Source organism: Meles meles, chromosome 1, assembly GCF_922984935.1.
Source record: "Meles meles chromosome 1, mMelMel3.1 paternal haplotype, whole genome shotgun sequence".
Taxonomy (NCBI): Eukaryota; Metazoa; Chordata; class Mammalia; order Carnivora; family Mustelidae; genus Meles; species Meles meles.
This window is the reverse complement of record NC_060066.1, coordinates 107,710,585-107,782,673: the sequence shown is the minus strand read 5'-3', so window position 1 is coordinate 107,782,673 and position 72,089 is coordinate 107,710,585.

Sequence of the window (72,089 nt, the reverse complement as noted above, 5' to 3'; positions counted from 1 at the left end):
TATTTCACGTGGAGTGAAATATGAAGATGAGTAGTGGAGTTACTAGTTAGTCTGAGGTCAAAGGCAAATAAAACTAACAGTGCACAGTTACCTGTGCTATCTCCCATGTGACTCTCTGAGTTAGTTCCTATCATTTTCCCTATTTTACAGATGGGGTTTGAACCTTAGAAGGTTCAAAAGATTTGTCCAAATTAGTGGCCTTTGAATGGCAGAGCTGGTATTTAAAAGGGGTTTTCATACATTGAGAGGGGGCTGGGTGAGGGTGGGTGGTGGGGGTGGGCATTGAATTTCATGTCAGGAGCAAGAGGAACAGTCTGGGCAGATGTAAGCATGGAGTGTGGAGGGTCTCGGCAAAATAAATGATAGAGACCTGTGCCTTGTTGACCTTAAGGTAGAGAGTGAGATAGGAGGTAAGAATTCCACCACTGCTCAGGATGAGTGTGAATGGCCACTGGGCTTGAGGAAAGGTTTGCCAGGGAGACAAGCCCCAGTAATTCCTGCAGAGGAGCCAGAACAGAAGTTGGCCCCATATGTCAACGGTCCTCTGGAGGGGGAACTAAATGGTGACTGATAGGACAGTTGATGACAGGCCCAATGAGCATGTGATCTGCTAACCAGGAGCTAGAACAGAAGATCCAAGATGGGAGAAATGTACCAGTGAGTGAATGGGGTCCTAAGAGCAGGTAACACCAGAGGAATTGGGGCCAGAGAAGAGAAAAATTCATTGAGCTCACCTGCTGTCAGGGACTAGCTAGTAAGGGAGACCAAGGGGCCTCTGGGGGATGCTGGTCAGGGCTGGGTGGGTAGGAATGCCTGCAGTTCAGAGCCCCTAGTGAGAAACACAGAAGTGTTTTCTTCCCACCTGCCTGTACCATGTTGGTAGAGGTGTGGGGGCAGCAACTGGGGGCAGGTAGCTGATCCCCACTAAGAATAAGGAGCCAGAGTCTTGGTGGAACCTGCCAGCCACACCAATCTGCATCTCTCATGTTTTAAGATATGGGCTCTGTGCCTGGCACAGCTTCCCACTTCTACCATTTCCTAATTACTCTCTTCTATTTTTGTTCTCCTCTCACGTTTCTCAAATAAAGTTCCCTTTGAAAAAAAAAATCCCTACTCCATTTTCTCTTAACAAGGCAATGGAATCATTTGTTTCCATGCAAGACAGGTTAACTAAAGAGACAGAACATCTCTAGGGGCCCAGGCCATAGGGTTTGAGTGGGAAGAGTGGTGAGCTGACATGAGCAGATAGGGACAACTTGGAGAGAAGATTGACAATGTGGAATCTGTCCTGCTGACAATGTCACTGCCCTGGCAGCACCTCTCAAAGGTCTCTGTAATCCTTCCCTCTTCACGTTCCCTATGTCCCACCAACCCTTCTTCCCATACACACTCAACACTTCCTTGCTTTCCCAACCAAAAGTGACTAAATATGAGTAACAAACTAGATCTTATTGCTAATCTATCAATAACTATGAATCAGTGACTATATGCCCCAAATTTGCTACTCCTTCTAAGATTGCCTTAAATTTTTCTCTTTAATAAAAATCTGGCTATATAGATGGCGGGGAAGTAGGAGGAGGCACCTTTTCAACCTGTACCCTAAAGTGAGCTGATTACCTACCAAAGAACTCTGACCACCCATGAAATCAGCCTGAGATCAGAATTATATATGTCTGGATCTCTACAGGAGCAGAAGATACCAGTGACAGGTAAAGCAGAGTGGGAACATTGGACTGATATCGGAAGATAAACAAAAGGGGAGGGAGCCACCAGAGGTGACCAATTGGAAAGTAATACCCCAATATGAGAGTGCCCTGCATCTGGGGACCAGCATTAACTTGGAGTCTGGTTGAAAGCACTCAAAAAAAAAAAAAAAAGAGCAAATGATTGCGGGGGAAATAGTGGGAATCTGGGTGGTTAGGGACAGGGACCTAAGTCCCCAGACCCAAGACAGCCTCCCCTGGCGCTGAGCCAGAGAGTGTGCGGTGGAGAAATCAGGTCTCGGGTTCCTGAGCTACTAGCGTGCCTGAGCTGCCAGCGCACCTGAGAAGGAGTGGGGTCCGGCTCCCGATATGGGCAGGGAGCCTGGCCAGATGGCAATCCTGAAACTCGAGCCTCCCACACCCTCCCCTGGGAGAGGTGCTCATAGGTGCTAGCCTGGAGCTCTGGCATCTGGAAAAACCAGACATTCCCAGCCCAGGACAGTGGGAAAATCTCAGTGTGTGATCTTTGCTTGGAACCTTTCTGGCGGTCTGGAGCTGTCCAGACAGCCGCCGCTGCCCTGGTATTGGGTACAACGAGGAGCTCCTGCATCCCCAGGGACCATGACTCAGAACCCACTCTGCCAGCAGCTCTGCAGAGCATTCTGAGGCTTCTCTCTGAGAGGGAGGTCTGGGTGCCATTTGCTCTCCTCTAAACCTCCAAAAACCATCAAAAGCTGTCAAGGCAAGAGAAAACAGATGAAAGAACATAAAAACCTCCAGAGAACAAAAGCCTGAAAAAAACAGTTTCCTCAGAGCCCATGCCCTTGAGGGGAGCGGGAGGACCTAACTCAGGGAACATCATTGTCTGAAAACCCACGTGGCAGGCCCCTCCCCCAGAAAACCAACCAGGAAGGAAGAAAAAAAAAAAAAAAAAGAAGACTACAAGAGAACAACCACCACTACGTCATAAATGCAACTTTTATTTTTAACTCTTTACCAATATCCTGGTTCTTTTTTTTTAATACATACAGATAATTTTTTAACCTATTTACCATCACACTGAGATGTCCAGTACATCAAATTCCTTAATAACCTTCTAACCTGAACTTTTTGATACAAACACCCGTGTTTTTCTTTTCCTTTTCTATTTTTTTAATTCTTTTTAATTTTAACTTAGTTTAGTCTATTTCATTCTTTTTTAATTTTTATTTTCTAATATACATATAGAGTTAAACTTCAAGGTAATCCCCTTTTCTCAATCAATGCTACCCCTATAGGCAAACCAGTCTTTAATCCCCCTGTAACTTAGGAAAGTTGAGTCCCTTAAGAAAAACATCAAGATACATCCAGGAACAATCAAAATAACCTTCCTTGCCCACACTGAGAATTTATAATCACTCTCCCATTTTTTTCCTTCTGCCAGTGTTTCTGTGAATTTGTGTTTGTCTTGATAGTATATAAATCTTATACTTGGGGTTCTTTCTGATGAGGTTCTTCCCTTTTTTTGCTTATATATATATATTTTTTCTCTTGTCATATACTTTGATCAGTCTTTTTGTTTGTCTGTTTTTGTTTGTATACTTCATAAATCTTACCTTGTGGCCCATTTGGGCTGAGCCTTCTCTTTTATCTTCCCTTTTTTTTCCTGTCCCTCTCTCTCTCTCTCTCTTTTTTCCTTTTTTCTTTTCCTTTTTTTTTTTAAATCTTTCTTCTTCTCTATTTCTTTTTCTTTCTTTTATCTCTCATTTGGGTGGGGAACCCTGATTGTACAAAAGCGTTCCAGGGTGCACGTGGACTGCACCACAATCGATAAATCCAGCTGCATCATTTCAGTCATCTCTTACCAAAATGACTAGGAGGAGGAATACCCAACAGAAGAAAAATACAGAGGATGGAACTTCTGCAACAGAGCTAATGACTATCGACATAGACAATATGTTGGAAAAGGAATTCAGACTAACAATTATCCAGGCAATAGCTAGGTTGGAGAAAGCCATGGATGACCAAATGGAATTGATTAGGGCAGAACTGAAAGCCACCTGGGATGATGTTCAAAATGCTCTCAATGAATTCCAATCTAATCTAAATTCTCTAAAAGCTAGGGTAACTGAGACAGAAGATAGAATTAGTGATCTGGAGGACAAACAGATAGAGAGAAAGGATCAGGAAGAAGCCTGGAACAAACAGCTCAGAAGCCACAAAAACAGAATCAGGGAAATAAATGATGCCATGAAATATTCCAATGTCAGAATTATTGGAATCCCTGAAGGGGAGGAAAAAGAAAGAAGTTTAGAAGATACAGTGGAAGAAGTTGTCTATGAAAAATTTTCCAATCTCACGAATGGAAACAACGTTCATGGACTAGAGGCAGAACGGTTTCCTCCCAAGATTTTAGATTCTCTAAAGTCCTCGTGACACCTTATAGTTAAAATGAGGAATTATGTTTCAAGACAGACACTCCTAAAAACAGGTAGGACAAAGAAGCTCCTTACATACAGAGGAAAACCCATTAGAATAACATCAGACTTGTCCACAGAGGCAAGCCAGGAAGGGCTGGCAAAATATATTCAGAGTACTAAATGAGAAGAACAATCAGCCAAGAATACTCTATCCAGCAAGACTGACATTCAAAATGGATGGAGAGATAAAGAGTTTCCAAGACCAGCAATGCTTAAAAGACTATGCAACCACCAAGCTGACACTGCAGTAAATATTAAGGGGGGTTCTATGAAAGAGAAAAAATCCGAAGAATATCATTGAACAGAAATATAGAGACAATCTACAGACAGAAGACTTCAAAGATAACATGATGACAATAAAAACGTATCTTTCAATAATCACTCTCAATGTGAACGGCCTAAATGCGCCCATAAAATGACACAGGGTTGCAGACTGGATAAAAGACAGAACCCATCCATATGTTGTCTACAAGAGACCCATTTTGAACCTAAGGATACACCCAGACTGAAAGTGAAGGGATGGAGAAGCATCTTTCATGCCAATGGGCCTCAAAAGAAGGCTGGGGTAGCAATTCTCATATCAGATAAATTAGATTTTAAACTAAAGACTGTAGTCAGAGATACAGAAGGACACTACATCATCCTTTTTTTTTTTAAAGATTTATTTATTTGACAGAGAGAGATCACGAGAAAGCAGAGAGGCAAGCAGAGAGAGAAAAGGAAGTAGGCTCCCCAGTGAGCAGAGAGCCCGATGTGGAGCTCGATCCCAGGACCCTGAGGTCATGACCTGAGCTGAAGGCAGAGGCTTAATGCACTGAGACACCCAGATGCCCCGACACTACATCATTCTTAAAAGGACTATCCAACAAGATGATCTAACAATTGTAAATATCTACGGCCCCAATTACATAAGAAAACTATTAATCAAGATAAAGAGTCATATTGATATGAATACAATAATAGTAGGAGATCTTAATACGCCTCTCTCAGAAATCTAACAATTGTAAATATCTACGGCCCCAATTACATAAGAAAACTATTAATCAAGATAAAGAGTCATATTGATATGAATACAATAATAGTAGGAGATCTTAATACGCCTCTCTCAGAAATAGAAAGATCATCAAAGCAGAAAATTATAAAGAAATAAGAGCATTAAATGAAACATTGGACCAGATGGACCTCATAGAAATATACAGAACATTGCACCCTAAAACAACAGAATACGCATTCTTCTCAAGTGCACATGGAACCTTCTCCAAAATAGACCACATACTGGGTCACAAAGCAGGACTCAACCGATACCAAAAGGCTGACATTATTCCCTGCGTATTGTCAGATCACAATGCTTTGAAACTGGAACTCAATCACAAGGAAAAGTTCGGAAGGAACTGAAACACCTGGAAGCTAAAGACCACCTTGCTTAAGAATGCTTGGATCAATCAGGAGATCAAAGATGAACTTAAACAATTCATGGAAACCAATGAGAATGAAGACACTTCGGTCCAAAACCTATGGGATACAACAAAGGCGGCTCTAAGGGGGAAAGACATAGCCATCCAAGCCTCCCTCAAAAAAATGGAAAAATCCAGAATACACCAGCTGTCTCTACACCTTAAAGAACTGGAGAATCAACACAAATCAAACCAATTCCACACGCCAGAAGGGAAATAATCAAGACTAGAGCAGAGATCAATGAGGTAGAAACCAGAGATACAGTAGAACGTATCAACGAAACTAGAAACTGGTTTTTTGAAAGAATCAACAAGATTGATAAACCATTGGCCACACTAACCTAAAAGAAAAGAGAGAAAGCCCAAATTAATAAAATTATGAATGAAAAGGGAGAGATCACAATGAACACCAAGGAAATAGAAACAATAATCAGAAATTATTACCAACATTTATATGCCAATAAGCTAAGCAACCTAGATGAAATGGATGCATTCCTGGAAAACTATAAACTCCCAAAATTGAACCAGGAAGAAATTGACAACCTGAATAGACCAATATCTAGTAACGAGATTGAAGCAGGGATCAAAAACCTCCCAAAAAACAAGAGCCCAGGACCTGACGAATTCCCTGGAGAATTCTACCAAACTTCCAAAGAAGAAATAACACCAATTCTCCTGAAGCTTCTTCAAAAAATTGAAGCAGAAGGAAAATTTCCAGACTCTTTTTATGAAGCCAGCATTACCCTGATCCCCAAACCAGGCAAAGACCCTACCAAAAAGGAGAATTTCAGACCAATATCACTGATGAATATGGATGCAAAGATTCTCAACAAGATCCTAGCAAACAGGATCCAGCAGCACATCAAAAAGATTATCCACCATGACCAGGTGGAATTCATCCCTGGGTTACAAAGTTGGTTCAACATTCGCAAATCAATCAATGTGAAAGAACAAATCAATAAGAGAAGAGAGAAGAACCACATGGTCCTCTCAATTGATGCAGAAAAAGCATTTGACAAAATGCAGCATCCGTTCCTGATTAAAACCCTTCCAATTATAGGGCTAGAATGAACATTCCTGAACTTCATTAAATCTATCTATGAAAGACCCACAGCAAATATCATCCTCAAAGGGAAAAAGCTTGCAGCCTTCCTGTTGAGATCAGGAACACGACAAGGATACCCACTCTCACCACTCTTGTTCAACATAGTATTAGAAGTCCTAGCAACAGCAATCAGACAACAAAGAGAAATAAAAGGTATCCAAATTGGCAAGGAAGAAGTCAAACTCTCTCTCTTCACAGATGACATGATTCTTTATATGGAAAACCCCAAAGACTCCACCCCCAAACTACTAGAACTCATACAGCAATTCAGTAACGTGGTAGGATACAAAGTCAATATACAGAAATCAGTGGCTTTCTTATACACTAACAATGAAAATACAGAAAGGCAAATTAGAGAATTGATTCCATTTACTATAGCACCAAGAACCATAAGATACCTGGGAATAAACCTAACCAAAGAGGTAAAGGACCTGTACTTGAGGAACTACAGAACACTCATGAAAGAAATTGAAGATGACACAAAAAGATGGAAGACCGTCCCATGCTCTTGGATTGGAAGAATAAACATTGTTAAAATGTCTATACTGCCTAGAGCAATCTATACTTTTAATGCCATTCCGATCAAAATTCCACCGGTATTTTTCAAAGAGCTGGAGCAAATAATCCTAAAATTTGTATGGAATCAGAAGAGACCCCGAATTGCTAAGGAAATGTTGAAAAACAAAAACCCGATTTCAAGCTATACTACAAAGCTGTGATCACCAAGACAGCGTGGTACTGGCATAAAAACAGACACATAGACCAGTGGAACAGAGTGGAGATCCCAGATATGGACCCTCAACTCTATGGTCAAATAATCTTCAACAAAACAGGAAAAAATATACAATGGATAAAAGACGGTCTCTTCAATAAACGGTGCTGGGAAAATTGAACAGCAATATGTAGAAGAATGAAACTCGACCATTCTCTTACACCGTACACAAAGATAAACTCAAAATGGATAAAAGACCTCAATGTGAGACAGGAGTCCATCAGAATCCTAGAGGAGAACATAGGTAGTAACCTCTTTGATATCAGCCAGAGCAACTTCTTTCAAGATATGTTTCCAAAGGCCAAGGAAACAAAAGCGAAAATGAACTTTTGGGACTTCACCAAGATCAAAAGCTTCTGCACAGCAAAGGAAACAGTCAACAAAACAAAAAGGCAACCCACGGAATGGGAGAAGATATTTGCAAATGACAGTACAGACAAAAGGTTGATATCCAGTATCTATAAGGAACTCCTCAAACTCAACACACACAAAACAGATAGTCATATCAAAAAATGGGCAGAAGATATGAACATACACTTCTCCAATGAAGACATACAAATGGCTATCAGACACATGAAAAAATGCTCATCATCACTAGCCATCAGGGAGATTCAAATTAAAACCATATTGCATGTGGAGATAGGGGAACCCTCTTACACTGTTGGTGGGAATGCAAGTTAGTGCAACCACTTTAGAGAACAGTGTGGAGATTCCTCAAGAAATTAAGAATAGAGTTTCCCTATGACCCTGCAAATGCACTACATGGTATTTACCCCAAAGATACAGATGTAGTGAAAAGAAGAGCCATCTGTACCCCAAGGTTTATTGCAGCAATGGCCACAGTCGCCAAACTGTGGAAAGAACCAAGATGCCCTTCAATGGATGAATGGATAAGGAAGATATGGTACATATACACAATGGAGTATTATCCCTCCATCATAGGATGAATACCCAACTTTTGTAGCAACATGGACGGGACTGGAAGAGATTATGCTGAGCAAAATAAGTCAAGCAGAGAGAGTCAAGTATCATATGGTCTCACTTATTTGTGGAGCGTAACAAAGAGCACGGAGGACACGGGGAGATGGAGAGGAGAGGGAGTTGATGGAAACTGGAAGGGGAGATGAACCATGAGAGACTATGGACTCTGAAAAACAAACAGAGGGTTTTGAAGGCCTAGGGGGGTGGGAGGTTGAGGAACCAGGTGGTGGGTAATAGAGAGGGCACATACTGCATGGAGCACTGGGTGTAGTGCAAAAACAATGAACACTGTTACACTGAAAATAAACAAATAAAAAAAGTCTGGCTCTAAAGTAGACAGGTCCAGTTTAGAAAAGTCAGGAAAGCATAATGAGGACAATGGCAATCAGGCTTTTCCATTAATTAAAATTAACAACTTTTTCTCACTTCTAATTACTAGTAAGTTCTTCCCACTTATTTTCCAAGCCATCAAAAAGTCTGGTGCTCCAATGTGGCGTGCATTCCCACCAACAGTGTAAGAGGGTTCCCCTTTCTCCACATCCTCTCCGACACATGTTGTTTCCTGTCTTGCTAATTTTGGCCATTCTAACTGGAGTAAGGTGGTATCTCAATGCGGTTTTAATTTGAATCTCCCTGATGGCTTGTGATGATGAACTTTTTTTCATGTGTCTGATAGCCATTTGTATGTCTTCATTGGAGAAGTGTCTGTTCATATCTTCTGCCCATTTTTTGATATGATTATCTGTTTTGTGTGTGTTGAGTTTGAGAACTTCTTTATAGATCCTGGTTGTCAACCTTTTGTCTCTACTGTCATTTGCAAATATCTTCTCCCATTCCGTGGGTTACCTCTTTGTTTTGTTGACTGTTTCCTTTGCTGTGCAGAAGCTTTTGATCTTGATGAAGTCCCCAAAGTTCATTTTCGCTTTTGTTTCCTTGGCCTTTGGAGACATATCTTGAAAGAAGTTGCTGTGGTTGATATCGAAGAGGTTACTACCTATGTTCTCCTCTAGGATTCTGATGGATTCCTGTCTCATGTTGAGGTCTTTTATCCATTTTGAGTTTATCTTTGTGTACGGTGTAAGAGAATGGTTGAGTTTCATTCTTCTACATATAGCTGTCCAGTTTTCCCAGAACCATTTATTGAAGAGACTGTCTTTTTTCCATTGTATATTTTTTCCTGTTTTGTTGAAGATTATTTGACCATAGAGTTGAGGGTCCATATCTGGGCTCTCCACTCTGTTCCACTGGTCTATGTGTCTGTTTTTATGCCAGTACCACGCAGTCTTGGTGATCACAGCTTTGTTGTAAAGCCACTTTGGAGAACAGTGTGAAGATTCCTTAAGAAATTAAAAATAGAGCTTTCCTATGACCCTGCAATTGCACTACTGGGCATTTACCTCAAAGATACAGATGTAGTGAAAAGAAGGGCCATCTGTACCGCAATGTTCATTGCAGCAATGGCAGGTCACCAAAGTGTGGAAAGAACAAAGATGCCCTTCAATGGATGAATGGATAGGAAGATGTGGTCCATATGCACTATGGAGTATTACACCTCCATCAGAAAGGATGAATATGCAACTTTTGTAGCAACATAGACAGGTCTGGATGAGATTATGCTGAGTGAAATGTCAAGCAGAGTCATTTAACATATGGTTTCACTTATTTGTGGAGCATAACAAATAACATGGAGGACATGGGGAGATGGAGAGGAGAAGGGAGTTGAGGAAAATCGGAAAGGGAGGTGAACCATGAGAGACTCTGGACTCTGAAAAACAACCTGAGCGTTTTGAAGGTGCGGGGGGGTGGAAAGTTGGGGGAGCCAGGTGGTGGGTATTAAGGAGGGCATGTATTGCATGGCGCACTGGGTGTAGTGCAAAAACAATGAATACTGTTACTCTGAAAAGAAATTGAAAAAAAAAAGTCTGGTGCTCTGGTGGCTTGTCTACACTGTGTTCTCAGTCAATATTTGTCGGGTGGCTGGTGGTTGACTAGCATGCCCAGCGAACTCCATATATCCTGCAAAAAATTGAAACCATGGTCTATGTTGGCAGTGGTAGGTGGTCTGTGACATACTGTCTGGGGAGCTGACTAGATTTCACATAGACTTGTTTCTTCCAGGTTAACTAGTAGCTTTCTGCCATGACAACAAACTCAGCCCTGCAGAAAGTGGGTTTGGATGATGCTTCTAGATCACCTGAATATGAGATGATTCTGGGAGGAGTTAGTTTCTCCACAATCAAATGGTGGGTGCCTACTGTGTGCCAGTCACTGTGTGGGCTATAGGGGATATAAAGATGAAGGTCGTTAGAGACAGGGTCCACAAGCTAATTAGAACGTGACTTGATAAATATGGTCCTAGAGTTAGATACAAAACCCTGGGAGAACAAAGGGAAATGGCTCTGGGCATGAGTCACTCCAGGAGGGCCTCCCATGGAAAAGGCAGATTGAGAGTTGGGTCTTGAAGTGTGACTGGGTTATAGTCACCTGGTGGACTTCGGGGCCAGGTGGAGAGAAGGGAGGTTATTTTAGGCAAAATGAACAGTAAGAGCAGTGACTTATTCACTGTGACTGAGGTATGAAGGCTAAGGATCTTCTGTGGCTTCCATTTTCAAATATGAGCTGCACCATTAACAAGGGTGGCTGCTGCCTCAGCCTGTGCCTGCCTTACCTGTGCCTGTGCCTCAGCTATGTGAGCAGCAATCTGCCCTAGAACTGTGGAGGGCCCTCTACCTTGTTTCTCCATGCTCTTCCTTGGGTTGACCTAGCAGGGAAGAGCCATGTCTGCTTTTGCTGTCAGGTTCAGCTTAATGTCTCCTTGCAGCCTCTGGGATTGTTGAGACAGATGTGACTACTCCCACTTCTGGACTCACCCTCCGCCCTGTCCTTACTGCTGTCATGGCACTTTTCACAGCAATTGTCTGTTTAAGGGTTTTGTTTTCTTCACTAGACTATGTGTTCCTTAGGCAGTAAATGTTCTTGGTTCATACCTGCAGTCTTCTTACCTTCATCTGCAGTCTTACCTTACCTGCAGTCTTCATACCTAGCATCTGACATCGACTCACAGAAAATACACACTCAATAAATGTTTAATTCTTTAGCTTATTCTGTGAACACATCTCAGTCACTCCTTAGACCCTGGCTCAGTTTCCCCAACTAACCTCATTAGGGATTAAGGTAGGGCCCTCAGAAATTTGCTGTAGGGTAAGAAGGTTCAGAGTAGATTGGTCTCATCAACCTTAATTAGTGCTTTATTGAGAAGGTCACAAATTAAGGCTTATGTAACAAGGGCCCATTATTTAATTGATTAAAACAGGTTTTCAGTTGGCAGCTTGAAAAATACATACTTTACCACCTTTCCCACTCCACCTACAGGGCTGGTAAGTGACAGATTTGGGTGGCAAATGCTTGGAATGCCTTGAGCCTGCTTAAGCCAGCCTGGGTGCTACTGAGATAGGGAGGATGCTGGTGACAAATGTGACCTGATTACTTAGGAACCTTTCTCCTAGGATGAGCCTTGGGAGCCTGACCAGTTGCTAAACTGGCTGTCAAACAGCCCACCAGGGACTGGGAGAAGAGGAAAAGCACTTCTCCTTGGTCTGGTCTTATTGCATCACTTACCCTATTTGGGAAAATGCACATTGACTTTTCTACTAATGGCCAATTGAAGAATCAGAACATTGATATAAAATCTCTATTTCCCGTAAAGGAGTTTTGTGATTAGGCACTACCAAGGAAGAAAGGATAGATGAATGGATAAGCAGAAGGGTGGGATATATGGATAGACAGATAGTAAATCATTAGATGGATAGACAGGTAGATAGTAAAAAAGATGGATGGGTTATTGGATGGATGGATGGGAAGTTATGCTTATGGCCCTCCTAAGGACATAAAGTCCTCTAGTTGGTGGTGGTGGTGATGGCAGGTGCTGCCACAGGACCTTAGTTTCTGAAGGCTTGCTGTGAATAGTTGAAGAGCTAAATATAAAGGGATAACTCTTTCATTTGCTTTTCAGGCAACAGGAATAAATTGGATGCAGTTGATCATCTTCAAAGGTTTGCTACCTTCCAAGACTTTCAAGCATAAAGGTATCTTCATCTTCACATCTCAGAATTGACAGGGAGGTCAAATAGGACCAAGTGAAATAACCTGCAAAGAGAACAACTTAAGAAAAGTATACCTATAAAAATAGGTAATAAACAATAAAACAACACTGCAAACAGTTTGGCAAATGAGGGACAAAGAATCACCTTCATAAACCCTTCATTGTAGAGCAAGCCTTGTTGTTTTGTGTGGCTGTGCTTCTGCATGGGAACCGTACATAGCTGCAATCATCATGCTCATTACTACCCTCTGTACCCTACTTTTCCCACCTCACATGACGTCATGAGCATTTTTCTGTGTTGCCACATAGCCTTTATAATTGCTTTACATGACTGTAAAATATTCCATTCTCTGTGCTACTGCTGAATATTTAGGTTTCTTGTATTTTTTTCCTTTGCTCATTTTCATGAATTAACAAATATTAGGTATTTCACCTAGTCCCTGGCAAAATGCATACACTTAATAGATGCTTTATTCCCTTTTCATCTATCTCCTTTATATATCTTCACATTTGGATTTTTCCTTAGGAAAAATTTCTTAGGATAAATATTAGTTCAAGAGTTTGAACAACTGTATGGTTTTTCATGCTGTCATGTTGCTTTATTAATAACCATGATGATAATACAAATAGCTCCACAATTACACATACTATCCCACAAAATCCTGTCACACATCTCTAAAGGGTAGCTGTTACCCTATTTTTTTATGTCAAAGCAGAAGCCCACAAATTTAAGTAATTTATCCAACATCCACATTTGTTCTGCTTTCTTCTTTCTTTTCAAGGACTGGTACAGTGTCTGGCACATAGAATGGCTTCAATAAATATTTGCTGAATGAAGTCCACAGGTGGGAGTGCCATGATTAAACCTGAATCTGATTTACATCAAAGCTTGTATTTTCCCCTCTTAAATCCTGGCAACTGGCTTTTGACATTATTTGGGTGGGGTAAGGTATTTCCTTACCTTTTAATTAAGGATTCAGATTTATTGAAGCACCCATTCAAGCTTAGGGCAAACATGCGAGGCAAATAATATGCTGGGGTAAGACCCTAACTGTAGTTAGCTTAGAACTGTATCTCCCTGACTTTTTCCTGAGGTCACTCAGGCACAGCTATAATATAGTTTTAAAAACATGCCATAGGAGAGTGTCCTAAGTGCTTGGTAGCTACATTGAATTCAGAAGTTTCATTGTTATCCTGTGGCTGTGTGATCTGATTACACATTTACAGAAACGCTGTCCTCATTGGGATCACTCTCTAACATCCAACTGTACATGCTGAGGAGGCAGAAAGTCTTTGAGTCCCTATACTTCCTAGTTGCAGAAGATGCATCCCAAAGAGCACCAGCCCTAAGAGTCTTGAGTAGTCATTTCCTCAAGTTGTGTCTTCTTGGCATAAGGTAGGAACCCATGTCCTATTTCTGCTGCATAGAATGGGTGTTTTAGCATCAGAATGATTCTTCAGAGACCTTTTATTTTTTTTATTTTTATTTTTTAAAGATTATTTATTTATTTATTTGACAGAGAGAGATCACAAGTAGACAGAGAGGTAGGCAGAGAGAGAGAGGGAAGCAGGCTCCCTGCTGAGCAGAGAGCCTGATGCGGGGCTCGATCCCAGGACCCTGAGATCATGACCTGAGCCTAAGGCAGCGGCTTAACCCACTGAGCCACCCAGGCGCCCCTCAGAGACCTTTTAAAGAATAGGGTACTCTGATGCTGCCTGGCTAGGCAGAAGGCTGGAGAGTTCAGTAATAGAGCTTGCCTCAGGGCTATGAAGGAGACCCAACATGGTAAGGCTTCCTGTGTGATATGTGTGTGTGTGTGTGTGTGTGTGTGTGTGTGTGTGTGTGTGTACACCTAGGGATCTAAAACTCCATGGCAGTGGGTAAAATGTTCTGGACATCTCTCCAGATAGGGATCGCTGCCCCCTCAGCATGGCCTGTGGTGGGGGAACTGAGTCCTCCTCTTGGTTCTAGAGGATCAGAGGTGATTCTATCCACACCTTCTCTGAGAAGATCCAGGGGTTTGGGAAGCCAGGTTCATCTTAGTCATTAGCTCATGGTCATCTTGCCTGGATAAATGAAGCCCACTTTATTCAACATGTGTTATCAAACCCTTGCTGTATGTCAAACCCTCGTCGGGACACTGTGATACAACATGAATAAAACAAACAAAACCCTACTTTCATGGAGCTTACGTTACAGTTGGGTAGACTGGCAACAGGCAAAATAATAAATAAAATGTATCAAAGAGTTACAAGGGCTATGGAGGGAGCAAAGATGATGCATAGAGAGTGGCAGAGTGGGTGGAGGGGGGTGGAGGAGTGTGGAAAGGTGGTATGTGTGCTGGCTGTAGACTGTGCATAGGACAACTCCAAAAAGTGGCCTTTCTTGGCCTCTTGCCACTTAGGTGGGACTGTCCTACCTCTGTGGCCAATATTTACACATCACCCTCTTTGTTCTCTTGCTAGTGCTTGTTGTGTTCTGCAATGACCTTGTTCATTTGTCTGTCTATTCCTTCTTCAAATGATTCAGATGAATACTTGTGAGATTCCCAAAAGGTGTGAATTTGGGGAGGAGATGGAGCTGAGGATGGATTGTGAAAGCCAGGCCATGACTCCACATGCCAAGTTCAAATTAGGAAGGTTCTGACAGACTTGGAAATTGAGTTCATAGGTGGATAGCCCTGATGCCTGTTTTGGAGATTCTTCGGTCTGGAGAGAGGGGAAGTATACTGATGGGAGAAGGGTTTGGAGAAGCAATTTGTATTAGAGACAATGAGAACTGGGGGAGTTACATGGACCTCTCTCCCTTCTTGTTCTGAGCAGGATGCAGGAGAGCAGGGTTTCAACGAAGGCTACCATTTACTTAGAACCTGGCTTGTTCCTGATCTAGTCATGAGATGTTAGAAGAACTCAAACAGGAGGGATCTCTGTTCCTGCACTGACCTTAACCTCATTGTCCCACCTCTAGCAAGTTGCAACAGATTTTCCTATAGGAGCCTTGGCTAGGGAGGGTGCCTTTAATCAGCAACTGAAACTAGGCAGGTGTTAATTAGGTCCAAACAGCTAAGAGGTGATTATATCTTTTCTTCATTAAAGATGAGAAGAGTGTAAGGGCCCCCCTGCTTCTCTCTGGATCTTTCCTGACTTCCAGAGAAGGCTGGGAGGTGGGGCTGGGCTAGGGCCTGCTCTGGGGGAGGTTGAATGGAAGACCTGGTCCACAGAGCACAGTGCTGCTCTGCTGTGCAGCTGGGCACAGAGGCAATGGCCTAGCTCACTCCATGAGAGGATGCAAGCAGAGGAGGGCCATCTGAAAGCCCTGGACATTGGGCATTGGTCTCAGCAGAAGAAGGATCCTCGCTCATGGTGCCACTTGCCACTGCTCCATCCAGTTGGTTTCATTCTGAGCATTTTTTTTTGTTATTTTCCTCTAATTATAAACATGATAAATACACACACACACACACACACACACACACACACATTGCTTATCACAGGCTTTGATGGTAGAGTGACTTGGAAGAAAACAGGTGTAACAAAAAAGCAGGGGATTGGATTTAGGAGATAAAGGTTACAGTTCTTATTAAATTATGCTGACTTATCTACATCTATAAAATGGGTATTTAAAAGTTCATTCTTACTATGAGCATTTACATGTGCCATGAGGAGCTGAGATAATACTTTGGTAGTTATGTGTAAACCCTGAAGTTCTGTCCCGGTATAAGAAGGAGAACTATCATTAAGCCATATTCTTATTGGAGTGGACTGTTAAAGGAACTGAACTGGAAGGTATGAAAGCTTGTAAATATTTAAAAATCCTTTTGAATTAACTGCTTCACAAGTAAATTGAGAGGGTTGGACCAGATGGGCAAGAGCCCTCCCAGGTTAGAGTTTGATTTTGAGGAGCAAACAGCAGATAGAGGTGTTCTCCATGGGGGTGGCGAGGGGTCCTTGCAGAGCACATGGAAGCCTGCATGGGAGCCCCTGATACAGGGCAACATGCATCAGGACAAGCATGGCCTTTGGCTCAAATGCCAGCCCCACATATTTGACGTTAGGTGAGTTTCCTAACATCGTTGGGTCTTAGTTTCTTCATCTGTGAAATCGGGATAATTATTTCCCTCTCTTGTTTTGGGGGTTGGAATGAAGAATTAAGTGAAAGAATTACATAATGTACTTGGCCAAGGAATTTCAGAGCATGAGAAATGGAAAGGTCCTTAGACATTACCTAGTCTCACCCTTTGTTTTACAAATGAAGAGCTGAGACTCAGAGACGTAGGTTCCCAAAATTTCACTTTGGAGCAAATTAGTGGGAAAGACTAGATGAAGACCAGGTTCCCAGAAGGCCATCCATTCAGGTTTTATAATCTATGCTTGAAGGATTCCACCTCTGTTGCTGTTGGAGACTCTATCATACCTGGCCATGGGAGTCATGCTAGCTGGTGGCTAGCAGTGTCTTTACTGAAGTCCATAGGCTCCCCCTGCTGGGTGGTTGCTTTGACTGGCCCATGGGCACTCTTCCGGAGCCCTCACTAGTGCTATAAGTTTTTAGGTTTTCAGTATTCCACGTTACTGTGCCACTTTAAAAGAGATTCAAGAGGTTACTTGTCATAACCTCTGCGTGTTGTATGTAAGTGACGAGTCACTGAATTCTCCAGAAACCAATATTGCGTTGTATGTTAACAAAATTTAAATTAAAAAAGGAGATTCAAATAATTTAAAAGAAGTGTTTTCTTATGATCCTACACAATTACCATTTCATGTGCTCTTCATTCTGTTGTGTAGCTCCTTTTCCTTTTGTCAGAAAACTTCCTCTAACTTCTCTTGTAGTTCACATTTGCCGGCAATAAATTCTTTCAGCATTTGAATATTTTAATATGTCCTTAATTCTTCTTCATTTTTGAAAGACATCTATATTGGGTGTAAAGTTCTAGGTTGAAAGTTATTCTAGTAATTTAAAGATATTCCACCTTCTTCTGGCTTGGATCACTTCTAGGGAGAAGGCTGTGGTCACTCTTCTCTTTTTTCCTCTGTAAATAGTGTATTTTTCCCTGGTTATTTTTTTCTTCATTAGTGGTTTTAAGCATTTGATTATGAAGTCCCTCGGCATAGTGTTCTTTGTGTTTCTTGTGCTTGAGTTTCATTGAATATATATGAATGAATGAATATATATATCATTCATATATATATTCATTCATATATATATGAATGAATATATATGAATATATATAAACATATATAATATATAAATTATGTATATAAATATATATAATATATATATAAATATATATATAATATAAATATATATATATATATTTGAGAGAGAGAGAGGGAGAGGGAGAGAGCAGGGGAAGGGGCAGAGAGAGAGAAATTCTCAGCAGACTCCCTGCTGAGTGTGGAGTTCTACTAGGAGCTCAATCCCAGAACCCAGATATCATGACCTCAGCCAAAATCAAGAGTTGGCTGGTCAACCGAATGAACCACTCAGATGCCCAGATGAGATTCAGAGAAATTATGTGATGTGTCCAAGATCATAACTCAGTGGTGGTGGTGCTGGAATTTAAATCCAGGTTGGACCATCTCCAAAAGACAAAGACTGACTGTGGGTATCTCCAGAGCAAGGAGCAAACTTTATTATAGATTTTTAAGTACTTGGAGTATAGTAGAGTATAATATAGCAATAGATGCTAACCCCCAAAGATACAGGCCCTACTTTACCCTCCATGGCGTGATGCTCCTTTCCAGTGTGTTTGTGCCCCTCTGTGCAGAGGACAACCCTTGGGCCCAAAACAATGTGTCTGATGCAGTCGTTCACTCCTCCCATCCGAATACTGTTGACAGCTATTTGGAAAACAGCCTATCATGGTGCAGGGCTTCCCCTTCTACTGGCTCCTTCTTATAAGAGGTTTCATCTTTGATGAATGGAAAGACTTGATTCTCAGAGGTGGAAGTCATTCATGTGTGCATTCATTCACAAAACCAGTAAATATTTATGGAACCTCTACTATGTCCCTGTCAATGTTATTGGCACTAGGGAAATAGCAGTGAACAGAATAGATAAAAACAGTCATGCAAAACTGGAGATGAGAGAGAGTAGGCAGTAAACAATAAACTTAATATATAAATAAATTATATGAAATTTTAGAAGATGATAATGGCTATAAAAATAGGCAGAATTTGAGAGGACTGGGAGTGTATGTAGTAGAGATAGAGGCTAAGTTGCCAGTTAAATGGACTGGTTAGATCTGCTTTATTAAGAAGCCTACTTTTTTTTTAAATTTTTTAAAGATTTATTTATTTTTATTTGGGGTTGGGGGGGAAGAGGGAGAAGGGGAGAGAGAAAATCTCAGGCAGGCTCCAGGCTTAGTGCAGAGCCCAGAAATGGGCTCAGTCTCATAATCATGAGATCATGACCCAGGACATGTGTCTGACAATATTAAGAGTCCGATGCCTAACTGACTAAGCCATGCAGACACCCCTAGATCTGACTGTTTTTTTTTTCTTCTTTTTGTCCTTTATTCCTTTTATCCATTCATTCTTTCTTTCTTTCTTTCTTTCTTTCTTTCTTTCTTTCTTTCTTTCTTTCTTTCGTTCTTTCTTTCTTTATTTATTTTCAGGGTAACAGTATTTATTGTTTTTGCACCACACCTAGTGCACCATGCAATATGTGCCCTCTCTATTACCCTCTACCTGGTTCCCCAATCTCCCACCCCCTGCCCCTTCAAAACCCTCAGGTTCTTTTTCAGAGTCCATAGTCTCTCATTGTTCATCTCCCCTTCCAATTTCCTTCAACTCCCTTCTCCTCTCCATCTCCCCATTTCCTCCATGTTCTTTGTTATGCTCCACAAATAAGTGAAACCATATGATACTTGACTCTCTCTGCTTGACTTATTTCATTCAGCATAATCTCTTCCAGTCCCGTCCATGTTGCTACAAAAGTTGGGTATTCATCCTTTCTGATGGAGGCATAATACTCCTTCGTGTATACGTACCACATCTTCCTTATCCATTCATCTGTTGAAGGGCATCTTAGTTCTTTCCACAGTTTGGCGACCGTGGCCATTGCTGCTATAAACAATGGGGTACAGATGGCTCTTCTTTTCACTACATCTGTATCTTTGGGGTAAATATCCAGCAGTCAATTGCAGGGTCATAGGGAAGCTCTATTCTTAAGTTCTTGAGGAATCTCCACACTGTTCTCCAAAGTGGCTGCACCAACTTGCATTCCCACCAACAGTGTAAGAGGGTTCCCCTTTCTCCACATCCTCTCCAACACACGTTGTTTCCTGTCTTGCTAATTTTGGCCATTCTAACTGGTGTAAGGTGGTATTTCAATGTGGTTTTAATTTGAATCTCCTTGATGGCTAGTGATGATGAACATTTTTTCATGTGTACGAAAGCCATTTGTATGTCTTCATTGGAGAAGTGTCTGTTCATATTTTCTGCTCATTCTTTGATATGATTTTCTGTTTTGTGTGTATTAAGTTTGAGGAGTTCTTTATTGATCCTGGATATCAACCTGTTGTCTCTACTGTCATTTGCAAATATCTTCTCCCATTCCATGGGTTGCCTTTTGTTTTGTTGACTATTTCCTTTGCTGTGCAGAAGCATTTGATCTTGGTGAAGTCCCAAAAGTTCATTTTCACTTTTGTTTCCTTTGCCTTTGGAAACATATCTTGAAAGAAGTTGCTCTGGCTGATATCAAAGAGGTTACTGCCTAAGTTCTCCTCTAGGATTCTGATGGATTCCGGTCTCACATTGAGGTCTTTTATCCATTTTGAGTTTATCTTTGTGTACGGTGTAAGAGAATGGTCGAGTTTCATTCTTCTACATATCGCTGTCCAGTTTTCCCAGCATCATTTATTGAAGAGACTGTCTTTTTTCCATTGTATATTTTTTCTTATTTTGTCAAAGATTATTTGACCGTAGAGTTGAGGGTCCATATCTGGGCTCTCCACTCTGTTCCACTGGTCAGTGTGTCTGTTTTATGCCAGTACCATGCTGTCTTGGTGACCACAGCTTTGTAGTAAAGCTTGAAATCGGGTAATGTGATGCCACCAGTTTTGTTTTCGTTTTTGAACATTTCCTTAGAAATTCGGGGTCTCTTCTGATTCCATACAAATTTTAGGATTATTTGCTCCAGCTCTTTGAAAAATATAGGTAGAATTTTGATTGGAATGGCATTAAAAGTATAGATGGCTCTAGGCAGTATAGACATTTTAACAATGTTTATTCTTCAAATCCAAGAGCATGGAATCGTATTCCATCTTTATGTGTCTTCTTCAATTTCTTTCTTGAGTGTTCTGTAGTTCCTCAAGTACATGTCCTTTACCTCTTTGGTTAGGTTTATTCCCAGGTATCTTATGGTTCTTGGTGCTATAGTAAATGGAATCGATTCTCTAATTTCCGTTTCTGTATTATCATTGTTAGTGTATAAGAAAGCCACTGATTTCTGTACATTGACTTTGTATCTTGCCACGTTACTGAATTGCTGTATGAGTTCTAGTAGTTTGGGGGTGGAATCTTTGGGGTTTTCCATATAAAGAATCATGTCATCTGTGAAGAGAGAGAGTTTGACTTCTTCACTGCCAATTTGGATACCTTTTAATACTCTTTGTTGTCTGATTGCCATTGATAGGACTTCTAATACTATGTTGAACAAGAGTGCTGATAAGGGGCATCCTTGTCATGTTCTTGATCTCCACAGGAAGGCTGCAAGCTTTTTCCCATTGAGAATGATATTTGCTGTGGGTCTTTCATAGATAGATTTTATGAAGTTCAGGAATGTTCATTCTAGCCCTATACTTGGAAGCGTTTTAATCAGGAACGGATGCTGGATTTTGTCAAATGCTTTTTCTGCATCAATTGAGAGGACCATGTGGTTCTTCTCTCTTATCTTATTGATTTGTTCTTTCACATTGATTGATTTGCGAATGTTGAACCAACCTTGCAACCCAGGGATGAATCCCACCTGGTCATGGTGGATAATCTTTTGAATGTGCTGCTGGATCCTGTTTGCTAAGATCTTGTTGAGAATCTTAGCATCCATATTCATCAGTGACATTGGTCTGAAATTCTCCGTTTTTGTAGGGTCTTTGCCTCGTTTGGGGATCAGGGTAATGCTGTCTTCATAAAAAGAATCTGGAAGTTTTCCATCTGGCTCAATTTTTTGAAACAGCTTCAGGAGAATTGGTGTTATTTCTTCTTTGGAAGTTTGGTAGAATTCCCCAGGGAATCCGTCAGGTTCTGGGCTCTTGTTTTTTGGGAGGTTTTTGATTCCTGCTTCAATCTCGTTACTAGATATCTATCTATTTAGGTTGTCAATTTCTTCCTGGTTGAATTTTGGGAGTTTATAGTTTTCCAGGAATGCATCCATTTCATCTAGGTTGCTTAACTTATTGGCATATAACTGTTGGTAATAATTTCTGATGATTGTTTCTATTTCCTTGGTGTTCGTTGTGATCTCTCCCTTTTCATTCATAATTTTATTAATTTGGGCTTTCTCTCTTTTCTTTTGGATTAGTGTGGCCAATGGTTTATCGATCTTATTGATTCTTTCAAAAAACCAGCTTCTAGTTTCATTGATACGTTCTACTGTATCTCTTGTGTCTACTCATTGATTTGTGCTCTAATTTTGATTATTTCCCTTCTTGCGTGTGGAGTTGGTTTGATTTGTTGCTGATTCTCCAGTTCTTTAAGGTGTAGAGACAGCTGGTGTATTCTGGATTTTTCCATTTTTTTGAGGGAGGCTTGGATGGCTATGTCTTTCCCCCTTAGAACTGCCTTTGCTGTATCCCATAGGTTTTGGACCGAAGTGTCTTCATTCTCAATGGTTTCCATGATTTGTTTAAGTTCATCTTTGATATCCTGGTTGATCCAAGCAGTCTTTTTTATTTTTATTTTTATTATTATTTGTTTATTTTCAGCATAACAGTGTTCATTGTTTTTGCACCACACCCAGTGCTCCATGCAGTACGTGCCCTCCCTATTACCCACCACCTGGTTCCTCAACCTCCCACCCCCCTGCCCCTTCAAAACCCTCTGGTTGTTTTTCAGAGTCCATAGTCTCTCATGGTCCATCTCCCCTTCCAGTTTCCCTCAACTCCCTCTCCTCTCCATCTCCCCATGTCCACCGTGTTCTTTGTTATGCTCCACAAATAAGTGAGACCATATGATACTTGACTCTCTCTGCTTGACTTATTTCGCTCAGCATAATCTCTTCCAGTCCAATCCACGTTGATATAAAAGTTGGGTATTCATTCTATGATGGAGGCATAATACTCCATAGTATACATCAACCATATCTCCTTTATCCATTCATCTGTTGAATGGCATCTTAGTTCTTTCCACAGTTTGGCGACTGTGGCCATTGCTGCTATGAACATTGGGGTACAGATGGCCCTTCTTTTCACTACATCTGTATCTTTGGGGTAAATACCCAGCAGTGCAATTGCAGGGTCATAGGGAAGCTCTATTCTTAAGTTGTTGAGGAATCTCCACACTGTTCTCCAAAGTGGCTGCACTAACTTGCATTCCCACCAACAGTGTAAGAGGGTTCCCCTCTCTCCACATGCTCTCCAACACACATTGTTTCTTATCTTGCTAATTTTGGCCATTCTAACTGGTGTCAGGTGATATCTCAATGTTGTTTTAATTTGAATCTCCCTGATGGCTAGTGATGATGAACATTTTTTCATGTGTCTGATAGCCATTTGTATGTCTTCATTGGAGAAGTGTCTGTTCATATCTTCTGCCCATTTTTTGATATGATTATCTGTTTTGTGTGTGTTGAGTTTGAGGAGTTCTTTATTGATCCTGGATATCAACCTTTTGTCTCTATTGTCATTTGCAAATATACTGCCTAGAGCAATCTATACTTTTAATGCCATTCTGATCATAATTCCAGCTGTATTTCTCAAAGAGCTGGAGCAAATAATCCTAAAATTTGCATGGAATCAGAAGAGACCACGAATTGCTAAGGAAATGTTGAAAAACAAAAACAAAACTGGCGGCATCACGTTACCCGATTTCAAGCTTTACTACAAAGCTGTGATCACCAAGACAGTGTGGTACTGGCATAAAAACAGACACATAGACCAGTGGAACAGAGTGGAGAGCCCAGATATGGACCCTCAACTCTATGGTCAAATAATCTTTGACAAAACAGGAAAAAATATACAATGGAAAAAAGACAGTCTCTTCAATAAATGGTGCTGGGAAAACTGGACAGCGATATGTAGAAGAATGAAACTCAAACATTCTCTTACACCGTACACAAAGATAAACTCGAAATGGATAAAAGACCTCAACGTGAGACAGGAATCCATAAGAATCCTAGAGGAGAACGTAGCAGCAACCTCTTCGATATCAGCCACAGCAACTTCTTTCAAGATATGTCTCCAAAGGCCAAGGAAACAAAAGCAAAAATGAACTTTTGGGACTTCATCAAGATCAAAGCTTCTGCACAGCAAAGGAAACAGTCAACAAGACAAAAAGGCAACCCACGGAATGGGAGAAGATATTTGCAAATGATCCAAACATTCTTAAGCAAGGTGGTCTTTAGCTCCTAGGTGTTTGAGTTCCTTCCGAAGTTTTCCTTGTGAATGAGCTCCAGTTTCAAAGCATTGTGATCTGAGAATATGCAGGGAATAATATCAGCCTTTTGGTATTGGTTGAGTCCTGCTTTGTGACCCAGTATGTGGTCTATTCTGGAGAAGGTTCCATGTGCACTTGAGAAGAATGAGTATTCTGTTGTTTTAGGGTGGAATGTTCTGTATATGTCTATGAGGTCCATCTGGTCCAATGTTTCATTCAATGTTCTTATTTCTTTATTAATTTTCTGCTTCAATGATCTGTCTATTACTGAGAGAGGCGTATTAAGATCTCCTACTATCAATGTATTCATATCAACATGACTCTTTATCTTGATTAATAGTTTTCTTATGTAATTGGCTGCTCCCTTATTGGGAGCATAGATATTTACAATTGTTAGATCATCTTGGTGGATAGTCCCTTTAAGAATGATGTAGTGTCCTTCTGTATCTTTGACTAGAGTCTTTAGTTTAAAATCTCATTTATCTGATATGAGAATCGCTACCCTGGCCTTCTTCTGAGGCCCATTGACATGAAAGATGCTTCTCCATCTCTTCACTTTCAGTCTGTGTGTATCCTTGGGTTCAAACTGGGTCTCTTGTAGACAACATATGGATGGGTTCTGTCTTTTATCCAATCTGCAACACTGTGTCATTTTATGGGCACGTTTAGGCCGTTCACAGTGAGAGTGATTATTGATAGATAGGTTGTGACTGACTTCGTGTTCCCTTTGAAGTCTTTCTGTCTATAGATTGTCTCTATATTTCTGTTCAATGATATTCTTAGGATTTTTTTTTTATCATTTATAGGTACCCCCTTAATATTTCCTGCAGTGTTGGCTTGGTGGTTGCATAGTCTTTTAAGCCTTGCCGGTCTTGGAAACTCTTTATCTCTCCATCCATTTTGAATGTCAGTCTTGCTGGATAGAGTATTCTTGGCTGATTGTTCTTCTCATTTAGTACTCTGAATATATTTTGCCAGCCCTTCCTTGCTTGCCAGGTCTCTGTGGACAGGTCTGATGTTATTCTAATGGGTTTTCCTCTGTATGTAAGGAGCTTCTTTGTCCTAGCTGCTTTTAAGAGGGTCTCTCTTGAAACATAATTCCTCATTTTAACTATAAGGTCTCATGAGGACTTTAGAGAATCTAAAATCTTGGGAGGAAACCGTTCTGCCTCTAGTCCATGAACGTTGTTTCCATTCGTGAGATTGGGAAAATTTTCATAGACAACTTCTTCCACTGTATCTTCTAGACTTCTTTCTTTTTCCTCCCCTTCAGAGATTCCAATAATTCTGACATTGGAATGTTTCATGGCGTCATTTATTTCCCTGATTCTGTTTTCGTGGCTTCTGAGCTGTTTGTTCCAGGCTTCTTCCTGATCCTTTCTCTCTATCTGTTTGTCCTCCAGATCACTAATTCTATCTCCTGTCTCAGTTACCCTAGCTTTTAGAGAATTTAGATTAGATTGGAATTCATTGAGAGCATTTTGAACATCATCCCTGGTGGCTTTCAGTTCTGCCCTAATCAATTCCATTTGGTCATCCATGGCTTTCTCTAACTTAGCTATTGCCTGGATAATTGTTAGCCTGATCCTTTTCCGAAATATTGTCTATGTCGATAGCCATTAGCTCTGTTGCAGAAGGCCCATCCTCTGTATTTTTCTTCTGTTGGGTATTCCTCCTCCTAGTCATTTTGGTAAGAGATGACTGAACAGATGCATTTGGATTTATCGATTGTGGTGCAGTCCACGTGCACCCTGAAATGCTTCTGTGCAATCAAGATTCCCCACCCCAATGAGAGAAAAAAGAAAAGAAATAGAGAAGAAAGAGACAACAAAAGAAAAGAAAAGAAAAAAAGAAAAAAAGAGAGAGAGAGAGAGACAGGAAAAAAAGGGAAGATAAAAGAGAAGGCTCAGCGGGGCACCTGGGTGGCTCAGTGGGTTAAGCCGCTGCCTTCAGCTCAGGTCATGATCTCGGGGTCCTGGGATCGAGTCCCACGTTGGGCTCTCTGCTCAGCAGGGAGCCTGCTTCCCTCTCTCTCTCTCTCTCTGCCTGCCTCTCTATCTACTTGTGATCTCTCTCTGTCAAATAAATAAATAAAATCTTAAAAAAAAAAAAAAGAGAAGGCTCAGCCCAAATGGGCCCCAAGGTAAGATTTATGAAGTATACAAACAAAAACAGACAAACAAAAGGACTGTTAAAATATATGACAAGAGAAAAAAATATATATACATAAAAGCAAAAAAAAAAAATAAGGAAGAGCCTCATCAGAAAGAACCCCGAGTATAATATTTATATACTATCAGGACAAACACAAATACACAACAACACTGGTGGAAGGAAAAGATGGGAGAGTGGTTATAAATTCTCAGTGTGGGCGAGGAAGGTTATTTTGATTCTTCCTGGATGTATCTTGATGTTTTTGTTAAGGAACTCAACTTTCCTAACATAAAAGGGGATGAAAAATTGGTTTACTTATAGGTGTAGCATTGATAGGGGAAAGGGGATTATCTTGAAGTTTAACTCTATATGTATATTAGAAAATAAAAATTAAAAAGGAATAAACTAGACTAAACTAAATTAAATTTTTTTAAAAATTAAAAAAACAGAAAAGCAAAAGAAAAACACGGGTGTATGTAACAAAAAGTTCAGGTTAGAAGGTTATTAAGGAATTTGATGTACTGGACATCTCAGTGTGATGCTAAATAGGTTAAAAATTATCTATATGTATAAAAAAAGAACCAGAATATTGGTAAAGAGTTAAAAATAAAAGTTGTATTTATGAAGTAGTGGTGGTTGTTCTCTTGTAATTTTTTTTTTCTTCCTTCCTGGTTGGTTTTCTGGGGGAGGGGCCTGCCACGTGGGTTTTCAGACAATGATGTTCCCTGAGTTAGGTCCTCCCGCCCCCTCAAGGGCTCTGAGGAAACCGTTTTTTTCAGGCTTTTGTTCTCTGGAGGTTTTTATGTTCTTTCATCTGTTTTCTCTTGTCTTGACAGCTTTTGATGGTTTTTGGAGGTTTAGAGGAGAGCAAACTGCACCCAGACCTCCCTCTCAGAGAGAAGCCTCAGAATGCTCTGCAGAGCTGCTGGTAGAGTAGGTTCTGAGTCACAGTCCTTGGGGATGCAGGATCTCCTCCTTGTACCCAATACCAGCGCATCAGCGGCTGTCTGGGCAGCTCCAGATCACCAGAGAGGTTCCAAGCAGTGATCACACACTGAGATCTTCCCGCTGGCCCAGGCTGGGAGTGCCTGGTTTTTCAGGATGCCAGAGCTCCAGGCTAGTACCTGTGTGCACCTCTCCCAGGGGAGTGTGTGGGACGCGCGCGTTTTGGGAATGCCATCTGGCCAGGCTCCCAGCTCCTCTGGGGAGCCAGACCCCATGCATTCTCATGCGCACTGGCATCTCAGGGACCAAGACCTGATTTCTCCGCTGCACTCTCTCTGGCTCAGCACCAGGGGAGGCTGTCCTGGTTCCAGGGACTTAAACCCCTGTCCCTAACCGCCCAGATTCCCACAATATCCCCCCGCTATCCTTTGCTCTTTTTTTTTTTTTTTTGAGTGCTTTCAACCAGACTCCAAGCTAATGCTGGTCCCCAGACACAGGGCACTCTCATATTGGGGTATTACTTTCCAATCGGTCGCCTCTGGTGGCTCCCCCCTCCTTTTATTTATCTTCCAATATCAGTCCTACATTCCCACTCTGCTTTACCTGCCACTGGCGTCTTCTGCTCTTGTAGAGATCCAGACATGTATAATTCTGATCTCAGACTGATTTCATGGGTGATCAGAGTTCTTTGGTAGGTAATCAGCTCACTTTAGGGTACAGGTTGAAACGGCGCCTCCTCCTACTTCCCTGCCATCTTGACCCCCCTGTTATCTTGAGTCTTATTTCTAATGACCATTCCATAGCATTTCAGTCCTCATTGCAGTGCTCCCTCCTCCCTGTCTGCACCTGAGGCATAGGTTAGTGGAGGTGGACCTTGAGGACAAGTGCCTTCTCATTTTCTGAAACTTTAAAATGAGACTTTGACACTAGCCTCCCCATCTGGGCTCCAGAGAATGGGGTGTCAAGAGTATGGTCATCAGAAGGCTCCTGGACCATCTTCTGGGGCAGCTCAACTGTACTTGACTCCCCATGGCCTCTCCCACCTGCCCTCTTAGGGCCTCTCTCCCTGTCCTTTTGGCCTCACAAGGACAGCCCAGCTCAACCTCAGAGGACAGCTGTCATGTCAATAGTCACATTCAGCTGGAAATACTGATGAGGCTTCAAGGTGTTCATCTTTTCCTGGATTTTTGGTATTTTCTCTTCACATGGCATTTCAATCCACTCCCAGAAAGGGCAAGACCTCACAGCACCCTCCATGGTGGGTCCCAGAAAGGCTTGGAAACAGAACTGATATAAGAGTAGTTACAGTTATAGAGATATAGATGTAGATGTGAATTTATGTAGATATAGAGAGACACACACATACATGTAAATAAATACATACATACACATATATAATAATAGGTAGAAAAATAACCATATGATAACTAATGATTATTGACAACTTTTTTGTTTAGATATTGTTCTATTCTCCACATGTTATACCACTAATCCTCATAACAATCCCGTGACATAGGGGCTCCTCATATTCCCACTATTCAGGGAAAATAAACAGTCTCCTAGGGTTTAGCAAACTGCCCAAGATCACACAGTTGAGAATAAACTTGAGGCAATTTGACCCCCAAATTAAACCACAACTCATTCTCAATCATTTCAATATAGCATCAACAAGTGTCTCAGTCCAAAATGATTATGAACTCACACACAACAGACACACTATCATATGTGTATTCCCTGTACACTAGTGGTATAAGGGAACAAAGTCTACTAAGCTGCTTCTGATATGACCATCACGGTAAGAATCTCAGAATGTGACACCATCTGCATAGCATAGTGTCAATTTTTGTTAAGTGGGATTTGCAGATATTTGACAAATATGCTTTCTTTTCATTTTTATTTTAGTTTTAATTTTAATTCTAATGAAATTAACATATAGTGTTACATTAGTTTCAGATGTATGATATAGTGATTCAACACTTATATGTATTACCCAATGCTCATCAAGATAAGTGTATTTTTAATCCCCATCACATATTTCACCCATCCCCCTACCCACCTCCCCTCTGGTAACCATTAGTTTGTTCTCTATAGTTAAGAGTCCGTTTTGTAGTTTTCTTCTCTCTTCCCCCCTTATGTTGATTTTTTCCCCTAAATTCCACATATGAGTGAAGTCATATGGTATTTGTCTTTCTCCGACTGACTTACTTTGCTTAGCATTATACCCTTTACATCTATCCATATTGTTACAAATGGCAAGATTTCATTCTTTTTATGGCTGAATAATATTTCATTGTGTACACACATACACACATACACACACACCTTCTTTATCCATTCATCTATCACACTTAGGCTGCTTCCATATCTTGGCCATCATAAATAATGCTGCAATAAACATACAGGTGCATATATCTCTTTGAATTGATAAATATGCTTTTTTAATCCCTTCATCGTCTCAAGTCCCTGACAGCCTTATTGTCTACTTAATACCCTCTTTATAACATCTATGAACTTGTTTCTCAATGAAGAGAAATTGGAACTGATCATTTCTCATGACCCAGACAGCACTATTTATAGGCTATCATGGAATAATACTATCTTAATTAGATACCATCACCACACACACACACACACACACACACACACACTAGTGGCTTATGACAATTTGTATCTATTATTGGTATATTTTCAGTCATGGATTAGAAGATATTTTAGATGAGTAGGTAGCATTAAGGCAACATTTGCCAGTCATCACATGCCTGTACCTTGGAATGCCCTTTACTAAACAACTATTCACAAAGGTTCTGTGCTGAGCAAATCAGATAAAGATCAAGCAGGCTTCACAAGAGTAAATGAGGGAAGGATAATTACCTAGATAAAGAGTAAATCACCTCCAAAGGGAAAAATTCAAGGATATTCTTAGACTGTACCCCCCTAGTAAGGTTAAGTCAGAGTTCATTAACTCATTCCCACACATACCCAGCAAATACTTACTATGCGCCCAACGTTAGAGATACAACATGGTATAAAAGATGTACCATCTCTGCATATCTTGACTGTATCCAAAGGGGAGACAGAGCTTGAGAAATAATAGGAAATATAAAATTAGTAGTTATAAGGACTCAGGTGGGTGGAGGCATTACACTGAAGGTCCTCAAATGGTGCTGTGAATTTCCACTGAGATCAAACCTTGTTCCTCAAGGCCTCTTTGAATGACATTCTGGGTCCAGCAAGGGTGTGTACAGATAGCTTCATAGCTCATCACATTCCATCTGCCAGGGGTATACAAGCTGGGGGAGCTGGTCAGTGAAATACCCCCACCCTAAGGTTGTACAGAGGGATGGACAATGAAGAGCCACACAGGCCCCTCTCCTGACCATTCCACACTTGCTTCAATTTTATGTGGGACGTCAGGAGGCTTTCCCATGCATGAGAGGATCTAAGAATCAGAGCATGTGGTTGTATTTCCTTTGTCTGAACTCTCAGAACCCAGGGCATTCCTATGAAGAAATCCTTGTTTAAATAGCAACTCACTCAGCAGCAAAGACTGAGCACAAATTTATTGATTAATATAATTTTTAAAAGATTTTATTTATTTACTTGACACACAGAGAGAGAGATCACAAGTAGGTAGAGAGGCAGGCAGAGAGAGAGAGGGGAAAGCAGGCTTCCTGCTGAGCAGAGAGCCCGATGCGGGGCTCGATCCCAGGACCCTGAGATCATGACCTGAGCGGAAGGCAGAGGTCTAACCCACTGAGCCATTCAGGCGCCCCTTGATTAATATATTTTGTTGAGAGGGCATTTATAAAATAATGTCTATATTCATGTCTTTTTTACATAAAAGGATGCTTTCTGTCATTGTCACTTAAAAGACAACAATGTAAAGGAACACCTTGAATGTATTTTGCAGTAAGATTCTCCCCAATACACCAGTATATTTCTAATTTGTTTCAGTAATGTGTCCACATTTTAGATTATTGAAACAAAGCATGTATATTTAAAATTGATTTTTTGTTTGGTAGGTTGATCTTTCTCTGTTCAGTCAAAGCTAGGAGGCCAGCCTTCTATTCAGAGAGAAGGAATAGAATATGGTAAGTACAGTAGAAACAAGAATAAAAAATATTATGCTAAGAGAAATAAGTCAGTCATATAAGGACAAATATCATACTATTTCACTCATATGTGGAATTTAAGAAACAAATCAGATGAACATAGGGGAAGGGAAGAAAAAATAAAATAAGATGAAAATAGAGAGGAAGGCAAACCATAAGAGCTGCTGAATTCTAGGAAACAAACTGAGGGTATCTGGAAGGGTGGGGCAGGGGGAAGGGATGCTTGGGTGATGGACATTATGGATTATAATTGATATTATGAGCATTGGGCATTATATGCAACTGATGAATCACTAAACCTCCTAAACTAATAAAAAAAATCTTGATGTTTTTAAGGCATTTAAAAAAAACAATGACAAAACAAAACAAATCATGGGACCATGGGGATTTTAAAAATATTTATTGAGGCAAAGCAGCTCCTTCAGAGCGATGATGTTCAAACATCAGGAATGCAAATACAGCCAGTCCCATGTCACTGAGCCAGTGGCCATGTTCCATAGGTGAGACTCATCAAGGGGTGACAAGGGAGTGAGGGATCACAAGCATAAGACTGGTACCAGTGCTTGGCCTTTTGGTTACCCATGTGATGCTCAGATCCCAGATGGGAAGCAAATCCACAGTGGGGGCCCTAGCAGGAGCTCTGTGTATAATCAGCTGAAGCCACAACAGCCCTAGAGCTAGGGCCACAGCAGGAAGAGGATGGAGCAAGGCATCTTGGGAGGGTCCTTTGGGGGAAACTTTGGGGAACACTTGGTCATAGGCCCTTTAAGAGGAGGCTGGCACAGGTGCTAGTTTTGTTGGCAGGACATGTAGGTATGAGTTCAGTCAACCTGAAACAAGTACAGTTGTTTAGAGTTGTTTAGAAAACAACTTGTGAAATCTTAGGCCATTGTTTCCTCTTTGGAACTGACCCCAAGGCTGCTGATATCTGGAAATCAATCATGAGTACACACACACACACACACACACACACACACACACACACACCCCAACACCCACACACAGATACTCATACTTACACACTCAAGCCAAAACTTCCATCTTGTTCTTTTTCATATCCCTAAGATAAAGCACAGTCTTGTCACATAGAGCATGTCCAATAAATGTGGATTCACCACTAAAATGGAAACTCCATAAGAACAGAGATTCCCCAACCTGGGTTGCACACTTCTATATTCCAGTGTCTAGAATAGCACCAAGGAATTTGTAGGAGCTCAGGAAATAATGGTTGAATATATGAGTCATATATGAATGAATAAATGAATGAGAAAAAAGAGGCAGACAAGAAAGAAGGTAGACTGGCAGGAAGGAAGTAAATTATATTTGAGTTTAAGACTTCAGCTGGCATTTCATGGTATTATTGGCTCTCACAATCTTCTCTGTATGCATCTGTCATCCTCTCTAAGCAGCTACAAATGTATGTGTGAGAATCACTGGCCTAGAATTTGTGCTTCCAGACAGCTGTCTCAGTTTCCAGAGGCCAGATGTTCGTAAGAATTTAGGGTGACTAATCCCTCACCATCCAGTCTTAGGGGATGTAACTCCCAGGCTGGATACTACTATACTCAAACTGAATCTCACCTCTTCCTTCCTCCCTCTTCCCTTCCTTCCATATGATCCCCAACAGTCCCTCATTTGAAAGACTACTCACCCTGGTCAGGTACAGATGTGGACAGGGCAGTCACAGATGTTCAGGGTGGATGAAGAGCATGTCTCTGAGAAGCTTTTTATAGGCTCTGCCCTGGCTGGGCTGTGGTTGAACCTTGGGTCTGGAAGGAGCAGGAACGGGTTCCTTCCACACATGGGCACTTGCAAGGTAACATTCTCCTCCCTGTTTCTTCAATCCATCCCTTCCTGGGCAATCCCAAGTTACTTTTCTGAAACTGAAGACCCAAACCTCATCAAACTATATTCTTTCCCAGACTCAGATTCCTCAAGACTCTACGACCCTGTTCTTTCTTAGAAATGTGTAAATAAATAACTTTACATATTTCTTCTCAACCTAGCTCATGATCCAGCCTTCCTTGGTCTTTAGGAAAATGTGTCTTTAAACTTCAGGGCAGTTTTTGAGCTGGATAGCTTTTCAGTTGATTCATTTGATTCCAATCTCTCTCTCTCTCTCTCCCTCCCCAACTCTCCCTCTACCCACACTTCTCCTGTGATGGAATAAACATAGAGATCAAGGTCAAAATAATTTGGCAACTACTGCTTGGACTAACTTACTTGCTAGATATTTACTAAAGGATTATTTGAAAATAACACTGCCTCAATGATGACAATCTATGTTTTCAAGTACATCAGTTCACTTCTTTAATCCTTCCAATAACCAAGCAAGAAGGGCAGAGTGGTTGTCACCACATGTCTTCTGTCAATGGTGATAGGGAAGCTCAGGCCACAAAAGGCTCCCATGCTGGGAAAAGGCTGGAGCAAGGCCACCAGTGGGATTCCCTGGCTCTTACTCCACCCAGACTCTGTGTTTCCCACAGCACAGCACTCCTGTCTCCCAGACACACCACAGGAACCAACACTCTTAGTTATAGAATTGGATTCCTGGTCTTGCTGTGATGAGAGATTTCTCCTCAGGGCCCGTGGAGGTGGTCAGAGTGAGGTTCATCCCTGCTTTTTCTCTGTATCCGGTTTCACTCACAAGGACTGACCTTACCCTGTGTTTTACCTTCAGCTGTACCATGGGTTTTCCAGGCCCAGCCTTGGGTGGAGACTAGAGGCAAGTTTATGCTCTGTATCTTGGGTCCCATCAGCATGAACTTAGCCCTCCTTTCTTCTGTTGATGAGTTAGTGTGGGGATACTTTAAAATTGTACTGGACCCTCAGGACAGCTCACAGGTCTTTCCTTTTCCTCATTGTCATATGTCCCTTCTATGGGTCTGCCAGCTTCTTTCTAGGACCCCCACCTTCATTCTATCCAAAGGTCACCATGTTTGCTCTTCTCTAGAGCACATTTCTCATGTAGTCTTCTATCCAGGGCATTTGGTCTGTATGTAAGGTCCTCATGTCCAGGGAAGGGGTTAAAATCTGGGACCTGTTTCTAATATTGGGGTATTTGAGGACCCTGAAGGGCTGGTGGCATAGTGACCTTGTGGGTCTCAGAAACAGAAAAGGGGAAGGGGAAGAGGAGGAGAATGGGATGTTAGGGAAGTCCGTTCTGCATAGGAAAGTATCACCAAAAGACCTTCTGGTGTTTGGGCAGCCCCTGAGGTCCTGAGGAGAAGGGGCATGAAGGTGACTAATCAAAGAGTTGGATGTGAGCCTTGATTTTTCTCAATAACAGGTCTGGAGTCTGGAGATGGGATAAACAATGAGGTTGAAGAGAAAATGGAAAACAGCAATCCTGTGACTTGTTTCCTACTTGGTTCTCTGGAAGAAGCTAAGACAACGTGCTGAGACAGTACCCACAGAGTCCCCAGTTCTCATCTGTCCCATGGAGAAGGAAGGATCTCACAGTGCTGGCAGATAACCTCCCTGGGTGTATGGGAGTGGGAGGTGGGAGTGTCACCTAATAGGATGAGCAGTGTGGGCCTCTATAGTGGAAAGCTATAGGTTAGACTGAAGGGCCAGGATGTGTGGGAACCATAGCCAGGGTTCAGGGGATCTCCTACTGAACTAAAGTGAGCCAGAGTGAATCAGGAGGATCACGGCTACCCAAGAAGTGGGAACAAAGCACAAGTTCACTGACCAGACTTCATCAGCCTGCCCCACACACTGGGAAACACCTACCAGGTGTACCCCTTTCTATTTCTTTGCCTTTCCCAGGTTCCACATCACTTTTATTCTCTTCAGAAAGCAGTCCTGGAAGGAAATTTTGGATGTGTCTCAGTTGGCCTCCCTCTGATAACCACCCTCTTACCTGTCCCTTGACCCATTCACCCCTGCCTCACCTATCCATCAAGGATTAGATCAGACCCATAGCCCTCCCAGGAGACTTCCTGAATCCTACTGCTATTCTACCCCAGTCCCCAAAAGTCTCCATCATTCTGTCCTCCTAACTGACCTACTGGAACATTACAAATTTGTATTGTAATCTACCATTCCATTTGGGATTATTCTCTTGAAGTATAATTTATTTGGTTTAACGTCAGTTATTTTCTGGTGTAGTTGTGCATACTAAACAAATTGGAGTGCTAATACAATTCTGACTCAGCAACAGAAAGATTTTGGAACCTAAGTGCCTGGCAGTTCCTTAAAAATTGAGGTTCCTGTACTGTAAAATTCCTATACCATGAAATTCAGCTTTTTAAAGTATGTGATTCAATGATGTTTACTATGTTCATAAAGTTGTGTAACTATCACAACAATCTGATTCCAGAACATTCTTGTCATTCAGAAGAATCTATTAATAATTACTCACCTTTTTTTAAAAATTATTTTTTAAAATTTCTTTTCAGTGTTCCAGAACTCATTGTTTATGAATTACACCCAGTGCTCCATGCAATATGTGCCCTCCATAATACCCACTACCAGGATCACCCAAACCCCTTAGTTTGTTTCTCAGAGTCCACAGTCTCTCATGGCTCATCTTCCCCTCCAATTTCCCCCAACTCACTTCTCTTATCCATCTCCCCATGTCCTCTGTGTCATTCCTATGCTCCATAAATAAGTGAAACCATATGATAATTGACTCTCTCTGCTGGGCTTATTTCACTCAGCATAATCTCTTCCAGTCCAATCCACGTTGATATAAAAGTTGGGTATTCATTCTATGATGGAGGCATAATACTCCATAGTATACATCAACCATATCTCCTTTATCCATTCATCTGTTGAATGGCATCTTGGTTCTTTCCACAGTTTGGTGACTGTGGCCATTGCTGCTATGAACACTGGGGTACAGATGGCCCTTCTTTTCACTACATCTGTATCTTTGGGGTAAATACCCAGCAGTGCAATTGCAGGGTCATAGGGAAGCTCTATTCTTAAGTTGTTGAGGAATCTCCACACTGTTCTCCAAAGTGGCTGCACTAACTTGCATTCCCACCAACAGTGTAAGAGGGTTCCCCTTTCTCCACAACCTCTCCAACACACGTTGTTTCCTGTCTTGCTAATTTTGGCCATTCTAACTGGTGTCAGGTGGTATCTCAATGTTGTTTTAATTTGAATCTCCCTGATGGCTAGTGATGATGAACATTTTCTCATGTGTCTGATAGCCATTTGTATGTCTTCGTTGGAGAAGTGTCTGTTCATACCTTCTGCCCATTTTTTGATATGGTTATCTGTTTTGTGTGTGTTGAGTTTGAGAAGTTCTTTATAGATCCTGGATATCAACCTTTTGTCTGTACTGTCATTTGCAAATATCTTCTCCCATTCCGTGGGTTGCCTTTTTGTTTTGTTGACTGTTTCCTTTGCTGTGCAGAAGCTTTTGATCTTGATGAAGTCCCAAAAGTTCATTTTTGCTTTTGTTTCCTTGGCCTTTGGAGACATATCTTGAAAGAAGTTGCTGTGGCTGATATCGAAGAGGTTACTGCCTATGTTCTCCTCTAGGATTCTGATGGATTCCTGTCTCACATTGAGGTCTTTTATCCATTTTGAGCTTATCTTTGTGTATAGTGTAAGAGAATGGTCGAGTTTGATTCTTCTACATATAGCTGTCCAATTTTCCCAGCACCATTTATTGAAGAGACTGTCTTTTTTCCACTGTATATTTTTTCCTGTTTTGTCAAAGATTATTTGACCATGCAGTTGAGGGTCCATATCTGGGCGCTCCACTCTGTTCCACTTGTCTCTGGGTCTGTTTTTATGCCAGTACCATGCTGTCTTGGTGAACAATCCTTTTAATGTACTGTTGGATCTTATTAGCTAGGATCTTGGTGAGTATTTTGGCATCCATGTTCATCAGGGTCTGTAATTCTCTTTTTCGATAGGGTCTTTTCTTGGTTTTAGGATCAGGGTAATATTGACCTCATAGAAGGAGTTTAGAAGTTTGCCTTCCATGTCTATTTTTTTGAAACAGCTTCGGTAGAATACTTATTATTTCTTCTTTAAATGTTTGGCAGAATTCCCCTGGGAAGCTATCTGGCCCTGGGCTTTTGTTTTGGGGGAGGTTTTGATTACTACTTAATTTTATTACTGGTTATTACTCCAATCAGATTGTCTATTTCTTCCTGTTTCAGTCTTGGTAGTTTGTAAGTTTCCAGGAAGCCAACCATTTCTTCCAGGTTGTTTAATTTGTGGGCATATAGTTGCTGGTAATAATTTCTAATAATTGTTTCTAATTCCCTGGTGTTAGTTGTGATCTCTCCCCTTTCATTCATGATTTTATTAATTTGGGTCCTTTCTTTTTTCTTTTGGATAAGTTTGGCCAGTGGTTTATCAATACTATTAATTCTTTCAAAGAACTAACTCCTTGTTTCATTGATCTGTTCTACTGCTTTTCTGGTTTCTATTTCATTTTTCTCTGCTCTACTCTCGATTTCTCTCCCCATGGTTGGGTTAGGCTTTATTTGCTGTTCTTTCTCCAGCTCCTTTAGGTATAAGGTGAACTCGTGCATTTGAGATTTTTCTAATTTTCTGAATGAGGCTTGGATGGCTATGTATTTCCCTTTTAGGACCACCTTTGCAGTATCCCATACGTTTTGGACTGAAGTGTTTTGTTTTCATCAGTTTCCATGGATTGTTTAAGTTCTTCTTTAATTTCTTAGTTGATCCAATCATTCTTTAACAGGATGCTCTTTAACTTCCAAGTGTTTGAATTCCTTCCAAATTTTTCTTGTGATTGAATTCCAGTTTCAAGGCATGATAGGCAAGTCTGATAACATGCAGGAAATAATCTCAATCTTTTGGTATTGGCTGAGACCTGATTTGTGACCTAGTATGTGGTCTGTTTTGGAGAAAGTTCTGTGTGCATTCAAGAACAATTAGTATTTTGTTGTTTTAGGGTACAATGTTTTGTATATATCTATGAAGTCCATCTGGTCCAGTGTGTTATTCAAAGCCCTTGTTTCTTTGTTGGTCTTCTGTTTAGATGATCTGTCCAATGGTGAGAATGGAGTGTTAAAATCTCCTACTATTAATGTATTATTGTTGATTTGATTCTACATTTTGGTTAATAATTGGCTTATGAAGTTGGCTTTCCCCATGTTGGGGACATAGATATTTACAATTATTAGATTTTCTTGTTGGATAGACCCTTTAAGAATGATATAGTGTCCCTCTGGATCTCTTATTACAGTCTTCAGTTTATATTCTAATTTGTCTGATATAACAATTGTTACCCAGCTTTCTTCTGAGGTCTGTTGGCATGATAAAGTGTTCTCCATCCCCTCACTTTCAGTCTGGAGGTGCCTTCAGGTTCAAATGAGTTTTTGTAGACAGCATATGGATGGGTCCTGTCTTTGCATCTAATATGCAACCTTGTGCCATTTCATGGGAGCATTTAGGCTGTTCACATTGAGAGTTATTACTGAAAGATATGTATTTATTGCCATCATATTGTCTGTACAGTCCCTGTTTCTATGGATTGTCTTTGTAAATTACTTGTCTCTATTCCTTCTAGGGTCTTTCTTCTTTTATAGAATCCCCCTTAGTATTTCTTGCAGGTTTAGCTTAGTGGTCACATATTCTTTCAGACTCTTCCAGTCCTGGAAGCTCCATCCATTCTGAATGACGGCCTCACTGAATAAAGTATTTACTGCATGTTTTTCTCATTTTCTACCCTGAATATGTCTTTCCAGCCCTTTCTGGCTTGCCAGGTCTCTGTGGGCCAGTCTGATGTTATTCTGATGTTGCTCCACTGTATATAAGCTATTTCTTCCTCCAGCTGTTCTCAGGATGGCTTCCTTGTTTATAAGATTTGTGAGTTTTACTATTATAGGCTGAGGCATCAGTCTTTTCTTCTGGGAAGAGGTCCTCTTGGGATGGGTCCCCTTTGCCTCTAGTACATGAATGTTTTCTTTGTTCCCCAGATTAGGGAGGTGCTCAGCCACAGTTTACTCAAATATACCTTCTAGTCTTCTCTCTGTCTCTTTCTCCCCACCTCCTCAGGAATTCCAATAATTTTGACATTGGAATGTTTCATGGCATCATTAATCTCTCTAGTCTGTATTCATGGATTTTAAGCTGTTTGTTCCAGGCATCCTCCTGTTCCTTCTTCTTCTTCTTCTTTTTTTTTTTTTTGGATATATATATATTTTTTAATTTATTTTTTCAGCGTAACAGTATTCATTGTTTTTGCACAACACCCAGTGCTCCATGCAAAATGTGCCCTCCCTATTACCTACCACCTGTTCCCCCAACATCCCACCCCGACCCTTCAAAACCCTCAGGTTGTTTTTCAGAGTCCATAGTCTCTTATGGTTCACCTCCCCCTCCAATTTTTTTTTTATAAACATATAATGTATTTTTATCCTCAGGGGTACAGGTCTGTGAATTGCCAGGTTTACACACTTCACAGCACTCACCATAGCACATACCCTCCCCAATGTCCATAACCCCATTTTCCCATCCCAAACCCTACTCCCCCCAGCAACCCTCAGTTTGTTTTGTGAGATTGAGTCACTTATGGTTTGTCTCCTTCCCAATCCCATCTCGTTTCATTTACTCATCTCCTATCCCTTAACCCCCCTCCCCATGTTGCATCTCCACGTCCTCGTATCAGGGAGATCATACAATAGTTGTCTTTCTCTGATTGATTTATTTCGCTAAGCATAATACCCTCGAGTTCTATCCACATCATCGCAAATGGCAAGATTTCATTTCTTTTGATGGCTGCATAGTATTCCATTGTGTATATATACCACTCCTTCTTTATCCATTCATCTGTTGATGGACATCTAGGTTCTTCCATAGTTTGACTATTGTAGACATTGCTGCTATAAACATTCAGGTGCACGAGCCCCTTCGGATCACTATGTTTGTATCTTTAGGGTAAATACCCAGTAGTGCAATTGCTGGGTCATAGGGTAGTTCTATTTTCAACATTTTGAGGAACCTCCATGCTGTTTTCCAGAGTGGTTGCACCAGCTTGCATTCCCACCAACAGTGGAGGAGGGTTCCCCTTTCTCCGCATCCTCGCCAGCATCTGTCATTTCCTGACTTGTTAATTTTAGCCATTCTGACTGGTGTGAGGTGATATCTCATTGTGGTTTTGATTTGTATTTCCCTGATGCCGAGTGACGTGAAGCACTTTTTCATGTGTCTGTTGGCCATCTGGATGTCCTCTTTGCAGAAATGTCTGTTCATGTCCTCTGCCCATTTCTTGATTGGACTGTTTGTTCTTTGGGTGTTGAGTTTGCTAAGTTCCTTATAGATTTTGGACACTAGCCCTTTATCTGATATGTCGTTTGCAAATATCTTCTCCCATTCTGTCAGTTGTCTTTTGGTTTTGTTAACTGTTTCCTTTGCTGTGCAAAAGCTTTTGATCTTCATGAAATCCCAATAGTTCATTTTTGCCCTTGCTTCCCTTGCCTTTTCCGTTGTTCCTAGGAAGATGTTGCTGTGCTGAGGTCGAAGAGGTTGCTCCCTGTGTTCTCCTCAAGGATTTTGATGGATTCCTTTCTCACATTGAGGTCCTTCATCCATTTGGAGTCTATTTTCGTGTGTGGTGTAAGGAAGTGGTCCAATTTCATTTTTCTACATGTGGCTGTCCAATTTTCCCAGCACCATTTATTGAAGAGGCTGTCTTTTTTCCATTGGACATTCTTTCCTGCTTTGTCAAAGATTAGTTGACCATAGAGTTGAGGGTCGATTTCTGGGCTCTCTATTCTGTTCCATTAATCTATGTGTCTGTTTTTGTGCCAGTACTATGCTGTCTTGATGATGGCAGCTTTGTAATAGAGCTTGAAGTCCGGAATTGTGATGCCACCAACTTTGGCTTTCTTTTTCAATATTCCTTTGGCTATTCGAGGTCTTTTCTTGTTCCATATAAATTTGAGGATTATTTGTTCCATTTCTTTGAAAAAAATGGATGGTATTTTGATAGGGATTGCATTAAATGTGTAGATTGCTTTAGATAGCATAGACATTTTCACAATATTTATTCTTCCAAACCAGGAGCATGGAACATTTTTCCATTTCTTTGTGTCTTCCTCTATTTCTTTCATGAGTACTTTATAATTTTCTGCGTATAGATTTTTAGCCTCTTTGCTTAGGTTTATTCCTAGGTATCTTATAGTTTTGGGTACAATTGTAAATGGGATTGACTCCTTAATTTCTCTTTCTTCTGTCTTGTTGTTGGTGTACAGAAATGCAACTGATTTCTGTGCATTGATTTTATATCCTGACACTTGACTGAATTCCTGTACAAGTTCTAGCAGTTTTGGAGTGGAGTCTTTTGGGTTTTCCACATATAGTATCATATCATCTGCGAAGAGTGATAGTTTGACTTCTTCTTTGCCGATTTGGATGCCTTTAATTTCATTTTGTGGTCTGATTGCTGAGGCTAGGACTTCTAGTACTATGTTGAATAGCAGTGGTGATAATGGACATCCCTGCCGTGTTCCTGACCTTAGCGGAAAAGCTTTCAGTTTTTCTCCATTGAGAATGATAATTGCGGTGGGTTTTTCATAGATGGCTTTGATAATATTGAGGTATGTGCCCTCTATCCCTACACTTTGAAGAGTTTTGATCAGGAAGGGATGCTGTACTTTGTCAAATGCTTTCTCAGCATCTATTGAGAGTATCATATGGTTCTTGTTCTTTCTTTTATTAATGTGTTCTATCACATTGATTGATTTGTGGATATTGAACCAACCCTGCAGCCCTGGAATAAATCCCACTTCATCGTGGTGAATAATCCTTTTAATGTACTGTTGAATCCTATTGGCTAGTATTTTGGTGAGAATTTTTGCATCTGTGTTCATCAAAGATATTGGTCTGTAGTTCTCTTTTTTGGTGGGATCCTTGTCTGGTTTTGGGACCAAGGTGATGCTGGCCTCATAAAATGAGTTTGGAAGTTTCCCTTCCATTTCTATTTTTTGGAACAGTTTCAGGAGAATAGGAATTAGTTCTTCTTTAAATGTTTGGTAGAATTCCCCTGGGAAGCCATCTGGCCCTGGACTTTTGTTTGTTTGGAGATTTTTGATGACTGTTTCAATCTCCTTACTGGTTATGGGCCTGTTCAGGTTTGCTATTTCTTCCTGGTTCAGTTGTGGTAGTTTATATATCTCTAAAATGCATCCATTTCTTCCAGATTGTCAAATTTTTTGGCGTAGGGTTGCTCATAGTATGTTCTTATAATTGTCTGTATTTCCTTGCTGTTGGTTGTGATCTCTCCTCTTTCATTCATGATTTTATTGATTTGGGTCCTTTCTCTTTTCTTTTTGATGAGTTTGGCCAGGGGTTTATCAATCTTATTCATTCTTTCAAAGAACCAGCTCCTCGTTTCATTGATTTTTTCTATTGTTTTTTTTTTTGTTGTTGTTTCTATTTCATTGATTTCTGCTCTGATCTTTATGATTTCTCTTCTCCTGCTGGGTTTAGGGTTTCTTTCTTGTTTTTTCTCCAGCTCCTTTACGTGTAGGGTTAGGTTGTGTACTTGAGACCTTTCTTGTTTCTTGAGAAAGGCTTGTACCGCTATATATTTTCCTCTCAGGACTGCCTTTGCTGTGTCCCACAGATTTTGAATCATAGTGTTTTCATTATCATTTGTTTCCATGAATTTTTTCAATTCTTCTTTAATTTCCTGGTTGACCCATTCATTCTTTAGAAGGATGCTGTTTAGTCTCCATGTATTTGGGTTCTTTCCAGCTTTCCTCTTGTGATTGAGTTCTAGCTTCAAAGCGTTGTGGTCTGAAAATATGCAGGGAATGATCCTAATCTTTTGATACTGGTTGAGACCTGATTTGTGACCCAGGATGTGATCTATTCTGGAGAAGGTTCCATGTGCACTAGAGAAGAATGTGTATTCTGTTGCTTTGGGATGAAATGTTCTGAATATATCTGTGATGTCCATCTGGTCCAGTGTGTCATGTAAGGCCTTTATTTCCTTGTTGATCTTTTGCTTGGATGATCTGTCCATTTCAGTGAGGGGAGTGTTCATGTCCCCTACTATTATTGTATTATTATTGATGTGTTTCTTTGATTTTGTTATTAATTGGTAGATATAGTTGGCTGCTCCCACGTTAGGGGCATAGATATTTAAAATTGTTAGATCTTCTTGTTGGACAGACCCTTTGAGTAGGATATAGTGTCCTTCCTCATCTCTTATTATAGTCTTTGGCTTAAAATCAAATTGATCTGATATAAGGATTGCACCCCAGCTTTCTTCTGATGCCCATTAGCATGGTAAATTGTTTTCCACCCCCTCACTTTAAATCTGGAGGTGTCTTCGCGTCTAAAATGAGTTTCTTGTAGGCAACATACTGATGGGTTTTGTTTTTTTATCCATTCTGATACCCTGTGTCTTTTGATTGGGGCATTTAGCCCATTAACATTCAGGGTAACTATTGAGAGATATGAATTTAGTGCCATGATTAGCCTGTAAGATGACTGTTACTGTATATTGTCTCTGTACCTTTCTGATCTACTACTTTTAGGCTCTCTCTTTGCTTAGAGGACCGCTTTCAATATTTCCTGTAGATCTGGTTTGGTGTTTACAGAGTCTTTCAGTTTTTGTTTGACCAGGAAGCTTTTTATCTCTCCTTCTATTTTCAATGATAGCCTAGCTGGATAGAGTATTCTTGGCTGCATGTTTTTCTCATTTAGTGCTCTGAATATATCATGCCAGCTCTTTCTGGCCTGCCAGGTCTCTGTGGATAAGTCTGCTGCCAATGTAATATTTTTACCATTGTATGTTATAGACTTCTTTTCCTGGGCTGCTTTCAGGATTTTCTCTTTGTCACTAAGACTTGTAAATTTTACTATTAGGTGACGGGGTGTGGACTATTCTTGTTGACTTTGAGGGGGTTCTCTGCATCTTCTGGATTTTGATGCTTGTTCCCTTTGCCATATTAGGGAAATTCTCTCCAATAATTCTCTCCAATAGACCTTCTGCTCCCCTCTCTTTTTCTCCTTCTTCTGGAATCCCGAATATTCTAATGTTGTTTCGTCTTATGGTGTCACTTATCTCTTGGATTCTCCCCTCATGGTCCAGTAGCTGTTTGTCCCTCTTTTGCTCGGCTTCTTTATTCTCTGTCATTTGGTCTTCTATATCACTAATTATTTCTTATGCCTCATTGATCCTAGCAGTGAGAGCCTCCATTTTAATTGTACCTCATTAATAGCTTTTTTGATTTCAACTTGGTTAGATTTTAGTTCTTTAATTTCTCCAGAAAGGGCTTTTATATCTCCAGAGAGGGTTTCTGTAATATCTTCCATGCCTTTTTCGAGCCCGGCTGGAACGTTCAGAATCATCATTCTGATCTCTTGATCTGACATATTACCAATGTCTGTGTTGATTAGGTCCCTAGCCTTCGGTACTGTCTGCTGTTCTTTTGTTTGTGGTGATTTTTCCGCCTTGCCATTTTGTCCAGCTAAGAGGATTTGAAGGATCAAATAAAATACTAAAAGGGTGGCAAAGACCCCAGAAAAATGCGCTGTAACCAAATCAGAAGAGACCCCAAATTGTGGGGTGGAGAAAGGGGATAAAAAGAGGTTCAGAAAAAAAAAGAAAAAAATTTAAAAATAATACAAATAAAGAAAAAATATAAAAAAGAAAGAAAAAGGGGTGCCTGGGTGGCTCAGTGGATTAAGCCACTGCCTTCGGCTCAAGTCATTATCTCAGGGTCCTGAGATCAAGCCCCACATCAGGCTCTCTGCTCTGCAGAGAGCCTGCTTCCTCCTCTCTCTCTGCCTGCCTCTCTGCCTACTTGTGATCTCTCTCTCTGTCAAATAAATAAAAATAAAATCTAAAAAAAAAAAAAGAAAAAAAGAAAGAAAGAAAAATATATATATTTAGATAAACTACTCAAAAAACGTTAAAAAAGAAAAGGGTAAAAGTTTTAAAAAATTTAGCAGAAGAAGAAAAAAGAAAAAAGAAAAAAAATTGAAAAAAGAAGAAAAAAAAATTGAATTAGCCGCAAGACTAAAGAATCATGGGGAGAAAGCCATGAGTTCTGTGCTTTGCTTTCTCCTCCTCTGGAATTGCGCTGCTGTCTTAGGAATTGAACCTGCTTTCCTTGATAGATGAACTTCGCCCTGGCTGGATATTTTGTTGATCTTCTGGGGGAGGGGCCTGTTGTAGTGACTCTCAGGTGTCTTTGCCCGAGGCGGGATTGCACCGCCCTTATCGGGGGCTGGACTAAGTAATCGGCTCAGTTTCGCTTTTGGGAGCTTCTGTTCCCTGAACGCTTTCTGTAGAGTTCCAGAGGACGGGAATGAAAATGGTGGCCTCCTAGTCCCCAGCCCTGAGGAGCCGAGAGCCCGGGGCCCCACTCCTCAGTGTGCCCCCAGAGGACAGCACCCAATCACTCCCGTATCCCCAGCCTCTAGCTGCACTCCAAGCTCACCCAGCCCGTGACCAGTTCAAGGTAACCCTGAGCTGAGAGTTCAGTCCTCGGCTCTATCTCTGTAGCCGGCTTCTCTGTTCTAATACCTGCAAGCTCTGCGACACTCCGACACCTCTTATCCTTCTGTGACCCTGCGGAACCTGGGGCCACGCTGACCCCGCGTGGGCTTCACCCTGGTTTAGCCTCTGGATCCATGTCCCTCAGTGGAACAGACTTTTAAAAGTCCTGATTTTGTGCTCCGTTCCTCCGCTGCTTGCCGGGAGCCGGCCCCTCCGCTCGCGATCTCTCTTCCCGTCGTTTTAGATTCACTTCTCCGGCAGTCCTACCTTTCAGAAAGTGGTTGATTTTCTGTTTCTAGAATTGCTGTTCTTCTTCTCTTCAATCTCCCATTGGATTTGTAGGTGTTTGCAATGTTTAGATAAGCTATTGAGCTGATCTCCTGCTACCTGATGTAGTCTCAGCCTGCTACTTCTCCGCCATCTTGACTCCTCCCTGTTCCTTCTTTTCTATCAGTTTGTCATCTGGATCACCAACTCATTCTTCCACCTCCTTTGCCCTAGCTGTTAGAGTATCCAGTTTTTATCCACTTTGTTCATAGCATTTTTAAGTTCAGCCTGATTAGCTCTCATTTCTGCCATTAAAGATTCTAAATTTCTGCTAATGGTTTTCTCAAGCCTAGCTATTGACTTTGTAACTGTTACCCTGAAGTCTGTCTCTGACATCTTAGTTACATTCATATCCATTAGGTCTGTAAGAGAGGTCATTGTCTCTGGCTCTTGTCTTTGTTGAGAGTTCCTCCTTCTAGTCATTTTGTTGAGGGGTGGTTGAGAGAATGTACAGAGCCAAAATATCAATGACAATCCAGGTGACATGTACCCTTAGAAAATCCAGAGTGGTTGGAAGCCACCACCAAAAAAAACAAAGCCAAAATTAAACCCAAGAATAAAATTTATAAAATTAAAAAATTAAAAATTAATGATTTAAAAAAGGGAGGATGAGGGGAGAGAGGTATAATCTCTCAATGTAGGCAAGGTAGGGTATTTCAGTACTTCCTGGGTGTATTTTGTTCTCTTTGTTATAGGACACTACTTCCAAGAGTTACAGGGAAAATAAAACTGGTACATATATAAAATTAGTATTGAATAGGGAAAAAAGGGCTACATTGAAGCTTGTATTTATTAAAAATATACAGGTGTGAAAAAGTACAAGTTAAAAAGCTACCATGAAATATATTAAACATCTAGCTGAAATGAGAAAAAGGTAAAAAGAAAAAAACAGAGAAGAAACATGAGAAAAAATAAAAAAGGGGGGGAAAAAAAACCTTGTATCTGAGAATGACATAAGCCATGAGGCAACACCTGGACATCAATATACTATTTTCCCCTGGTGTTTTTGTTTTATGGTTTTATGAGGACCTTAGGGTTGTTGTCCTCTTGTTCTTCCAGCTTGTCTTCTGGGGGAGGGGCCTATCTGGGCAGAGTTGCCCAGGGTACTGGGCCCCATGGAAACCATTATTTGGGGGGGAGGGGCTTTTGTTCTTTGGTGTTTTATTAGGTCTTTTTGGAGGGTCAGAAGAAAGGAAAATGTCCCGACCCAGACCTCTGCCCCAGGAAAGGAAAATGTTCAAACCCAGTTCTCTGTCTGCTCTTCTCTAAGCCTTCCAGAACACACTGTTTCCCTTTCTATAAGTGTTGCTCAAAAACCACATCCACCATGGGTCATGCACACCCCCAGAAACTCTCTCAGCAGTCGACTCAGGCCCATGCTTGTTTCTGCCCTTTGTGCTCCTAAAACCGCGAGTGGGTCCAGGTCTGCGGCAACAGCAGCTGACTCTGGGTCCTTTGTGGCAGGCGGCAGCCTGCCCTGGGTCCATGTGCACATCCCCTCAGCACCTGTTTGCTGTTTGAGACCTGTTATCAGTCCCTTCCCATCCCACTGCTACTGCTCTGCAAATTATCACAGTTCCTCCAGTGCAGGACATTTTTGTGCTCTGGTGTTATATCACTTTCCAGGGACCAGCTTATGGCAGCTCCCCCCTTTCTGTTTATCTTCCAGTAACTGCCCACAGAATTATAACTCTGTACTTCATACCTCAAAACTGGATTTTTTGCTTGTGGAGATCCAGATATATAGCCTTACATCTCAAGGTGATTTTGTGTGTGTTCAGAATGGTTTGGTAGATATCCAGCTAAATTCAGGGGACCCATTCAATTGGAGTCCCCGACTCCTCCACCATCTTGCCCCATTCCTTCCTCTAGTTTCTTTTAACAAGCAGAACAAAATACACCCAGGATCTTGGCTTTTTTCCCCCTTCTGCTTTTATTATTACTATTTTTGTTGTTGTTTTCTCTTTTCTTTTCTTTTCCAGACAAACTGATGAGATGAAGAAATACAGCCCAAAAGAAAGAACAGCAGGTAGTATTCGCTGCTAAGGATTTAGTCAATATGGATATAAATAGAATGTCTGAACTAGAATTTAAAACTGCAATTGTAAGGATACAATCAGGGATTAAAAAAAACATAGAAGACACTGAAGAATCTCTTACTATAGAGATAAAAGGACTGTCAGGCTAAAATTTAAAATGCTATTACTGAGATACAATCCTAAGTGGCAGCCAATAAAATGAATATGAATGAAGCAGAAGCATTGCTTGTGGTGACAATGAAGATAAAATGATGGAAAATCTGGAAATGAAGAGCGAAAAAGTATTACATCACAAATGTAGACTGAGGGAGCCCAGCAATTCTGTAAAGAGAAATAATATCCATATTAAGGAGTCCCAGAAGATGAGGAGCAGGAAAAAGGGACAGAAGGTTTTTTGAACAAATTATAGTTGAGAACTTCCCTAATCTAGGGGAGGAAATAAGCATTAAAGTCCAATAGGCAGAGAGAACTCCTCTCAAAATTAACAGAAATAGGTCAACAACTTGACATATTATAGTGAGACTTGCAAACCACAAAGATAAAGAGAAAATCCTAAAAGCAGCTGGGGAAAAGAGATCTTTAACATACAAGGGTAGAAACACAAGACTGGCAGCAGACCTCTCCACAGAAATCTGCAGACCAGAAAGGACTGGCATGATATATTCAATGTATTGAGTGAAAAAAATATGCAGCCAAGGATAGTTCATCAAGCAAAACCATCATTCAGAATAGGAGAGATAAAGAGTTTTCAGGTCAAAGAAAAACTAAAGGAATTTTTGAACACTAAAGGAGACCTGCAAGAAACACATGAGGGATCTTTTAAGCAGAGAAAGAGCTCCAAAATAACAAAGACAAGAATGGAACAGAGAATCTTAAAGAACAGCAACTTTACAGATTATACAATGGCACAGACTTCATATCTTTCAATAGTTACTCTGAATGTAAATGGACTAATTGCTCCAATCAAAAGACAGAGAGTATCAGAATGGATAAACAAACTAACAACCCCCCCCAAAACCAAGACTCCATATGATGCTTACAAGAGAGCATATTAGAACCAAAATGCATCCAGATTGAAAGTGAGGGTGTAGAGACCCATCTACCATTCCAATGGATGTCAAAAGAAAACAATGCAACTGTATTTATATTAGAAAAACTGGATTTTAAAAATAAAGAGTGTAAAAAGAGACAAAGAAGGCCATTAAACTAACAGTTCTATCCAATAAGCAGATCTAACAACTGTAAATATTTATTTCCCCTAATTGGGAGCATGAAAATATATAAACCAGTTGATAACATAATTAAAGAAACACATTGATAACAATGCAATAATAGTAGGGGACTTTAACACCCCACATACAGAAATGGACAGAACATTTAAGCAGAAGGTCAAGAATGAAACAATGGCTTTAAAAGAAACACTAGACCAGATGGACTTAACAGATATATTCAGAACATTTCATCCTAAAACAGCAGAATACGGGGAAGTAGGAGGCACCGTTTCAGCCTGTACCCTAAAGTGAGCTGATTACCTACCAAAGAACTCCAACCACCCATGAAATCAGCCTGAGATCAGAATTATACACATCTGGATCTCTACAGGAGCAGAAGACGCCAGTGGCAGGTAAAACAGACTGGGAGCGTCAGACTGATATCGGAAGATAAACAAAAGGGGGAAGGAGCCACCAGGGGCGACCAATTGGAAAGTAATACCCCAATACGAGAGTGCCCTGCATCTGGGGACCAGCATTAACTTGGAGTCTGGTTGAAAGCACTCAAAAAATAAAGAGCAAAGGATTGCAGGGGGGAAATAATGGGAATCTGGGCGGTTAGGGACAGGGACCTAAGTCCCCGAACCCAAGACAGCCTCCCCTGGCGCTGAGCCAGAGAGAGTGCGGTGGAGAAATCAGGTCTCCATCCCTGAGCCGCCAGTGCACCTGAGCCGCCAGCGCGCCTGAGAACGAGTGGGGTCTGGCTCCCATGAGGGGCTGGGAGCCTGGCCAGAGGGCAATCCTGAAACGGGCACGTCCCACACCCTCCCTTGGGAGAAGTGCTCAAAGGTGCTAGCCTGGAGCTCTGGCATCTGGAAAAACCAGACATTCCCAGCCCGGGACAGTGGGAAAATCTCAGTGTGCAATCTCGGCTTAGAACCTCTCTGGCGGTCTGGAGCTGCCTAGACAGCTGCCACTGTCCTGGTATTGGGTAAAACGAGGAGCTCCTGCATCCCCAGGGACCGTGACTCAGAACCGACTCTGTTAGCAACTCTGCATAGCATTCTGAGGCTTCTCTCTGAGAGGGAAGTTGGGGTGCAGGTTGCTCTCCTCTAAAACTCCAAAAACCATCAAAAGCTGTCAAGGCAAGAGAAAACAGATGAAAGAACATAAAAATCCCCAGAGAACAAAAGCCTGAAAAAAACAGTTTCCTCAGAGCCCGCCCCCTTGAGGGGAGCGGGAGGACCTAACTCAGGGAACATCATTGTCTGAAAACCCACGTGGCAGGCCCCTCCCCCAGAAAACCAACCAGGAAGGAAGAAAAAAAAAAAAAGAAGACTACAAGAGAACAACCACCACTACTTCATAAACACAACTTTTTTTTTCTTTTTTTTTTAATATTTATTTTTATTTGTTTATTTACAGCATAACAGTGTTTATTGTTTTGGCATCACACCCAGTGCTCCATGCAGGACGTGCCCTCCCTATTACCCACCACCTGGTTCCTCAACCTCCCACCCCCCCCACCCCCCTGCCGCCCCTTCATAACCCTCTGGTTGTTTTTCAGAGTCCATAGTCTCTCATGGTTCATCTCCCCTTCCAGTTTCCCTCAACTCCCTCTCCTCTCCATCTCCCCATGTCCTCCATGTTATTTGTTATGCTCCACAAATAAGGGAGACCATATGATACTTGACTCTCTCTGCTTGACTTATTTTGCTCAGCATAATTTCTTCCAGTCCCGTCCATGTTGCTACAAAAGTTGGGTATTCGTCCTTTCTGATGGAGGCATAATACTCCATTGTGTATATGGACCACATCTTCCTTATCCATTCATCCGTTGAAGGGCATCTTGGTTCTTTCCACAGTTTGGCGACCATAGCCATTGCTGCAATAAACATTGGGGTACACATGGCCCTTCTTTTCACTACATCTGTATCTTTGGGGTAAATACCCAGCAGTGCAATTACAGGGTCATAGGGAAGCTCTATTCTTAATTTCTTCAGGAATCTCCACACTGTTCTCCAAAGTGGCTGCACCAACTTGCATTCCCACCAACAGTGTAAGAGGGTTCCCCTTTCTCCACATCCTCTCCAACACACGTTGTTTCCTGTCTTGCTAATTTTGGCCATTCTAACTGGTGTCAGGTGGTATCTCAATGTTGTTTTAATTTGAATCTCCCTGATGGCTAGTGATGATGAACATTTTTTCATGTGTCTGATAGCCATTTGTATGTCTTCATTGGAGAAGCGTCTGTTCATATCTTCTGCCCATTTTTTGATATGATTATCTGTTTTGTGTGTGTTGAGTTTGAGAAGTTCTTTATAGATCCTGGATATCAACCTTTTGTCTGTACTGTCATTTGCAAATATCTTCTCCCATTCCGTGGGTTGCCTCTTTGTTTTGTTGACTGTTTCCTTTGCTGTACAGAAGCTTTTGATCTTGATGAAGTCCCAAAAGTTCATTTTTGCTTTTGTTTCCTTGGCCTTTGGAGACATATCTTGAAAGAAGTTGCTGTGGCTGATATCGAAGAGGTTACTGCCTATGTTCTCCTCTAGGATTATGATAGATTCCTGTCTCACATTGAGGTCTTTTATCCATTTTGAGTTTATCTTTGTGTACGGTGTAAGAGAATGGTCAAGTTTCATTCTTCAACATATCGCTGTCCAGTTTTCCCACCACCATTTATTGAAGAGACTGTCTTTTTTCCATTGAATATTTTTTCCTGTTTTGTCGAAGATTATTTCACCATAGAGTTGAGGGTCCATATCTGGGCTCTCCACTCTGTTCCACTGGTCTATGTGTCTGTTTTTATGCCAGTACCACGCTGTCTTGGTGATCACAGCTTTGTAGTAAAGCTTGAAATCGGGTAACGTGATGCCGCCAGTTTTGTTTTTGTTTTTCAACATTTCCTTAGCAATTCGGGGTCTCTTCTGGCTCCATACAAATTTTAGGATTATTTGCTCCAGCTCTTTGAAAAATATTGGTGGAATTTTGATCGGAATGGCATTAAAAGTATAGATTGCTCTAGGCAGTATAGACATTTTAACAATGTTTATTCTTCCAATCCAAGAGCATGGAACAGTCTTCCATCTTTTTGTGTCTTCTTCAATTTCTTTCATGAGTGTTCTGTAGTTCCTCGAGTACAGGTCCTTTACTTCTTTGGTTAGGTTTATTCCCAGGTATCTTATGGTTCTTGGTGCTATAGTAAATGGAATCGATTCTCTAATTTCCCTTTCTGTATTTTCATTGTTGGTGTATAAGAAAGCCACTGATTTCTGTACATTGACTTTGTATCCTGCCACATTACTGAATTGCTGTATGAGTTCTAGTAGTTTGGGGGTGGAGTCTTTGGGGTTTTCCATATAAAGAATCATGTCATCTGCGAAGAGAGAGTTTGACTTCTTCCTTGCCAATTTGGATACCTTTTATTTCTCTTTGTTGTCTGATTGCCGTTGCTAGAACTTCCAATACTATGTTGAACAAGAGTGGTGAGTGTGGGCATCCTTGTCGTGTTCCTGTACTCAACGGGAAGGCTGCAAGCTTTTTCCCATTGAAGATGATATTTGCTGTGGGTCTTTCATAGATAGATTTTATGAAGTTCAGGAATGTTCCCTCTATCCCTATACTTTGAAGCGTTTTCATCAGGAACGGATGCTGGATTTTGTCAAATGCTTTTTCTGCATCAATTGAGAGGACCATGTGGTTCTTCTCTCTTCTCTTATTGATGTGTTCTATCACACTGATTGATTTGCGAATGTTGAACCAACCTTGCAACCCAGGGATGAATCCCACCTGGTCATGGTGGATAATCTTTTTAATGTGCTGCTGGATCCTGTTTGCTAAGATCTTGTTGAGAATCATAGAGTCCATATTCATCAGTGATATTGGTCTGAAATTCTCCTTTTTGGTAGGGTCTTTGCCTGGTTTGGGGATCAGGGTAATGCTGGCTTCATAAAAAGAGTCTGGAAGTTTTCCTTCTGCTTCAATTTTTTGGAACAGCTTCAGGAGAATTGGTGTTATTTCTTCTTTGAAACTTTGGTAGAATTCCCCAGGGAATCCGTCAGGTCCTGGGCTCTTGTTTTTTGGGAGGTTTTTGATCACTGCTTCAATCTCATTACTAGATATCGGTCTATTCAGGTTGTCAATTTCTTCCTGGTTCAATTTTGGGAGTTTGTAGCTTTCCAGGAATGCATCCATTTCATCTAGGTTGCTTACCTTATTGGCATATAACTGTTGGTAATAATTTCTGATGATTGTTTCTATTTCCTTGGTGTTCGTTGTGATCTCTCCCTTTTCATTCATAATTTTATTAATTTGGGCTTTCTCTCTTCTTTTGGATTAGTGTGGCCAATGGTTTATCGATCTTATTGATTCTTTCAAAAAACCAGCTTCTAGTTTCATTGATACGTTCTACTGTATCTCTCGTTTCTACCTCATTGATCTCTGCTCTAATCTTGATTATTTCCCTTCTTGCATGTGGAGTTGCTTTGATTTGTTGTTGATTCTCCAGTTCTTTAAGGTGTAGAGACAGCTGGTGTATTCTGGATTTTTCAATGTTTTTGAGGAATGCTTAGATGGCTATGTATTTCCCCCTTAGAACCGCCTTTGCTGTATCCCATAGGTTTTGGACCGAGGTGTCTTCATTCTCATTGGTTTCCATGAATTGTTTAAGTTCGTCTTTGATCGCCTGGTTGATCCAAGCATTCTTAAGCAAGGTGGTCTTTAGGTTCCAGGTGTTTGAGTTCCTTCTGAACTTTTCCTTGTGATTGAGCTCCAGTTTCAAAGCATTGTGATCGGAGAATATGCAGGGAATAATGTCAGTCTTTTGGTATCGGTTGAGTCCTGCTTTGTGACCCAATATGTGGTCTATTCTGGAGAAGGTTCCATGTGCACTTGAGAAGAATGAATATTCTGTTGCATAAACACAACTTTTATTTTTAACTCTTTACCAATATTCTGGTACTTTTCTTTTTAATACATACAGATAATTTTTTAACCTATTTACCATCACACTGAGGTGTCCAATACATCAAATTCTTTAATAACCTTCTAACCTGAACTTTTTGATACATACACCCATGTTTTTCTTTTGCTTTTCTATTTTTTTAATTCTTTTTAAATTTTAACTTAGTTTAGTCTAGTTTATTCTTTTTTAATTTTTATTTTCTACTATACATATAGAGTTGAATTTCAAGGTAATCCCCTTTCCCCAATCAATGCTACCCCTATAGGCAAACCAGTTTCTAATCCCCCCCATAACTTAGGAAAGTTGAGTCCCTTAACAAAAACATCAAGGTATATTCAGGAAGAATCAAAATAACCTTCCTCGCCCACACTGAGAATTTATAACCACTCTCCCAATTTTTCCTTCTGTCAGTGTTTCTGTGAATTTGTGTTTGTCCTGATAATATATAAATCTTATACTTGGGATTCTTTCTGATGAGGTTCTTCCCTTTTTTTGCTTATATATATATTTTCTTTTTTCTCTTGTCATATACTTTTATCAGGCTTTTTGTTTGTCTGTTTTTGTTTGTATACTTCATAAATCTTACTTTGGGGCCCATTTGGGCTGAGCCTTCCGTTTTATATTCCCTTTTTTTCCTCTCTCTCTCTCTCTTTTTTTCTTTTTTTCTTTTCCTTTTTACTCTTTCTCTTCTCTATTTCTTTTTCTTTTCTTTTTTCTCTCATTTGGGTGGGGAACCCTGATTGCACAGAAGCATTCCAAGGTGCACCTTTACTGCACCACAATCGAAAAGTCCAGCTGCATCTGTTCAGTCATCTCTTACCAAAATGACTAGGAGGAGGAATACCCAACAGAAGAAAAACACAGAGGATGGACCTTCGGCAACAGAGCTAATGGCTATCAACATAGACAATATGTTGGAAAAGGAATTCAGACCAACAATTATCCAGGCAATAGCTAGGTTGGAGAAAGCCATGGATGACCAAACAGAATTGATTAGGGCAGAACTGAAACCCACCAGGGATGATGTTCACAATGTTAGGGCAGAACTGAAAGCCACCAGGGATGATGTTCAAAATGCTCTCAATGAGTTCCAATCTAATCTAAATTCTCTAAAAGCTAAGGTAACTGAGACAGAAGATAGAATTAGTGATCTGGAGGACAAACAGATAGAGAGAAAGGATCAGGAGGAAGCCTGGAACAAACAGCTCAGAAGCCACGAAAACAGAATCAGGGAAATAAACGATGCCATGAAACAACCAACGTCAGAATTATTGGAATCCCTGAAGGGGAGGAAAAAGAAAGAAGTCTAGAAGATATAGTGGAAGAAGTTGTCTATGAAAATTTTCCCAATCTCATGAATGGAAACAACGTTCATGTACTAGAGGCAGAGAGATTTCCTCCCAAGATTTTAGATTCTCGAAAGTCCTTACGACACCTTATAGTTAAAATGAGGAATTATGATTCACGGCAGACCCTACTAAAAGCAGCTAGGACAAAGCAGCTCCTTACATACAGAGGAAAGCCCATTAGAATAACGTCAGACCTTTCCACAGAGACCTGGAAAGCCAGGAAGGGCTGGCAAAATATATTCAGAGTACTAAATGAGAAGAACATGCAACCAAGAATACTCTATCCAGCAAGACTGACATTTAAAATGGATGGAGAGATAGAGTTTCCAAGACCGGCAAGGCTTAAAAGACTATGCAACCACCAAGCCGACACTGCAGGAAATATTAAGGGGGGTCCTATAAAAGAGATAAAATCCTAAGAATATCATTGAACAGAAATATAGAAACAACCTACAGACAGAAAGACTTCAAAGGTAACACAATGTCAATAAAAACCTATCTCTCAATAATCACTCCCAATGTGAATGGCCTAAATGTGCCCATAAAACGATACAGGGTTGCAGATTGGATAAAATGACAGGACAGGATAAAATAAATAAAATAAAATAAAATAAAGATTCATTTGTGGTCTACAAGAGACCCATTTTGAACCTAAGGATACATCCAGACTGAAAGTGAAGAGATGGAGAAGCATCTTATGCCAATGGGCCTCAAAAGAAGGCCAGGGTAGCGATTCTCATATCAGATAAATTAGATTTTAAACTAAAGACTCTAGTCAGAGATACAGAAGGACACTACATCATTCTTAAAGGGACTATCCGCCAAGATGATCTAACAATTGTGAATATCTACACCCCCAATATGGGAGCACCCAATTACATAAGAAAACTATTAATGAAGATAAAGAGTCATGTTGATATGAATACAATAACAGTAGGAGATCTTAATACGCCTCTCTCAGAAATAGACAGATCATCGAAGCAGAAAATTAATAAAGAAATAAGAGCATTGAATGAAACATTGGACCAGATGGACCTCATAAACATATACAGAACATTCCACCCTAAAACAACAGAATACTCATTCTTCTCAAGTGCACGTGGAACCTTCTCCAGAATAGACCACATACTGGGTCACAAAGCAGGACTCAACCAATACCAAAAGACTGACATTATTCCCTGCATATTCTCAGATCACAATGCTTTGAAACTGGAACTCAATAACAAAGAAAAGTTCAGAAGGAACTCAAACACCTGACGCTAAAGACCTCCTTGCTTAAGAATGCTTGGATCAAGCAGGAGATCAAAGATGAACTTAAACAATGCATGGAAACCAATGAGAATGAAGACACTTCAGTCCAAAACCTATGGGATACAGCAAAGGCGGTTCTAAGGGGGAAATACATAGCCATCCAAGCCTCCCTCAAAAAAATGGAAAAAACCAGAATATACCAGCTGTCTGTACACCTTAACGAACTGGAGAATCAACAACAAATCAAACCAATTCCACACGCCAGAAGGGAAATAATCAAAATTAGAGCAGAGATCAATGAGGTAGAAACCAGAGATACAGTAGAATGTATCAATGAAACGAGAAGTTGTTTTTTTGAAAGAATCAATAAGATCGGTAAACCATTGGCCACACTAATCCAAAAGAAAAGAGAGAAAGCCCAAATTAATAAAATTATGAATGAAAAGGGAGAGATCACAACGAACACCAAGGAAATAGAAACAATCATCAGAAATTATTACCAACAGTTATATGCCAATAAGCTAAGCAACCTAGATGAAATGGATGCATTCCTGGAAAACTACAAACTCCCAAAATTGAACCAGGAAGAAACTGACAACCTGAATAGACTGATATCTAGTAACGAGATTGAAGCAGTGATCAAAAACCTCCCAAAAAACAAGAGCCCAGGACCTGACGGATTCCCTGGGGGAATTCTACCAAACTTTCAAAGAAGAAATAACACCAATTCTCCTGAAGCTGTTCCAAAAAATTGAAGCAGAAGGAAAATGTCCAGACTCTTTTTATGAGGCCAGCATTACCCTGATCCCCATTCTAGGCAAAGACCCTACCAAAAAGGAGAATTTCAGACCAATATCCCTGATGAATATGGATGCTAAGATTCTCAACATGATCCTAGCTAACAGGATCCAGCAGCACATTAAAAAGATTATCCAAAAAGAATGAATACTGTTACGCTGAAAAAATAAATAAAATGGAAAAAAAAAAAAGATTACCCACCATGACCAGGTGGGATTCATCCCTGGGTTACAAAGTTGGTTCAACATTCGCAAATCAATCAATGTGATAGAACAAATCAATAAGAGAAGAGAGAAGAACCACATGGTTCTCTCAACTGATGCAGAAAAAGCATTTGACAAAATCCAGCATCCGTTCCTGATTAAAACGCTTCAAAGTATAGGGATAGAGGGAACATTCCTGAACGTCATAAAATCTATCTATGAAAGACCCACAGCAAATATCATCCTCAATGGAAAAAAGCTTGCAGCCTTCCCATTGAGATCAGGAACACGACAAGGATGCCCACTCTCACCATGCTTGTTCAACATAGTATTAGAAGTCCTAGCAGCGGCAATCAGACAACAAAGAGAAATAAAAGGTATCCAAATTGGCAGTGAAGAAGTCAAACTCTCTCTTCGCAGATGACATGATTCTTTATATGGAAAACCCCAAAGACTCCACCCCCAAACTACTAGAACTCATACAGCAGTTCAGTAACGTGGCAGGATACAACGTCAATGTACAGAAATCAGTGGATTTCTTATACACTAACAATGAAAATACAGAAAGCCAAATTAGAGAATCGATTCCATTTACTATAGCACCAAGAACCATAAGATACCTGGGAATAAACCTAACCAAAGAGGTAAAGGACCTGTACTCAAGAACTACATAACACTCATGAAAGAAATTGAAGAAGACACAAAAAGATGGAAGATTGTTCCATGCTCTTGGATTGGAAGAATAGACATTGTTAAAATGTCTATACTGCCTAGAGGAATCTATACTTTTAATGCCATTCCGATCAAAATTCCACCGGTATTTTTAAAGAGCTGGAGCAAATAATCCTAAAATTTGTATGGAATCAGAAGAGACCCCGAATTGCTAAGGAAATATTGAAAAACAAAAGAAAACTGGCGGCATCACGTTACCCGATTTCAATCTTTACTACAAAGGTGTGATCACCAAGACAGCATGGTACTGGCATAAAAACAGACACATAGACCAGTGGAACAGAGTGGAGAGCCCAGATATGGACCCTCAACTCTATGGTGAAATAATCTTCGACAAAACAGGAAAAAATATTCAATGGAAAAAAGACAGTCTCTTCAATAAATGGTGCTGGGAAAACTGGACAGCTATATGTAGAAGAATGAAACTCAACCATTCTCTTACACCGTACACAAAGATAAGCTCGAAATGGATAAAAGACCTTAATGTGAGACAGGAATCCATCAGAATACTACAGGAGAACATAAGCAGTAACCTCTTCGATATCAGCCACAGCAACTTCTTTCAAGATATGTCTCCAAAGGCCAAGGAAACAAAAGCGAAAATGAACTTTTGGGACTTCACCAAGATCAAAAGCTTCTGCACAGCAATGGAAACAGTCAACAAAACAAAAAGGCAACCCACGGAATGGGAGAAGATATTTGCAAATGACAGTACAGACAAAAGGTTGATATCCAGGATCTATAAAGAGCTTCTCAAACTCAACACACACAAAACAGATAACCATATCAAAAAATGGGCAGAAGATATGAACAGACGCTTCTCCAATGAAGACATACAAATGGCTATCAGACACATGAGAAAATGTTCATCATCACTAGCCATCAGGGAGATTCAAATTAAAACAACATTGAGATACCACCTGACACCAGTTAGAATGGCCAAAATTAGCAAGACAGGAAACAACGTGTGTTGGAGAGGATGTGGAGAAAGGGGAACCCTCTTACACTGTTGGTGGCAATGCAAGTTGGTGTAGCCACTTTGGAGAACAGTGTGGAGATTCCTCAAGAACTTAAGAATAGAGCTTCCCTATGACCCTGCAATTGTACTGCTGGGTATTTACCACAAAGATACAGATGTATTGAAAAGAAGGGCCATCTGTACCCCAATGTTTATTGCAGCAATGGCCACGGTCGCCAAACTGTAGAAAGAACAAAGATGCTCTTCAACAGATGAATGGGTAAGGAAGATGTGGTCCATATACACAATGGAGTATTATGCCTCCATCAGAAAGGATGAATACCCAACTTTTGTAGCAACATGGACGGGACTGGAAGAGATTATGCTGAGCGAAATAAGTCAAGCAGAGAGAGTCAAGTATCATATGGTCTCACTTATTTGTGGAGCATAACAAATAACATGGAGGACATGGGGAGATGGAGAGGAGAGGGTGTTGAGGGAAACTGGAAGGGGAGATGAACCATGAGAGACTATGGACTCTGAAAAACAACCAGAGGGTTTTGAAGGGGCGGGTGTTGGGAGATTGAGGAACCAGGTCGTGGGTAATAGGGAGGGCACATACTGCATGGAGCACTGGGTGTGGTGCAAAAACAATGAACACTGTTATGCTGAAAATAAACAAATAAAAAAAAATAAAACAGCAGAATACAAATTCTTTTCAAGTGCACATGGAAATTCTTCAGAATAGGTCACATAATGGGTCACAAACATGTTCTCAACTAGTGCAAAAAATGGAGCTCTTACCATGCATATTTTCAGACCACAACACTATGAAACCTGATGTCAATCAGAAGAATAAATTTGGAAGGACCACAAATACATGGAGGTTAAAGAACACCCTACTAAAGAATGAATGTCAACCATGGAATTAAATAATTTTAAAAAAATACATGGAACAAGTAAAAATGAAAACATGGCAGTTCAAAACCTATGGCATGCAGCAACAGCAGTCATAAGAAGGAATTATATGGCAACACAAGCCTACCTCAAGAAGCAAGAAAAGCCTCAAATACACAACATAATCTTATACCAAAAGGACCTGGAAAAAGAACAGCAAATAAAACCTATATCCAGCAGGAGAAGAGAAATAATAAAGACTAAAGGAGAAATAAATGATAAGGAAATTAAAACAGAAACAGTAGAACAGATCAGTGAAACTGGGATCTGGTTCTTTGAAATAATTAATAAGATCAATAAACCCCTAACCAAACTTATCAAAAAAGAAAGAGAGAGGATCCAAATAAATAAAATCATGAGTGAAAGAAGAGAGATCACAAGGTACACTGAAGAGATACAAACAATTATAAGAGAATATTATGAGCAATTCTATGTTAACAAATTAAGCAATCTAAAAGAATTGGATAAACTCCTAGATACATATAAACTACCAAAATGGAACCAGGACATAAAAAACCTGAACAAACCCATAACCAGTAAAGAAATTGACTCAGTAATCAAAAATCTCCCAAAAAGCAATGGTCCATAGCCAGATGGCTTCCCAGGGGAATTCTACCAAACATTTAAATAAGAATTAATACCTATTCTTATGAAACTCTTCCAAAAAATAGAAATGCAAGGAAAATTTCCAGACTCATTCTATGAAGCCAGCATTACCCTGATCCCCAAGCCAGACAAATCTCACTAAACAGAAGAATTGCAGACCAATATCTCTGAGGCACATGGATGCAAAAATTATGGCCAAGATACTAGCTAATAAGATCTAACAGTACATTAAAATGGTTATTAATCATGACCAAGTGAGATTTATTCCTGGGCTACAGAGGTGGCTCAACATCTACAAATTAACCAATGTGAAATATCACATTATTAAAAGAAAGGGTAAGAACCATATGATTCTTTAAATAGAGAAATGCAGAAAAAGCATTTGACAAAGTGCAGCATCCATTCTTGATAAAAACCCTCCACAAAGAGTAGGGATAGATGGAACATACCTCAACATCAGAAAGGCCATCTACAAAAGACCCACAGGTAACATCATCCTCAACAAGGGAAAACTGAGAGCTTTTCCTCTACAGTAAGGAACATAACAGGGATGTCCACTCTCACCACTGTTGTTCAACATAGTACTGGAAGTCTTAGCCTCAGCAATCATACAAAACAAAGAAATAAAATGTATATAAATTAGCAAAGAAGAAGTCAAACTTTCACTGTTCGCAGATGACTTGATACTCTATGTAGAAAACCCAAAAGACTCCAACCAAAACTTGCTGGAACTGATACAAAAATTCAGGAAAGTTGCAGGATATAAAAACAAATGCACAAAATTCTGTCACATTTCTATACATTAAGAATTAAGCAGAATAAAGAGAAATCAAGGAATTGATCCCATCTCCAATTGCATCAGAGACCATAAGATACCTAGGAATAAATCCAAACAAAGAGGTAAATGATCTGTACTCTGAAAATTATAGAACACTTATGAAAGAAATTGAGGAAGACACAAAGATGTGTAAGAACATTCCATGCTCATGGATTGGAAGAATGAATATTGTTAAAATGTCTATTCTACCCAAAGAATCTACACATTCAATGCAATCCTAATCAAATTAACATCAACATTTTTCACAGAGCTAGAACAAAAAATTGTTTTACAATTTGTATGGAACCAAAAAAGACCCCAAATGGCCAAAGAAATGTTGAAAAAAACAAAAAACCAAAAACCCAAAGCTGAAAGCATCACAGTTCAGGACTTCAAGCTGAATTATCAAACTAATTATCAAGACAGTATGGTACTGGCATAAAAAAAGACACATAGATTAATTACCAGAAATGGACCCTCAATTCTATGGTCAATGAATCTTTGACAAAGCAGTAAAGTATATCCAATGGAAAAGAGACAGTCTCTTCAACAAATGATGTTGGGAAAACTGGATAGCCACCTGCAGAAGAATGGAACTGGACTACTTTCTTACGCCATATATGAATAACAAAAACCAAAAAACACACACCTCAAAATGGATGAAAGACTATTGGGGAGGGGGGGAGGGTATGTGCTATGGTGAGTGCTGTGAAGTGTGTAAACCTGGCGATTCACAGATATGTACCCCTGGGGATAAAAATACATTATATGTTTATTTAAAAAAATGGATGAAAGACTAAACAGTGATCCAGGAATCAATCAAAATCTTAGAGGAGGACATAGACAGCAACATCTTTGACCTCAGCCACAGTAACTTCTTGCTAGACACGTTTCCAAAGGTAAGGGAAACTAAAGAACAAAGGAACTATTAGGAGTCCATCAGGATAATAAGGTTTTTCTAGCAATGGAAAGAACTAAAAAAAACTACAAGACAACCTATGGAACGTGAGAATATATTTGCAAATGATATATTAGATAAAGTGCTAGTATCCAAAAGCTAGAGAGAGTTTATCAAAATGAAAATCCAAAAACTAAAAAATCCAGTCAAGAAATGGGCAGAAGACATGAACAGACACTTTCCCAAAGACGATATACAAATCCCTAATAGGCACATGAAAAAATGCTCAACATCTCTCGGCATTGGGGAAATACAGATCAAGATCACAATGAAATACCATTTCATACATGTCAGAATGGCTAAACTGAACAACTCAGGAAACAAGAGATATTGGTGAGGATGTGGAGAAAGGGGAATCCTCTTACACTTTTGGTGTGAGTTCCAGGAACTCTGGAAAACATTATGGAGGTTCCTCGAAAAGTTAAAAACAGAAATACCCTATGATTCAGCAATTACTCTTCTAGGTATTTATCTAAATGGTACAAAAATAGTGATTTGAAGGTGCCCATGCACCCTAATGTTTATAGGAGTAATGACTACAATAACCAAAATATGTACAGAGCCCCGATGTCCATCAACAAGTGAATGGATAAAGAAGAGTTGGTTTATATATACAATGGAATAGTACTCAGCCATTGAAAAGAATGAAATCTTGTCATTTGCACCAACATGGATGGAATTAGAGGGTATTATGGTAAGCTAAATAAGTCAGTTGGAGAAAGACACATACCATTTGATTTCACTCATATGTAGAATTTAGGAAACAAAGCAGATGAGCAGGGTAAGGGAAGAAAAAATAAAATAAGATAATAGCAGAAAAGGAGGCAAACCATAAGCAACTCTTAAGTATAGGAAACAAAGTTGCTGAATGGGAGGTGAGTGGGTGGATGGTGGTAAATGGGTCATGGGCATTAAGGAGGGCACTTCCTGTGATAAGCCCCTGGATATTATATCCAACTGATGAATCACTAAATTCTACCCCTGAAACTAATAATATACTATATGCTAACTAAATTGAATCTAAATAAAAATCTTTAAAAAATAGGAAAAAAATCTTAATTTGTCTGATATAAGTATAGCTCCTTTGGCTTTCTTTTGATGCCCATTAGCATGATAGATTGTTCTCCATCCCCTCATGTTTAATCTGTAGTTTTCTTTAGGTCTAAATGAGTCTCTTTTAAGCAAGATCTAGATGGATCTTTTTTTAATCCATTTGCTATAATATGTCTTTTGATTTGCCCATTTAGTCCATTTATATTATTGAGAGATAGGAATTTACCTCTGTTACCTGTAGAGTTGGTGTTTCTGGTGATGTTCTGTAGTTCTTTCTAGTCTTTGTTGCTTTTGGTCTTTCTTTCTCCACTCAAAGATTTGCCCTTAAATTTTCTTGCAGGGCAGTTTAGTGGTCACAAATTTCTTTAGTTTTTGTTTATCCCACAAACTCTTTATCTCTCCTTCTATTTTGAACGACAGCCTTGATGAATAAAGAATTCTTGGCTGTCTGCACATTGACTATTTCCTTCTTTCTGGCCTACCAAGTTTCTATGGGCAGATCTGCTGTAAACTTGATCTGTCTTCCCTTGTATGTTAAGCGCCTTCTTTTTTCACTTGCTGCTTTCAGGATTCTTTCCTTGTGTGTGTACTTGATGAATTTGTTTTTGACATTCCTTGGTGATGGCTGGGTTTTTGTTGAATTTAATGGGAGTTCTCTGTGCTCTTGGATTTTGTTGTCTGTGTCCTTCCCCAGATTGGGGAAGTTTTCAGCCATAATTTGTTCAAATAAACCTTCTATCCCTTTATCTCTTCATCTTCTGTGACTCCTATGATACAAATCTTATGTTTTACTAAATTGCTGAAGTCTCCAAGTCTACCCTCCAGCTCCATTATCTTCCTTTCTGTCTTCTTTTCAGCTACATTATTTTCCATAATTCTTTCTTCTATGTCACTGATTCACTCCTCTGCTTTGTCCATTCTTATTTGTATGGTCCCCATTTGTGTTTGCATTTCAGTTATAGCATTTTAAATTTCAGCCTGACTAGATTTTAGTCCTTTTATCTCTACAGTAAGGGATTCTTCAGTGTCTTCTGTGCTTTTTCAATTTCAGCTAGTATCCTTATAATTGTTATTTTAAATTCTAGTTCAGACATTTACTTTTATCTGTGTTGATTAAATCCGCAGCCATGAGTTCTGCCCAGTGTTCTTCCTTTTGGATTGAATTCTTCTGTCTCATCATTCTGTCCAGGAAAGAAAAGAAGAAAGGGACAGGAGAACAATGAAAACAAAACAAAACAAAAAGCAAACAAACAAATAAAAACAAACAAACAAAAACAAAGAAAAAGAAAAAAAAACCAAAAACACAAAACATGAAAACAAAAACCAAAAACCAAAAAAAACCCAATTCGGGGCTCAGCGAGTTTTTATCTGCTTGTCTCAAGAATCTGGATCTCAAAATAAAAATATATACATATTAAAAGAAAATAAAAGACAATGAAATTAGACAAAAAGGCAAAAACCATACATGAAAAGTACATATATAAACTTTAAGAATTAATAATAAATAAAAAGAAACGTGGAAATATTAGAAAATTATTGAAAGAATAATAAAAATATAAGAAATGAAAAATAAAAGTAAAAAGGAAGCTCGATACTATTTCTTTAGAGCTGATGTTTTGCAGCAATGTGTGATCTATAAACTTGGTGAGAGCAAGTTGTTTGTCTTCTTGGGCAGAGACCTGCTACACTTATTATCTGGCTGACTTATTTCAGTGGAAATGCCACCAGGGCGCAAGGGGGTGGGGCTTGGTGTAGGAGGCTCTGGCCTCCACTAGGTGGCACTGTTTTACTCCCTGAAGAGTTTCAGCACTGATGGGTGAGACGAAAATGACTGGGCCCTGGTCTCTAGCCTGGGTGCTGAAAGTTTTTGTTGTGGTTGTTTTAAAGATTTTATTTATTTATTTGAGAGAGAGAGAGAGAGAGAATGGGAGAGAGAGAGAGATAATGAACGGGTGAGGGTCAGAGTGAGAAGGAGAGTCCCTGCTGAGCAGGGAGCCTGATGCGGGACTCAATCCTGGGACTCCAGGATCATCACCTGAGCTGAAGCAGTCGCTTAACCAACTGAGCCACACAGGTGCCCTCTGGGAGCTAAAAGTTTGCATCCCCTATTCTTCAGTAAGCTCTCACAGAAAAGCAATCATTCACCCTATTTTTCCCCCCAGTTTCCTCTGAACCCTGTATTCACCCTGCCCATGTCCCAACCTTTTAATCTCAGGTGTGTGACCAAGTTTCAAAACTCCAAATTTCAGGGATGCTCATGGCTCCAGCCCACACTCTTCCTCCAGGGGAGAGTCTTCCCATGCTTGCCGGCTTGTCCCTGGAAAGTGGTCCCATAACTGCATGGTGATTTGCAGTTTATAGCAGAATGCCAGTCCTCAGACCTGTTGCTCTCTGCTGGCTTCCAGGCTTCTATGCCTGGGAATAGCACAGCATCTTGGTGCCACTCATTCTTCCTGTAATCCAGCAGATCTTCAGATCACTCTGTCACTCTTGGGATTCTGCCCCTCTCTTCCACCTGAGCATCTTTAATGCAGGCATGATCCCCATGGTAGTGAACCTAAAAGTTAAGATTTTGTGTTCTGTCGTGCTTCTAATATTTTGTGGTAGCCTCTGTAAACAGGTTTCCTCCTACCACTGCATCAACAGGTATGTCTTTCCCAAAGGAACTTCCACACCTCCTACCTTCCAAAAGATAGTCACTTCTCTACTTGTGGACTTGCAGTGTTTGTTCTCTCAGACCTCTGATTGACTTCTTGGATGTTCAGCATTATTTGATAACTACCTAGTTGTGTTTGAGGGCTGAGACAAGCTCAGGGTCCTCCTACTCCTCCACCATCTTAACTCCAACCTGCTTAATTATTGACCTTTCTTCATTTCACATACAAAGAATCTAAGAGCAGGAGCAAGGCTCTCTAATGCAAGGTCCGAACCCAAGCATCCTGACACCTAAGCACTGGCTGGGTCAATTCTGAGGTATCTCAGTCCTGAAGAAGGGGGAATATGTATGAACAGAGATGTCGAAGGGTTCCTCTTAAGATTCCATCTTCAATATGTCTTGTCTGTACCCCATTGCTGTCTTCCTTCAAACTCACTCCATGAAATACTCTGGTTCTTATAGTAAGAAAGGGGTTAAGGAGGGGAAAGGAAGCTCGCACTGACTGAGCGTCTTCAGGAATCATGGAGTGAATTCAGATTTATTGTCTCATTGATCTCAGACCAATACCCAAAAGTTAAGCAATATTTCTTCCATCATGATAGACTTGGCTCAGAGAAGTTAAATAACGTCCCCAAGACCACAGACCTGACAGTCAAACAGGAGTCTGACTTTAAAGTTTGGATTTTCCCATCAACCACCAGGGGGCATTTCAAGAGCAGAATGACATGTTCAGAGAACTCCAGGAGGGCCTCTGGGATATGTTTGCCCTCTGGCTGTCAGGCAAGGGAATGGCCTGGGGTGAAAATCTGGAGAGCCCTGGATGGAAACCAAAGTTCCTCCAAACCCCTGGGTCTCAGGAAAGCAGGTTTCCCTCCTTCTTCTATAGTTTTTCATTTAGTCTGTGGGGGCAGGATTGCTGTCCCTAGAGGAATCTCTCCAGCTGGGGAAGGGTCCCCCATGGCTGCATTGAGGTCTGCACTATCTCTGTTTTCATATTCTGATTTCCTGAAGAGGGTGGGGGAGACAAAACACACAGGAGAGGATAGTATATATTTACACAACAACTTTATAGTTTAAAGAGAATTTTCATATAGACTGTTTAATGGAATGCCCTTAACATCTCTGAGAGAATTTTCATGGCTGTATTCTCTTTCTGCAACTCCATAGGATCCCATGTTTTTCTTTTTATGACTCTCAGCACTAATGCGATGTCCTGGTTTGATGTCTGTCTTCTCCAGTGAACCATCAACTTCATGAGATCAGGAGCCACATGTCTGTTCACTATTTTGTCCCCAAAATCTAGCATGTAGTTGCTGTTCAAAAAAATATTTGATTGAGTGAACAGATAAAGGGCCATCATCATTCCCATTTTACAGATGAGGAGACTGAGGCTTCAGGAAGCCAAGTGATTTTCTCAAGGTTACCTAGGTAACTGACGGCAGAACAGGCATTCTTTCTGGATCCTAGGCTGAAGGAGTGGACAAAGGTATTGGTGGGAGATCAAACACCTCCAATCAGGAATGACAGAATAACACCTATAAGTCCAAAGAGTGAACACTGAGTGTTACCTCTCCCATCACTCCCCACTCATTCTCCAGTCCTGAGGTGTACTGGCAGGGTCAATCAGCACCTATCATACTGTCTTATATTTATTTATTTATACCTTTATGTGGCTGGACACTGTCACCCTACACTTACCCAGAATGGAGACTACTTAAGCACATGTCTGGTCCTTCTCTCATCTCTATCTTGAGGGTCTGGCATATTGCCTGGCACATTATGAGTACTCACTATGTTTTCAAGGACTGAATGATTGACAGGTGGATGAACTTCCCAATAGCAGCTCCAAATGTCTTCTGCATGTGATACTCTTGGTGCAAAGTTGGAATGAATCTCCTCTGAGCCAGATGTGCCTGAATGGAGCCATTATTGAGATGGTGATGATAGTGCTATGTGTAGGCTGCAGTTCCAAGGACTGTGAGCCTCTTAAGGCAGAGCTTCTGGGAGACCTGCAGAGGGTAAGCTGTAAGGGTAAGCTTACAGAGGGTCTCTCATTCGGCCTTTCCCCAATCTACTCCAGGATGCACTGCTCCAGAAGAAGAGTGGCTGCCTGAACCAACTGGGGAGATTAGAGGACTTATTCCACAACCATCAGAGGAGTCCCACAGGGACAACGCTGTTCACAAACATTAGCCTTCAGTTCATTCTGGCTCTCTCATGCTCTTTGGTCAGGACAATGTTAGCTCTTAGGACTGTTACTCAGACAGACACCAACAATGTCCTGGAAATGTTGTTGCCTGTCAGCTGTCATCTGGGGTATTTCCTGCTGTAGATCCTGCCTTCCTCCACCCAGGCTTGCTGACATCATGTAATGCTGCAGGGTTATGTGAGGGACAAAGCTTCTCATAGGCCAACCTGAACTATTATCATCATCATTATTTAATTATGTTTCTGTTATTATTACTAACTTTTATTTTTATAGCACTTTATGGCTTACCAAGTACTTTGCTATATGTGATCTCATTGGATTGGGTAGCATATTAGTAGCCTCCATTGTAGAGATGAGAAAATTGAGATTCAGAGAAGCAACTAATATGTTCAAGGTTACAGAGTTTATAAAGCAGAATTCTCTTATCACTCTGCTGAACTGATTCTTCTTCCACTTTAAAGTTATCAATGGCTCCCTACAGGTCCTCAAGTCTTTTACTCCTAATAGAATTTGCTCCAGTTACCCCTGTGTCTTGGATTCCAGTGAGAAACATGGTACCTCAGTAATGGAGGCCTACAGTGCTTCTGAGCCTAGTGCTCTAAAACAGTGTCCTTTAGCAGTGCTGTGGGTGGCTTGTGGGAGAGAGACACTGAAAGCCCCAGGAAAGGACAAAGCTGAAATGACATAGGAACAAAAAGTTTTAGGGCACCTGCTATATGCCACAAAGGATGCTTTATTGATTATCAAGTCTTTTGACCCAAGAGGCTTTCTGCTCTGATAAATGAGCATTCATGTCCAAGAATCTTGGGATTTGTGGGAGGTGGTCTCTGTTCTGGGAATTTGATTTTAGCATCTCGCGTGGGGTACCCAGATGCTCATAGAGGCCTGCACTACTCTCCCAGCTAGTTGGTGGCAACTGGTACAAATAGTGGCATATGGCTCACCCTTCACCCTCCCTCCCTCCCACAAATATTTAATGAGCATCTACTATGTTCCAAACACCTTGTGGATCCTGGAGATTTAGCAATGACTTGGAAACCTAAAGAGATCAACTATCAGCCCATGAAAAGTTTGGTCCAGGGCTTAAGCCCTCTCAGAATCAGAGAGCTCCTGAGCACTAAGAATATTATGATATCTGCCAGAAACTGGCAGGAGTTCAGAAAGCTGGCCTCACTCAAAGAGATTACACAGAGTAACCTCCTTGGGAAGGTAGTAACTAAACCCATCAGATCAGAGGCCCATTTCTGCTCCTCTCAGACAGTATATGTGAAGGATGAACAGTGGAAACAAGGAGCCATTTTCCCTCATGATTTCCCCAAAATCTGTTGGGGCTCCTGTCACTCAACTAGCAACTGGCAGTGGAGGGGACACTCTGTTAGGTACTGCATGACTCTGTTCACATGTTACACCTCCCCAGGTCCTCTCTTGATTGAGGCATGCCCTCATTAGGCTGTTTGGTCAATTGAGCTGGAAAGGGCATGTGGCTCTGTCTGTGGCTGGAGCTCTGGCCCTCACTTCTGGACAGAGAGAGATGGGCCAGATCTCTGACAGACTTTAGTGACCCCTAGTGTCTAAGAATAACTCAAGCATGAATGATATCCCCCAGTTTGTCAGTTGCTTCAGTATTTAGAATCTTCTCTTTGCCTGGCCTCCCAGGGAGACCACAGCAACACGCTGAACAGAAGTGACTTCAGGCACAATTTAACAACTGAATCAGGCTGAGTCAAGGTCAGAAGGTGTCCTGTAGTGGCTACACTGGCCCTGTGGGTCTCCTCCCTCCCTGACAATGAGAAAAAGCTCTCATTATTCCATTCCTTTATTCTTCACCCAACAAGTATTTGCTGAATGCTATGAGCTCTTCACTTGGCGTTTGAGGCCACGCAGTGATGGGTAATGTGAAGTACCTGCCCCTAAGGAGTTTTCAGTATAGAAGCAGGGATAAGAGTTTCAGGAAGTCTGAGTATCTATTACGTGCCAGCCTCTGTGATACTCTCCAGTGTCATGGAGGGAACACTCAGACCCTGAAGAGGAGATGTTCACAATCCAAGAGGGGAGCCCAATATGAACATGGGGCATGACAGGTGTCCTGTCAAAGAGGTGCTCCATTTCAGGAAGGCAGTGATGAGGTCCTGCCAGTGATGGGACAGGCTTCTCAGAGGACAGACCTTGGTAGCATGTAAGAGTTGGAGAGGAAGAGCATTCTAAGCTGAGGGTGCATCCAGGTGCATTCAAGAATGGTAATAATTTGGTGTGGCTGTAGTGTTAATGTGGTGCAGGGGAGACAAGTCTGGGGAGGTAGAAGCTGTTAAAATATGAAGAACTTAGCATGTGGAGGTACTTGGGTATTTTCCCCTTGGGCATAATAGGGAGTCACTGAGAGTTTTAAATAAGCTCAAATTTACATTTTTAAAAAGATGGGGAGGGTCTGAGGAAAGGAGGCAGTAAAGCTGAGAGAAGGAAACATGGGGCATTATTGGATGTGGGGGGGAAAGAAAGAGAAGACAGGATGACCCTCGGCCTTGGGTCTTTGGGTATTTCCTCAGGGAATGGAAGGAGCCTGTGGGGGAGATGGTGACCGTGGGTTTTGTGTGCATCAATTGCCATCAGCTGTGGGCCACAGGTTTTGTCATTGGAAGTGGGGAGGGGTGGGAAGGAAGGGGAGGTGAGAATAGAGGACAGGGGTTGAGAGGAGGGAGAAGCCTTCATCTTGCAGCAAAGGGGTCCTCATAATGGAGGACATTTAACAGAATGAGAGGGCCCGTGGGTACTGAGGCAGATGTAGTGGGAGCAGAGGCTGAGCAGGGGGGATGAGTAGGAAGAGGTTCTGGAGACTGAACTTCCTGGATGGAGCAATCTGTAGTCCTAGGATGAGACAGTCATATCCATATTGCTCTTTGGACTTTGGTGGAAGAATCTGGCACAAAGGAGGCAGGGAATTCTTGGTCATTTGGTCACTAAGTTAGAGACTCAGGCATCTGGTAACTTGTTCAGACTCCTATAACGTGACACAATCATGATCCACCTGTCTGCCAGAGATAGGAACGTGACTGGGAAAGCTTGGAACTTAAGGCCTGGAGAGTCCAGGGCTGTGCTTGGCATAGGTGGTGGAGAACATATTGGAGGGGGACAGGGGAGAAGGCCAGATCCAAACTATAATCTCAGATC